Consider the following 72,089-nt stretch of genomic DNA (forward strand, 5'->3'; position numbering starts at 1 on the left):
GAGGAATCTGTGGATGAAGTGCTCTATAGGCAGATAGGAACAGCTTCACGCTCACAGGCCCTTGTTCTCATGGGGGACTTCAACCACCCTGACATCTGTTGGAGGGACGGTACGGCCCGGCACAAGCAATCCAGGAGGTTCCTTGATTGTGTGGAAGACAACTTCCTTCTGCAAGTAATAGAGGAGCCGACAAGGAGAAGTGCCATGCTTGACCTCGTGCTCACCAACAGGGAACGGCTGGTTGGAAATGTGACGCTCCAGGGCGGCCTTGGTTGCAGTGACCACGAGATGGTCGAATTCGAGATCCTCGGGACAGTGAGAAGAGCGTGCAGCAAGCTCACTGCCCTGGACTTCAAGAGAGCAGACTTTGGCCTCTTCAGGAGCCTGCTTAGTAAGGTTCCATGGGATACAGCCCTAGAGGGCAGGGGGGCCCAAGACTCTTGGTTGTTATTCAAGGATCACCTGCTCCAAGCTCAGGAGTGTTGTATCCCAACTAGAAGGAAGTGCAGCAGGAGGGCCAGGAGACCTCCTTGGATGGATAAGGAGCTGCTGAGGAAAATTCAAGAGAAAAAAGAGGCTTATAGAAGGTGGAAGCAGGGACAGGCGGCCTGGGAAGAATACAGGGATGTTGTTCGGGAAGCTAGGGACCAGGTGAGGAAGGCTAAGGCCCAGTTAGAACTGAACTTGGCTAGGGATGTTAAGGATAACAGGAAGGGATTCTATAGGTACGTAGCGAGTAAAAGACAGACTAGGGACAACGTAGGCCCCCTCCGGGAGATATCAGGAGAACTGGCTACCCTGGATTTGGAGAAGGCTGAGGTTCTTAATGACTTCTTTGCCTCGGTCTTCACTGGCAAAGTCTCTGATCGCACCACCCAAGTCTTGGAAGGCGAACGCAGGGACTGTGAGAATGAAGACCCTAGGCCCACTGTAGGAGAGGACCTGATTCGAGACCATCTTAAAAACCTAAACGTACACAAGTCCATGGGACCTGACGACATCCATCCGCAGGTCCTGAAGGAGCTGGCGAATGAAGTTGCTAAGCCACTGGCCATCATGTTTGAAAAATCATGGCAGTCAGGTGAAGTTCCTGACGACTGGAAGAAGGGAAATATAACCCCCATTTTCAAGAAGGGGAAAATGGATGACCCAGGGAATTACAGACCAGTGAGTCTCACCTCTGTGCCTGGCAAAATCTTGGAGCAGATTCTCCTGGAAGGCATGCTAAGGCACATGAAAAACAACAAGGTGCTTGATGACAGCCAGCATGGCTTCACGAAGGGGAAATCCTGCCTGACCAATTTGGTGACCTTCTATGATGGGGCTACAAAACTGATGGACAGGGGCAGAGCAGTTGACATCATCTACCTGGACTTGTGCAAAGTGTTCGACACTGTCCCACACGACATCCTTGTCTCTAAATTGGAGAGACATCAATTTGATGGGCGGACCACTCGGTGGATAAAGAACTGGCTGGATGGCCGCACGCAAAGAGTTGTGGTCAATGGCTCGATGTCCGGCTGGAGACCGGTAACGAGTGGTGTCCCTCAGGGATCGGTGTTGGGACCGGTCTTGTTCAACACCTTTGTCGGTGACATGGACAGTGAGATGGAGTGCGCCCTCAGCAAGTTTGCCGATGACAACAAGCTGTGTGGTTCGGTTGATACACCGGAGGGAAGGGATGCCATCCAGAGGGACCTTGACACGCTTGTGAGGTGGGCAGATGCCAACCTTATGAAGTTTAACCATGCCAAGTGCAAGGTCCTACACCTGGGTTGGAGCAATCCCAGGCACGGCTACAGGTTGGGCAGAGAAGAGATTCAGAGCAGCCCTGCAGAGAAGGACTTGGGGGTGTTGGTCGATGGAAAAATGAACATGAGCCGGCTTCAGTGTGCGCTCGCAGCCCAGAAAGCCAACAGTATCCTGGGCTGCTCCAAGAGGAGCGTGACCAGCAGGTCGAAGGAGGTGATCCTGCCCCTCTACTCTGTTCTCGTGAGACCTCACTTGGAGTATTGTGTGCAGTTCTGGTGTCCTCAACATAAAAAGGGCATGGAACTGTTGGAACAAGTCCAGAGGAGGGCCACGAGGATGATCAGGGGACTGGAGCACTTCCCGTATGAAGATAGGCTGAGAAAGTTGGGGCTTTTCAGCCTGGAGAAGAGAAGGCTGCGTGGAGACCTCATAGCAGCCTTCCAGTATCTGAAGGGGGCCTACAAGGATGCTGGGGAGGGACTATTCATCAGGGACTGTAGTGACAGGACAAGGGGTAACGGGTTCAAACTTAAACAGGGGAAGTTTAGATTGGATATGAGGAAGAAATTCTTTACTGAGAGGCTAGTGAGGCACTGGAATGGGTTGCCCAGGGAGGTTGTGAATGCTCCATCCTTGGCGGTGTTCAAGGCCAGGTTGGATGAGGCCTTGGGTGGCATGGTTTAGTGTGGGGTGTCCCTGCCCATGGCAGGGGGGTTGGAACTAGATGATCTTAAGGTCCTTTCCAACCCTAACTATTCTATGATTCTATGACATGGTTTAGTGTGAGGTGTCCCTGCCCACGGCAAGGGGGTTGGAACTAGATGATCTTAAGGTCCTTTTCAACCCTAACTATTCTATGATTCTATGGGAAACACTTCAGTTTCTCCCGTCATTTATCAGAGGCTTTACTGGTTTACCTTTCAAAATGACAAAGGCAGGCAGAGGATAAACCACCCAAAATCTGATTGCTTGGACATTTTTAAATACAGTACCTAAATACAACCTAATACAATGGATGTATGTTAGTTTTTGGAAGTTAAAACCCGCTACATTTAGACTCTGACTATTTGCAGTGTTTGGTACCTGCTAACAGGCCATTCAGTGGCAGACAAATACACCATTTCTCTCCAAAAACATAATGATGCATGAAATCCAGGGAGAAAACAGTGTGGTTTAAGGTCACTGATTTGACGCACGGCTATAAAACTGCTGGATAATGTAACTGTCTCCCATGCTTTAGGGACAAGAAAAAGTATCACTCTCTAATGTAAGACCAGGAAGGATACAAATAAGCTTGATTTTGGTAAAGGTTTCATGGGATAACTATCTCATTTCTAGAAGGACTTCCAGGAACCGTGGCATAGCTAGAGCTCATAGAAAAGTTTGATGTACAGTGAGTCACGGAGCAGAACGCTGGAGAACTGAAGAATACTGGTACGGAATTTTGTGCAGAAACCAACCCCTGTAACAGAAGAGGACTGAAAAAAATCTGAACTCAGATACATTTCTTTTTGGTTTACGTATACACCCAGCTGCACTGACCATTTCAACACCAAGACTCTGTCTTTGTCAAGAAGTTGTGCAACACACTTGGCAATCAAACAGAGACTCAGTTCCTGACATTCCTCATCACAAGCTTTTCAGGTGTCACTGTTCCGCAAGCGCAACTGAACAAGCGTGTAGAACTCAAGTGCTGGGCACAGCCACATAGCAAAGAAAGGTATTCTTACAAACTGAGGACTGTTATGATAGATGTGATTTGCCTTGGAAAACATCCTTTCAAATATAGTGTGTACCAGCTACCCACATAGTAGCAGAAACACTTTTATGACAGTAGAACCATGTCAACAGAGGAAACATTTTCCCTGAATAAAAATATCACAGGGAAATTTCGCCCTTTACAGACAGGATCATACGTGAGAACTTCTAGGATATAGATGGATATTAAAATCACTGCTTGCTAGTTGTGCTGGATAGGTTTTCCCAAAGTACAACTTAACTACAGTCCTTGTCAACAGCTAGTGGCAGCAATGCAACCAACACTCCCAGTAATGTATGCTGACCCATTCATTTCTTCTCCTGAGCTTTGGTGTTCAATGAAGACAGCCTTAGAGCTTAATCTCTGTGGCAGACAGCAGAAAGGAAATGCAGAATGACCACAAAGTAAGCCCTACTACTTAATAGGAAACTATCACACCAGGCTTCCTAGAGTGATGTTTGACCCTTTAAACCCACACTCACATTCCCACACAATGCCCATTCATGGGGACATATTCAGTATCTGCGCTGTTTGCTTCCTTGGACATAAAAGTGCATTGAGAAGAGGTAACGGATAACCAGACAAATCGCTGAGCATGCACCAATGTGAAAGCAGTAGTCTTCCCCATCAGATTTGCCAATTGTCAGATTACCAACCTTCATTTTCCATCAAACCAAGCAGGGAGAGGATGTTTTTCTTAGCAAAGCACAAATCCTACATTCCTTGGACACCCTGACCTGTTACCAGTGAGTAAGCACTAACTGGTCCTAGGTCTGCCCAAAGATTGGCTGCTGTCCATGAGACTAAAGAGAGGCTCAATGAGATTGCTTTTAGTAACAGCAAGAACTAATGTCCCTCCTTTGTGAATCAGCAATAAATTGAATACCCACTTTACAGATGGGTAAAGAAAACTCCCCATAATGTGCACTATCTGAGACATAAATGTTAGAGTAAAATGCTCTCTACTGGGGCTTTCTAATGAGATAGGAACCTGGCAGAGAGACAATGCACCAATGCCAAAGGACAGCAGACATTCATGTTCCTAAGCACGTTCTTTCTAGCCCCGAGGCAAAGAACACGGTATAGCAACAGGGTGATGCTACATCAGCTGTGAAGTTGCTCTAGCAAGGGAAGCAGATTTGAAGTAGCAGCCAAAATCCTGCTTACCACAAAAAGGTTAAAGATCTCACTGAGCAGATAGACAGAATGTTCCAGGCCATAAATTTATAAAGACTATCAAGAAATCAGCCTTGAAAGGGCAATAGATTCCCAAAGAGGCATCCCAAAGTGAGATGCCAATAAAGCAGATGATTGCCATTGGGACACAGTGAGAATCAAAGTGGTGGTGGTATTTTTATTTTTTTTCAGCCTGACAATTTCTATTATTTCTATGAGAATTTCTATAGTAATCTTCTCATAAAAAAGCAGCATGATCTGAATGTTATGCAATTGTTTCAGGTATACACATCTCAAAAAACTGAAGTATTACAATCAAGATGATTTATGCTGCAAAAATGCTCCAGGCAGTGGCTTTTCAGAGTGATTCTAAGAAGCCTATTAACTTCTCATTATTCTTTGTTAAACTTTTGCACTGCTGTGTTCATGTTTCTGTATATTGAATAAACTTGCACATTTCATATCATTAGGTTGCACATGATGCTATTTGCTTTTATTTTATTAAAGTAGCATCCCAGACTCTTTCCATTATACAATTGGCTGATAATTCTATTGATTAAAAGGCCATATTACCCTGTTCTATTGTTACACAAAGAACTGTGTGTCATGGTATGATCCTAGCTGGCAACTAAGCACCACACACACACAGCAACTCACTCCCTTGCAGCGTAATGGGAGGGAGGGCCAAAAGGGTAAAAGTGAGAAAGAGACTTATGGGGTGAGCTAAAACCAGTGTGGTATTAAAGAATTAAAAAAAAAAAAAAGAAAAGGAAAATAAGTCCCAAGAAGCAGCAGCAATACAAGTGAAAACAACTGCTCATCACCAGCCAACACCCAGCCATTGCCTGAGGGCCATGGCCCCAACCTCCTCATCCAGTTTTATTGATAAGAATGATGCCATATGGCCTGGGACATCCTTTGGGTCAGTTGGGGTCAGCTGTCCTGCCTGTGTCCCCTCCCAGCTCCGACATACTTGTCGGCGGGACAGCTTGAGAAGCAGAGAAGGCCTCAGCTATGTAAGCACTGCTCAACTTTAGCTAATCAGGGTGTTATCAATGCAATTTTCAGTAAAAATTCAAGACATCGCCCTTAACCAGCTACTGCAAAGAAATTAAACTAATCAGACTCATCAGATCACAGATGAAGTGCTTCTTTTGCAGCATAAATTTTTTATTTTTTTTTTCTTTTGCATAGGTTTTGGCTGCTACTTCAAATCTGCTTCCCTTGCTAGAGCAACTTCACAGCTGATGTAGCATCACCCTGTTGCTATACCGTGTTCTTTGCCTCGGGGCTAGAAAGAACGTGCTTAGGAACATGAATGTCTGCTGTCCTTTGGCATTGGTGCATTGTCTCTCTGCCAGGTTCCTATCTCATTAGAAAGCCCCAGTAGAGAGCATTTTACTCTAACATTTATGTCTCAGATAGTGCACATTATGGGGAGTTTTCTTTACCCATCTGTAAAGTGGGTATTCAATTTATTGCTGATTCACAAAGGAGGGACATTAGTTCTTGCTGTTACTAAAAGCAATCTCATTGAGCCTCTCTTTAGTCTCATGGACAGCAGCCAATCTTTGGGCAGACCTAGGACCAGTTAGTGCTTACTCACTGGTAACAGGTCAGGGTGTCCAAGGAATGTAGGATTTGTGCTTTGCTAAGAAAAACATCCTCTCCCTGCTTGGTTTGATGGAAAATGAAGGTTGGTAATCTGACAATTGGCAAATCTGATGGGGAAGACTACTGCTTTCACATTGGTGCATGCTCAGCGATTTGTCTGGTTATCCGTTACCTCTTCTCAATGCACTTTTATGTCCAAGGAAGCAAACAGCGCAGATACTGAATATGTCCCCATGAATGGGCATTGTGTGGGAATGTGAGTGTGGGTTTAAAGGGTCAAACATCACTCTAGGAAGCCTGGTGTGATAGTTTCCTATTAAGTAGTAGGGCTTACTTTGTGGTCATTCTGCATTTCCTTTCTGCTGTCTGCCACAGAGATTAAGCTCTAAGGCTGTCTTCATTGAACACCAAAGCTCAGGAGAAGAAATGAATGGGTCAGCATACATTACTGGGAGTGTTGGTTGCATTGCTGCCACTAGCTGTTGACAAGGACTGTAGTTAAGTTGTACTTTGGGAAAACCTATCCAGCACAACTAGCAAGCAGTGATTTTAATATCCATCTATATCCTAGAAGTTCTCACGTATGATCCTGTCTGTAAAGGGCGAAATTTCCCTGTGATATTTTTATTCAGGGAAAATGTTTCCTCTGTTGACATGGTTCTACTGTCATAAAAGTGTTTCTGCTACTATGTGGGTAGCTGGTACACACTATATTTGAAAGGATGTTTTCCAAGGCAAATCACATCTATCATAACAGTCCTCAGTTTGTAAGAATACCTTTCTTTGCTATGTGGCTGTGCCCAGCACTTGAGTTCTACACGCTTGTTCAGTTGCGCTTGCGGAACAGTGACACCTGAAAAGCTTGTGATGAGGAATGTCAGGAACTGAGTCTCTGTTTGATTGCCAAGTGTGTTGCACAACTTCTTGACAAAGACAGAGTCTTGGTGTTGAAATGGTCAGTGCAGCTGGGTGTATACGTAAACCAAAAAGAAATGTATCTGAGTTCAGATTTTTTTCAGTCCTCTTCTGTTACAGGGGTTGGTTTCTGCACAAAATTCCGTACCAGTATTCTTCAGTTCTCCAGCGTTCTGCTCCGTGACTCACTGTACATCAAACTTTTCTATGAGCTCTAGCTATGCCACGGTTCCTGGAAGTCCTTCTAGAAATGAGATAGTTATCCCATGAAACCTTTACCAAAATCAAGCTTATTTGTATCCTTCCTGGTCTTACATTAGAGAGTGATACTTTTTCTTGTCCCTAAAGCATGGGAGACAGTTACATTATCCAGCAGTTTTATAGCCGTGCGTCAAATCAGTGACCTTAAACCACACTGTTTTCTCCCTGGATTTCATGCATCATTATGTTTTTGGAGAGAAATGGTGTATTTGTCTGCCACTGAATGGCCTGTTAGCAGGTACCAAACACTGCAAATAGTCAGAGTCTAAATGTAGCGGGTTTTAACTTCCAAAAACTAACATACATCCATTGTATTAGGTTGTATTTAGGTACTGTATTTAAAAATGTCCAAGCAATCAGATTTTGGGTGGTTTATCCTCTGCCTGCCTTTGTCATTTTGAAAGGTAAACCAGTAAAGCCTCTGATAAATGACGGGAGAAACTGAAGTGTTTCCCATAGAATCATAGAATAGTTAGGGTTGAAAAGGACCTTAAGATCATCTAGTTCCAACCCCCTTGCCGTGGGCAGGGACACCTCACACTAAACCATGTCATAGAATCATAGAATAGTTAGGGTTGGAAAGGACCTTAAGATCATCTAGTTCCAACCCCCCTGCCATGGGCAGGGACACCCCACACTAAACCATGCCACCCAAGGCCTCATCCAACCTGGCCTTGAACACCGCCAAGGATGGAGCATTCACAACCTCCCTGGGCAACCCATTCCAGTGCCTCACTAGCCTCTCAGTAAAGAATTTCTTCCTCATATCCAATCTAAACTTCCCCTGTTTAAGTTTGAACCCGTTACCCCTTGTCCTGTCACTACAGTCCCTGATGAATAGTCCCTCCCCAGCATCCTTGTAGGCCCCCTTCAGATACTGGAAGGCTGCTATGAGGTCTCCACGCAGCCTTCTCTTCTCCAGGCTGAAAAGCCCCAACTTTCTCAGCCTATCTTCATACGGGAAGTGCTCCAGTCCCCTGATCATCCTCGTGGCCCTCCTCTGGACTTGTTCCAACAGTTCCATGCCCTTTTTATGTTGAGGACACCAGAACTGCACACAATACTCCAAGTGAGGTCTCACGAGAACAGAGTAGAGGGGCAGGATCACCTCCTTCGACCTGCTGGTCACGCTCCTCTTGGAGCAGCCCAGGATACTGTTGGCTTTCTGGGCTGCGAGCGCACACTGAAGCCGGCTCATGTTCATTTTTCCATCGACCAACACCCCCAAGTCCTTCTCTGCAGGGCTGCTCTGAATCTCTTCTCTGCCCAACCTGTAGCCGTGCCTGGGATTGCTCCAACCCAGGTGTAGGACCTTGCACTTGGCATGGTTAAACTTCATAAGGTTGGCATCTGCCCACCTCACAAGCGTGTCAAGGTCCCTCTGGATGGCATCCCTTCCCTCCGGTGTATCAACCGAACCACACAGCTTGTTGTCATCGGCAAACTTGCTGAGGGCGCACTCAATCCCACTGTCCATGTCACCGACAAAGGTGTTGAACAAGACCGGTCCCAACACCGATCCCTGAGGGACACCACTCGTTACCGGTCTCCAGCCGGACATCGAGCCATTGACCACAACTCTTTGCGTGCGGCCATCCAGCCAGTTCTTTATCCACCGAGTGGTCCGCCCATCAAATTGATGTCTCTCCAATTTAGAGACAAGGATGTCGTGTGGGACAGTGTCGAACACTTTGCACAAGTCCAGGTAGATGATGTCAACTGCTCTGCCCCTGTCCATCAGTTTTGTAGCCCCATCATAGAAGGTCACCAAATTGGTCAGGCAGGATTTCCCCTTCGTGAAGCCATGCTGGCTGTCATCAAGCACCTTGTTGTTTTTCATGTGCCTTAGCATGCCTTCCAGGAGAATCTGCTCCAAGATTTTGCCAGGCACAGAGGTGAGACTCACTGGTCTGTAATTCCCTGGGTCATCCATTTTCCCCTTCTTGAAAATGGGGGTTATATTTCCCTTCTTCCAGTCGTCAGGAACTTCACCTGACTGCCATGATTTTTCAAACATGATGGCCAGTGGCTTAGCAACTTCATTCGCCAGCTCCTTCAGGACCTGCGGATGGATGTCGTCAGGTCCCATGGACTTGTGTACGTTTAGGTTTTTAAGATGGTCTCGAATCAGGTCCTCTCCTACAGTGGGCCTAGGGTCTTCATTCTCACAGTCCCTGCGTTCGCCTTCCAAGACTTGGGTGGTGCGATCAGAGACTTTGCCAGTGAAGACCGAGGCAAAGAAGTCATTAAGAACCTCAGCCTTCTCCAAATCCAGGGTAGCCAGTTCTCCTGATATCTCCCGGAGGGGGCCTACGTTGTCCCTAGTCTGTCTTTTACTCGCTACGTACCTATAGAATCCCTTCCTGTTATCCTTAACATCCCTAGCCAAGTTCAGTTCTAACTGGGCCTTAGCCTTCCTCACCTGGTCCCTAGCTTCCCGAACAACATCCCTGTATTCTTCCCAGGCCGCCTGTCCCTGCTTCCACCTTCTATAAGCCTCTTTTTTCTCTTGAATTTTCCTCAGCAGCTCCTTATCCATCCAAGGAGGTCTCCTGGCCCTCCTGCTGCACTTCCTTCTAGTTGGGATACAACACTCCTGAGCTTGGAGCAGGTGATCCTTGAATAACAACCAAGAGTCTTGGGCCCCCCTGCCCTCTAGGGCTGTATCCCATGGAACCTTACTAAGCAGGCTCCTGAAGAGGCCAAAGTCTGCTCTCTTGAAGTCCAGGGCAGTGAGCTTGCTGCACGCTCTTCTCACTGTCCCGAGGATCTCGAATTCGACCATCTCGTGGTCACTGCAACCAAGGCCGCCCTGGAGCGTCACATTTCCAACCAGCCGTTCCCTGTTGGTGAGCACGAGGTCAAGCATGGCACTTCTCCTTGTCGGCTCCTCTATTACTTGCAGAAGGAAGTTGTCTTCCACACAATCAAGGAACCTCCTGGATTGCTTGTGCCGGGCCGTACCGTCCCTCCAACAGATGTCAGGGTGGTTGAAGTCCCCCATGAGAACAAGGGCCTGTGAGCGTGAAGCTGTTCCTATCTGCCTATAGAGCACTTCATCCACAGATTCCTCTTGATCAGGCGGCCTGTAACAGATCCCCACAGTAATGTCCCCCATCGCTGTTCTCCCTTTAATCTTGACCCACAAACTCTCTGTCGACTGCTCACCCGTCCCCAGACAGAGTTCCATACTCTCCAGCCTATCCCTAACATAAATAGCAACTCCCCCTCCCCGCCTGCCAGGCCTGTTCTTTCTGAAGAGCCTGTAACCTACCATTCCAACACTCCAGTCGTAGGAGCCATCCCACCATGTTTCTGTGATGCCTACTATATCATACTCCCATAGTCGTGCACACATCTCTAACTCCTCTTGTTTGTTCCTCATGCTACGGGCGTTTGTATAGAGGCATCTGAGCCGAGCTCCAAATGAAGCCGGCTCATTGGCTGGAGCGGCTGGAATATCTCTGCATCGCTCTGAGCATTTATTGTAGGTGCTGGCAACTGACTGGGTGTGTTGGGATGGAACGATGCCCCCCTCCCCCAACACATCTAGTTTAAAGAAACCTTGACCAGCCTGGCAAGCCTCCTACCAAAACCAATCTTCCTCTTCTTTGTCAGACCAGCTCCACCAGCCCCCAGTAGACCTGGCCTACTAACTTGGGTCCCATATTCAAAACACTCAAACCCCTGACTATGGCACCACCCTTTTAACCATTTATTAACTTGGCCAATCCTCCTAGCTTTTTTAAGGTCCCCCCCGTATCCTGGAGAACTGATGAAAAGACAATCTGAGCTCCAGAGCCCCTAACCACCTCTCCCAGGGCTCTGTAGTCCTTCTTTATGTTCTCCAGGCTACTTCTATCAACATCACTAGCACCCACATGGATCACCAGAAGTGGGTAATAGTCCGTGGGACTCACTAGAGCAGGCAGCCTCTCTGCAACATCCCTGATCTGTGCCCCTGCTAGGCAACACACCTCCCTTGAGACTGGATCAGGCCGACAGATGAGTGCCTCTGTCCCTTTCAGAGTAGAGTCCCCTACCACTATGACCCGTCTCTTTTTCCTGGCAGCACCAGTAGTGATCTTCTTTACTGGTGTACCAGCCGGTTGTTTCTGGTGCAAGTGCCCTTCCTTCTTAGCCCCCTGCAGGACAGCAAAGCAGTTCTGGGTGGGGACAACAGCTTTAGGAGGAAGCCCCTTGATTTTAATTGTCCTCTTCCTCTTTTTTTTTTGTTGTTTTTTTGTTATTACTATTTCCCAGCTTCCTGGGTTGACAGCCTCCTCCACTCCTCCATGAGCTTCAGGGGACGCTTGAGGCCCCTGGACAGTTTGGGCCTGGAGGAGGCAGTCCTGCTGCCTCTCAGCTTCCCTGGCATCTTGCAGCCTATTGACAGCATCCCGCAGCTCAGCCCCTGCTGCAGGGGGACCTCCACCAGGGAGCACCGAGTGCAGCCCTGCCCATTGGGCACCGTTCCCTCACCAGACCAGCGCAGGCACTCTCTACACTCCGAGCTCTGCGCTGCAGCCTCCCCTCTCATCGGCTCTGTCTGGGTGCCTACGCTGGCCACCGCCGGGGCAGCCGGAGCGGAGCTCCCAGAGCGGGCCCTGGTCATACGGCGAGTGCGAACCATCCCGCTCGCCTGCCCGCGCAAACTGCCTCGACCCGCCCTGTTCGCCGCGCTCCCTGGGCAGGTTTTTACCCAGTCAGGGCTGGTGCCGCTCCTCCTGGCTCCGCCCCCTGTGAGTCCCTGCTCGCGTCAGCTGAGCTGCCGGCTCCTGGGCAAGGCCTGCCGAGGACTTGAGGCTCCCTCGGTGGCTGTCGCCGCTCTGGGTAGAGGCTCCTGGACGCTGATCTCCTCTCCGGTGTTGAAGGCATTCTCTCTCAAGCTACTCACCTCCACAACTGACCCAAGCAATTGACCCAAGCAATTGACCTCAGCAATTGACCTCAGCAATGTCACCCAAGGCTCTGTCCAACCTGGCCTTGAACACCCCAGGGATGGAGCATTCACAGCTTCCTTGGGCAACCCGTTCCAGTGCCTCACCACCCTCACAGTAAAGAACTTCCTCCTTATATCCAATCTAAACTTCCCCTGTTTTAAGTTTTAACCCGTTGCCCCTTGTCCTATCACTACAGTCCCTAATGAAGAGTCCCTCCCCAGCATCCTTATAGGCCCCTTTCAGATGCTGGAAGGCTGCCATGAGGTCTCCATCCCCCCCCAAGAAACCACATTCAAACGTGTTCAAACAAAGACTTTGTTGATGTACTTTAAAGTCTCAAAGCCAAACCAATGCTATTATTTATTTGCTGGACTAAAGCAATTTATGAGTCAGTCAATCTACAGTCCATCAAGAGTGTAGCACAGTAGTTTCTAAGTTACAGCAACAATTTTCTTGATAGCTTTTATTGAACTCAAATATCATACTTAAAAGGGGACACCTCAGCTTCCTGAGGTAATGAATATGAGTTAATACCAGCATCTGTCTTGGCAAAAGAAAGCTATTACCAAACTCAAAAGGTGTAACTAATCTTAAGGGCAACCTAGAAGAAGTTGCTTCATGTCAGTGCCATTCCAACATGGTAGCAGGGGGAAGAGGAATGTCCTGGACTTGAGGGACTCAAAGTGAATCAAGGCGTGCCCGCAGAGTGCTGAGGGAAGGCTATTATGTGTGTGTATCTAAACCCTGATTGCTGGGATTAGCTGGACAGCTCATGCTGTCTCAGACGAGTGGCTTCTGAAATGAGGGACATGCAATGGAACCAGTTTTCTCTCTCAGGAAAAAAATCTTCTCATACATTCATGTTTTGTGCATTTATCAGATGTTTCTGAATGCAAGAGCTTTCTCTTACAGTAGCCACAAACTATTTGGAGTGGTGTAACGCAGTGAAGTACACAGAAGCATCTGCTTTGTTCTGTGCTTGTTCCCATGAGGTGACTTGTATCCCGTTGAGTGTCCTGTTCTTTTGGCGGCTCTTTGCTGAAGGAGGGGGAAGTGAATTTTGTGAAGTGAAATATGGTCACTGTGTACTGTGCTTGGATCAGGGCCGGTATTCTGGAGTTAGGTCAGACTCGTATGTAACAGTTTGTGTTCAGTGTGGGCTTGGGTCTTAGCACTGGTTTTTATTTTTTTTCTAGTAGTGCAAAGGGTCAGAAAATAATGGCAAGTATATAAAAAGAGTAGAAGAAAGATCGTGTGTTTGTGTGGAATCAATTATTTATGCCACCAAGTAGGATGTGTATTAATTATTTTTACTTGTCTTTACTCTCCAGATAACACCATGACTAGCAGAAAAAGGTATAGTCATTTGCATAGGAAAGCTGTACATCCTGTCCAATCCTTTTCAAGCTTTTTTCTCTCCAAGTGCCAAATGATGTCTGAACCACCTTTTTTTTAATCAGAAGCACAAGCAGCCTGATGCAGCCCTGTGGGAAAACTCTTTGAGCTTTGCAGATTGTTTCTCACTGAGAAGCTAAAGCAGATGCTGGAGCAGAAAGAATTTATGCCAGACCTTGGTAAGATGAACGTCAGGGGAAAAGGTAATGGCAGAAAACACAAAACGAGAGACTAGGCTGGACTGGGACAGGATAAATGGGGGAAAATGAGGACTGACTGAGAACAAGGTTGATATGAATTGAGAATGCAAGATAGTAAGACTCAAGGATTGGGGAAGAAAGGCTGGGAGGAGAAAGATGTCAACAGCAAAAAAAGGGGAAAAGGTAATGGAAGAGAACACAAAATGAGAGACGAGGCTGAATCAGAACAGAATAAATGGAGGAACATTGAGGACTGATTGAGATAAGTGACCCTAAAAGGATCTGTTTGACCTGGACTTGAAGGCAGTAGCCCTTAGTAGCAGTGAGAAGCCACTGTTGGCTGCAGTTTATGTAAAAGAGTAATTTCTCTGTGTGCTGCAATCTTTGATAGCAAGTGTATTTATTTACACTGAATTCTGGTTCTGAATGCCAAGCTTTTCCTTCTGCCCTCTCTTCCGGTCCTCAGAAATGTTCCATCAGTGTCTGGTGTTATTCTGTGGTCTCCCAGACAACATGCTTAGTCTTGGCTATGAGCTGACAAATCACCACCATTACCTCTTTGCTGTGCACATTTGGCAAATCTCTTCCCATTCAGTTCTTGTCAGTGATGCCATGACAAATGCCATGCAGTGTCTCATTGCAAAATGAAAGCATGAGCAGATACTTTTATGGTAGATTTCTGAATTGAATGCTTAAATCAGCAGGAGGTGATGCTAGATTTTAAACTGAGTATGTTTAAAATTTCAGAAACAGGATCTGCCTCATCAATTCTGACTATTGTTGAACTTTAGACACAAATTAGTTTGTACTACCACAGTCCTAATGAAATAAGTGTATTTCAGTGTTTTGTGTTAAAGAAAATCGGAAATCACAGAGTTGGATGGGAGCATAAAAAAGAAGGATCAGGTTAAAATTGTAATTTAGAAGTCTATTTCCACCATGAGTGTTGATGCTAGCCCTGAAGCCTGAGCTACAGTTCAGGTTTTGGATTGCTGGCTCTTTTCATTGATTCTTTACAATGTAAGTAAAACAAAACTTGGATTAAACCTAAAGAGACACTTATAGCTTTCCATGCTGTTGAACAGAAAAAAATTTCCAAGCTTTTTATGCATATATTGTCTTTAGTAGTTTGAGCATCTTGTGATCATAGATGTTCAATGTTCTTCTCAGTTTATGCATCAATGTTATTAGGGACTGGCTAAGCCACTTGCAGCCCACGGCGGAACTGCAGTGGTCAGATGCAATTTGAGATATTTTGCAAGCTTAGTCATTCTAGATTTGTAGCAACATAAATGATGCTGAATGGTGCTGAAATGCTGGAAAAGTGATGTGAATATGGCCATCAGAATTGAAGCTTGGTCCTCTGAAGGCAAGACCCACTGCCTGTGTCCAGCCTTTGTATCAAGTTTCATTTCATCGTTTCCTGTTGCAGTTGGAAAGAAAGATGTTGTGCACTTGGGTTTTCTTTGAAGAACAGCATGAGATAAGGGCCAGCCTGGAGTGAACAGCTGGGGCCGGTTGCTACCTTGCTCCTCTCAATGGCCTCGCACCATTCTACTCCCCTTACCGAGTAACCGTTGTCTTCCTGGTGCGAATACAGTGCTGCTGCATTTAGACTTTGTCCTTTCCACAGTTTTCTACTTCTTCCTGACCAACTGCCCCTTTACAATATCCTGCTCAGTTTTTTTTTCCATCAGCAAATACCTTCTGAACTGTGAGTTTATTTTGTACCTTGCAGCTGATGGAAATCCTCGGATCTCTTTATTAAGATTCCTTCGCCTCTGCTCAGTTCAGAGTCTTCAGAGCTATTGCTTTGTCACACTATTTTCTCCAATGGGCTTTTTTTTTTACATCAGTATTTTTCTGATACTCGTAGAAATCCTCTGTCTAAAAGATCAGCTACTCTGTTGACATCAGCATTTCAATTGCTACAATGGTAGCTGGATCGCGAAATGAGGATTTGCCCTCAGTGAAGTCCCTGGGATCTGCTCTGACCCCTGAGCAGTGTAAATACACTGGCAGGTGCTGCAGTTACACAGGTTTCCTTTTAAAGTTGTCTTGCTGATGATCGTGAAAGCATATCTGCTGCCCTGACAAGCATGAAAATAAGAGCATCCCCATTAGAGTAGCAGGTGGGAGGGCTGTTAATCAGCCGAGTGCCTTGTGAAGGGGAGAACTGAAAAGTCTTCCTCAGGTAAGGCTTGATCCAGAGCCCATTGAAGTCAGCAGGTGGCTTTGAATCAGATCCGGCCTGCAGTGTTTCAGATGAAACTAACAGTAAAGCAGAAGCTGCCATGGGTATTTGTTTTCACAGATTCTCCCATCGATTCATCTCTGCTACACTACGTTAGGGGGGTTTAGTGATTTTTTTTTCAGGGGGTGGGGGAGGCCAGGGGGAGGTAGATGTGAGACTGTCCTGGCACTGAGAGTTCAGTGCACGCTGTGCACTATCGAACAGGACAATGACTAAACAAGTGCCAGCTTTGATACAAATCTTTTTTTATCTGGAAGCAGTGCAGGCAGAATTGGAGACCTGGAATAGTTCTACCTGCCTAGATTATCGTGCTCAGCCTCTGAGCTGTTACAGTGCACAGGATCTTTCTCCTGCTGTAGAATTCTGTCTCAGCCTCTGCTGCATTCCTCAAGACTGTTTTTCTGCCAAGGCCTCTGAGAAGCTACTGTGTAATCTTGGCGTGCTGCTGGCTCATCTGCAACAGGCCCCTGAAATCTCACCGTGCTGTGGTTTACTGCAGAGTGAGTGTGCACCGTTTGCACCGGCAGTAATTGAAGAGGAATTCATTTGACGCTCAGGAGAACAGCAAATTACACTGCAGGCTTTTTCTGTAGCTAACTTGATACTTTCATTAACTGCACAGAGCAGGCGAGTCCCCGTTTATAGCACGGTGCTTTGCTGGTTTTTGCTACACTTGAATGTCCACCTTCAGCACTTGTCAGCCAGTCAGCTTGAGTGAAGGACATTGCCTCAGTGTTTGGTTTGAACTGAGTGAGCTTTAGTGCTCAGGATGGAGTTGAAGTGGTTCTGCAGTGACAGCCTATAGTAACCCACAAATTGCTCACATGCAGTTTGTTTCTACGTAAAATATCATCTATGAAGGGAGTGCTTGGTGTTTTCTACAAGAAAAAATGCAGCTTTTATCATTACGCATTTTCATTCCATTCACATGTTTTCTCGTGTCACTTTCAAGTGCAGAGATGTCAGTTTTCTGCATGCTGGCTATTTACAGATGATTTAGTGAGGACTAAATCCTCCCTGAACATAAGCAGTCAAGAGTACATGTTTGTCAGTGCTTCATATTCCTTCCTCGTATTCCTACTGCTCCAGGCCACTTCATTTTACTGGTGAAGTCTACCTACAAACCGGGGCACCTGGAGCATGTTCCCACCAAGCTGAGCAGCACCTTAGGATGCAAAGGACAGGGAATCTCTGAAGTTGTTTTCTGTCACAACAGCAGATGATTTATTCCTGAGTAAGGAATGAAGTGGCCTGGAGTGTCGGAATATGATGAAGGAATAAGAGGCACCGCAACACACACATTCACTCTCCACTGCTTATTTTCAGAGAGGATTCAGTTTCTTTTATCCAGCTTCTTTCAAGTATTAGCTGGCTGAAACACTGAGATGCAATAAGCAAGGTAGTGGTGATGTTAAAGTGGCAAAAGAAACCCACAGATCCCACCATCAAGCTTAAGAAATCTTGTCCCAGAGGTGGGCTCTTACTTTCTCACAAATTTGTCCAGGAAAAAAAAAAAAGATGAATTTAGTGATTTACCCATTTCTTCTGAGTGCTGGGTAACTCACTTGACACAATGGGTTCACCTGAGGATTGCAGAGAATACCATGGCCTATATCCGGGTCAGCTGCTCCACTGATCTGCAGCTATGCAATCATCAGATTTTGGATGCAAAATCTGCATGTGGTTCACTTGCCAGTTTCTTGTCAGTGGAATTGCTCTGCACTGGTGCAGAGTGCAGTGCCTGGGCATGCATGAAACATTGGTGATGTTTACGCATAAGCCTCGGGCACGCGGCGGTGTGTGCCTGTGCTGTTGCTGTCCATGTTCTGACAGATGAAGAAACAGAACAGTGCAGATAACACTTTGTGCACCCCCCAGCACCACAGGAAACCATTAATCCAGAGACCATTTGCTCTTCATTAAAGGAAGATTGCCTCTGGAATGGCACAGTCTCATTTCATCATTTCCTTTCCCAACTTGTTCCTGGCTTTCTAAATAGCTGCACAAAAAAATGATGACTTAAAAATCTAATTTTCTGTCTTCACTTTTCTAATCACTATCAAGGCTGTCTTCAAGTTTCAATTGCTCTATTTTCTATCTAAGCCTACACAATCCATTTCTATGGTAGTCTTCTGTTCATTTTCCCATTATTTCTTAGGTAAAACTTTCCAATTATTTTGTCTTTAGTTAAAAGACTTCACTGCTTCAAATTCACTCTTAGCTACTTAATTATTTTCTTTTCCAGTTCTTTGTCCTCTGTCATATATGGGACCAGTTTTTGCCATGTTACCAAAGCAATGTTACTCCAGTCCAGTTTTCTAATAGTGATAATGGTGTTTGACTTACATTTTTTTTCATTGTTTGTGGATTGTAATCTAATTTGTGAAATTCATTTGTATTTTAAATGTGATAAAGTGGAAATGTGGTGATCTTTTAAATGAGTGGAGGACAGGGATGCCACCCTGCTAACTTTGACCTCACTTTGCATGCTGACAGAGCTATGTATTGTAAAAAGAGCTTGATAGAAATGTCTGATTTTTATTGATAAATGTGCCTAATTAGCAGCATTTCTAAAGGCACTTGACACCACTGAATCAAAGAGCTGACCTTGATATCAGAATATTGTACTTCATTACAGTTTGAGGAATACTGAGAAACCCCTATTTTACCAGTGCTTATTTTTCATATTAGTTTGTAGTCCTTTATGTTTACAATGCAAAAGTTATTATTAGAAATATACCTTAACCAAAATAACACTTGGAGACACTTAAGTCTGGAGTTGAAAACAGTATTTGCATATAATAATTGTCTCACTGATTAATTAAACCCAAATTTAAGGCTTAATTTCCTTGAAATTTCAGGAATTCTTTTAACCTGGAGCCAAAGCTGTTGCTTTTCAGATTCCTCTTGCAGTTTTCCCTGTGAGGTGAGCGCTGCAGTGGGATGAACAATGCTAATTCATGTTCCTTGGCCTGTGTGATGCCTGGTAATCAAATTCTCATTCTTTCTGCAGGAGCCAGTTCTGGGAGGTATCAAGGGAGAGCAAAGCAGCATCTCTAGGGAAGGGAAAATGGGAGAGAACCAGCCTGTGTTTCCTGGAGTCCTGAAGCCTTCCCATGAGAGGCAGAGGCACCTCAGTTCTGGAGGATGTGGCTCCTTATGGATAGACACGACTCCCACTTGCCTGTACATAGACATGGGTTCTGAACTATCGGGGGCTAGAAGAGTTGGAAGTCCGTAAGAACTGAACATTTAAAACATTAGGGATTTTATGTAGAGATTCAGAGATTTCCTAAAAATGCTGCTAAAGCCTAATGCCAGGGCTGTGCATTTTTTCAAATAAATGATATTTGTTTTTTCAGCCTTTACAAGGATCTATCACCTCCACTCCAAATTCCAGACTATAAATACTATGCTAAGATAGCATGAAGGTGCTGAAGGTGACTGGCCTCTTTTCAGTTTGCTTGAGAGATCCTTTTTAGAACAGTGCTCAGAAGGGGCCTTATCCCAGCATGAAAGTTAAAACAAATTAAGGGAAAAGAACTGCATTTTGGCCCTTGTGACCCTGTAGTGCTGGCAAATGCCCACAGCAGAAGCGTGGCTTCAGCTTTCCTTCACGGCTCCAGCAGATCTGACAAGGCCTGTTTCTCTCTGTCAGAAACTTCATAGCCCGCTTTGAAAGTCCAAGAACTTTCTCTGCCACCACTAAAGCCACAAAGGGGCCTTTATTTCGAGTTGTGAGAGGTTTGGATATCTCCAGAAAACACAAATAGGTGTATGCTTCCATGGTGCATGCTGTCTGTGGCTTGTACCAGACGCACTGCTGCTATCCAGTATGTGTCTGGTTTCAGGTCATTAAAAAACATCAACCAATCTGTTAGATTCCAATGGGCTGTAAGTCAGAACACAGCCTTATCTGCCTTACACATTGCTGTTCCCTCTGCAGCAGCTCTCTGTGAGATGGTACATGCCAGCAGTCTGCCAAACTTCAGTGGTGGTAAACTTCATGAGTTCATCACATGACTCTTGTTTCAAGGACATAAGAGACAGGTTGGTTTTCTTTTCCCCTCTCCTTACCTTGCTCTTAGCCATTCTGTGCATCTTGCAGGGTCTTTTGTAGCTTAATAAAATAAATGCTTTGCTAGTGTGTTTCATGGTAACATACATGCACAGGTTTTGTGCTTCCTACAAGCCACTGCTGTTGATTTACATCAGGAAACAGCTTTGCTTCACAAATATGTAAGAGAAAGTCATTGCTCAACGTCACTGTCTCCTGAGTAGTCATATTAAGAATTGTCTAATAGTGAGCTGGAAAACAGGGAATTTGTTTTAAGTATTATTATCATTCTGATGCAAGTGGTTAATTGTGAGTTTTGATTACGTGTGGAAACTAGTGCTAGAGTCAGGCATTCTGGATGAATTGTGTTCAGTCACAACTGTGTGCCGTTTCAAATGTGAGAGGGATACAAACAGCAAAACAGCAGCTGTCTGCTCACGGCTGCAATCTGTCTCTGTATCCTCTGGTTCTTCATTCTCTCCAAAGGTGTTTATATAAACACATACATACCCCTATCATCTCAGTGCTCAGAGCTTTCTGAACACATTGAAGCTTTCCTTTCCTGCAGTCTCTCTGTTGCTGATTCCCTTCCTGAGATACTCCTCTCTTTTACTTCTCTCTTTTTCACTGCAAACTACTTTCCAGAAAGTTTAGCTCAGAATCTACCAAAGTTGCTCTCTTGTTATTTTAAATGGCCAGCAGGAGATAAATAGCTCATACTAAATTAATCTCTCACTGAGGAATTTGGAATAATTTAGGAAAGAGCTGAAGACTAAGTCATTCCTCATATTTGGGGTCATTTGCATTTGAATAATGCCAATTAAAAGTACCCTTAGAAATAGTTGAAATAGGCAGAACTTCTGAGGCTTGTGTTGCTTTCTAATTACAGCTCGCTCAGAACTCGGAGTCCCACAGCACCCAGCACTAACAGAAGTTAAAAATGGCATGCACCTCTGTGATGACTTTCATTGAGTATCTTTTCTGTCTTGGATTGAATTTCCAGCTGTTCCATACGTTTGAACAGATTCAAGCAATGCTGCACGAGACGCCCAAGAAAACGGCTGCCATGAAGAGAGATGATGGACTGGATGAAATCAGTCCTTTGGGGACCAAAGCTCTGCAAAAGCTTTACAGACTTTGTATGATGTGACAAGGTCATGCAGATGGAAGGTGCTTCCTAACAAGCCTCCTCTCCTCTCTGCTGATGTGAAGAAGGGATGATGCCTGTTCTCTATTTGTGACACTACCCTTGCATTAAACTGTGTTTTGTGTTCGGGGGAAGGAGAGGGGGAGGTTCATGGGGTCGCTCTTCTTTCTCCTCCTGTGCTCTCTAAAGGTCTTGCCTGAAAGCTGCACTCAGGGAGAAGTTAAAATCCAGATCATTGAGTGGTTTCATTCCAAGGCAATTCCTTTTGATTCGGAGAAAACTCCAGGAACAAACTTGCCAACAAAGTTTTCAAGTTGACAAGCAGGTATTCTTTATTGCAGCACCGGGAGACACGGGGGATAGCTCCTCCTAATGTGTATCCCCGTATTGCTACACAAGTCATCCTTATATCATCACCATCATCATGGCTTGACTTCGCAAACGAAGATTTGGGAAGGGCTTTACCCACGCTTACTACAAGCACGCTGATGACTAAAAAAGCCAATGTGGGATAGGCAAATCTGGTTGCAAAAAGCACAGTGAATCCTTATATAGTCACTGGGCATACATACACATTCATGAGGCTACACATGAATTACATCATTTGCCAGAAAGTTTCCCTGCATGCATACAAAAATGTGGTGGTGGTCTTTGAGAGTCGTTTACTTCTTCCAACAATCTTCATAACTTCTGGCAGTCTTTGAAGCACCAGCTTAATTAACATTACAGACAGAGCAATAATCCTGTCCTTCCTGGACATCTGCTAGTCCCAGATACTCCCCAGGAGATGTTTACACCAGCTTAATGGGTTCATTAACACCACAAACATAGCAATCATCCTGTCCTTCTACCTATCAGTTAGTTTAACTGCGCCCATCCTGGACATCTGCTAGTCCCAGGTCCTGTTTTTCTATTCTGTCTTTCTTACACTTTTTGTACTAAGATTGTAAGGACGTAAAACTATGTCAACTATCTTCAAGCATTTCGGTTATTTTCCATTACAAAGCCATCAAACTTAGAACTGACTACATTTTATGCTTTTGTGCCTCCTTGTCTCACTTTCCACTGACACTAGAGCTGGAGAGCAGCTGAGGTTCCACTTCAGCAGGAATTGACCTCAGGTCTCCCCAGGGGACACAGTGGGCATCTTGTTGACTTCAGATGATCACAGTGAGATGTGAAGATGTCAGGGGACCATAAGGCCTAATTCCTGAGCCCTGGGGGAGCCTCCCAGGTGTCATTTTGGGAATCAAAATGAAGTAAGTGGAGGCCCTGAACCACTTTTGGTGCCCAAGGGACCCTGTGGGCTCACTAAGACAGCTCAGGGGTCTTCTGAGCAGCAAGGAAAGGAAGGGCTGGCCCTGACCTGCCCTGTAGAGGAATTTAGTGTCTGCATGAGTGGAGAGGATCTCAAGAAGCAAGTCTAGAGAAAAAAAAAATCAAATAAACAGAGGGTGAGGGCTGGGCATGAGGTCAGCACTTTGAGCATGGGCACATCCTGGGCCCTCACTGAGCATATGGAATTACTGTGGGGACCTATGCCCCCAAAACAGCACATGTGCTTGAGGGCAACTTCACCCAAAACTGGCTGTAAAAGTTGACCTCTAGTAACCCCATATTCTAACGAGGATCTTAAGTAACCTCGAATGATAACTGGTGACCCCAGATGACCCCGGAGCTGAGATTTTGGGTCAATTTGATCTCTAGTAACCCCATGAACTCTGGGCTATTGAGGTCACCAATTAGCATTTGAGGTTACTAGAGGCCAATTTTACCCAAAATCTCAGCTCCAGGGGTTACGTGAGGTCACCAATTAGCACTTGGGGTTACTAGAGGTCAACTTTACCCCAAACATTGGCTCCTGGGTCATTTGGGGTCACCAATTAGCATTCGGGGTTATTGAGTTCAACTTTACACCCCACCCCCCCCCATTTTGCCTCAGTCTTATCCAAGTTCTCTACTAAACCTCATGGGTAACTTTGCTCCAGCGCCACCAGCCTGTGTTGGGGTCACCCATTCGACCTGGGCTCTACCTTCACATTGAGGCTGGTGGATCCTGCATGGATGCTCCGAAGTGACTACTTGGACCATCTCCTCTGTGTGTTGTCCCACCTCCGGCCCCTCCACACACTCCCTTTGTGCCTTGGTCATGGTTTGAGGCGTGCAAGGGGCAATGGGACTGCAGATGGGGTTAGATCTTGTGGCTGGGGTCACATCCTGCATTCTTTGCTTTTGCTTCCAGTTCCCATCCAGGATCTGCCTGGCTCTTTCAAATGCATAGACACTGGTGTTGTGGGGCAACCAGTGGCCTGGAGAGGTGCCCAAAAGGAGTTGACTTACCCTGATATGCGGATAGACTCCACAACTCGTTAAAGTTGTAAAGTAGGTATGCCTTTATTCAGCTGAGGCCCATGGGGAATGGCTCCTCCAAAAGCATGCGCAACCCAGTGTTGTTTTCCCTCTATATTTATTCTCTAAAGGTATACATATTAATCAGGTTACACAACACGCCTATACATATTAATGATCTATCTCCGCTTCCTATTATAATGAGGAAAAAAGTTCTTTGCGCTTGCACAGTGCCTCCTGGTGGTCGTGGGCGAGGGTCTCAAGATGAGTAAACGAGTCTTCCTCGGGTCTGAACTTTTCACCTTTAGTTGTCATGCATGCTCCCTAGTCCCTTGGTTTTGGTCCAAGCTCAGAGGCTGGTTTCAGCTGGCTTAGAGATCCAAGGAGCAGGAACCAAGTCACGGTTCCTTTCTTTTTATCAATAGCCTTGCATCCTTCCAACCTGCCTTGGCAAGCACCATAAATATTAAGCAGCCCCTAATAAATCATGGTAAGGCATGGTAGGCGTTAAGCAAGCAATGTACTCTAAGCATTACCCCCCTGTACAACCCCCCTGTACAATAGTCCATATCAATTCCCCCCTTTTCTATAAAATAAGTAAATTCTTTTACTTTTCAGGCAAGTTCTTCTTTTGACCAATTCTTGCGGAAGATATCTCTTAACGCATTGCCGTATGCATTTGATAGAGAGGTCAGAACTATTATACGTTGTAACATTCACCAGTTTCAAATAAACAGTCCTATAGATAATACAAAACTAATACCAACTAATATTAAAAGAACAACAGTGGGGTGACACACGTATTTAGGATATCAGTCGCAGTTGGTGAGATACAACTGGTGCTGAATGCGTAAAGTCACATCCAATAATCTTAACAAAATTACAAACACAAAAATTTGAATGGTTCTTAGCAGTTACAATTTCGTAGCCATTGTCTATTCTCACCTTGCAATAGTGCTTTGGTCACTTCTTGTGCCTTTGCACTCCTAGTTGAAAAGGCTTCTGGCCAACCTGAAAAGGTGTCTGTCAATACCAACAAATGTCTATACCACCCTTTTCTTGGCAGTTCCGTGAAATCGATCTGGCATTGTTGTCCTGGGCCATTACCCTTTCCAATTTGACCCATTTTGAGCTTAGGAGTATTTTTGGGATTTGTCTGAAGGCAGAGGCTACACTGGCGAGTTACCTGTTGCATAGTAGTATATGAATTTCTGGCTATAATCTTGCTTATTAAATATTTATGTCAGGTGTCTGCTCCCCAGTGTGTTTTTTGATGTTCATTCTTTATTAAGGATCATAACACTGATGAGGGAACAATTATTCTTCCTTGTGGTGTGCCAGCCCACCCTTCTTCATTGAATATCCCGCTTTGATCTGCAATCAGTTTTTGATTCTCCTTATTATAATTTGGCTTACCTTCTAGGGAAATCTTCCCATCAGGGACTAGTGCTCCTTCAGTTGGTACCTCACCTTTCGCCACTTCTTTTGCCTCTCTGTCCGCCAGCTTATTTCCCTCTTCCAATTCAGAGCTCACCTTCTGGTGTGCCTTGATGTGTATAATAGTTACCTTTTCAGGTAGTTGGACCGCTTCCAACCATCTTAATACTTCTTGTGCATGTTTACTGGTTTTCCCTTGTGAATTTAACAGTCCTCTCTCTTTCCAAATAGCGTCATGTGCATGCACGACTCTGAACGCGTATTTTGAGTCTGTGTAGATGTTTATGGTCTTTCCTTTTGCCAATTCCAGAGCTCTGGTCAGAGCAATCCAGATTCTATTACCTCTCTGCAGGTAGTAACTGCATATCCAGCATGTCACTTTCCACTGACAACATACCTGCTCCCGTCAGTAAAGCAGGTTTCTGTGCTGTCCAAAGGAGTATTCTTCAAATCTGGACAGCTAGAATATGTGGCTTCAACGGTTTCCAGGCAGTCATGATTTACAGATTCTCTTTCATTTCATCCAAGCCACACAAGCTTCTTCTGTCCAGGTGGCAATTAGGACGTAATCCACATACTGCAGTAGTCTTCCTTCCTCCGGTGGAGCTTCCCAAGACTCTATGTCTTTGGCAAGTTGTTCTCTGAACAGGGTGAGAGGCAACACTGTCCATGTGAACTGGGTTTTGTGCCCATTCTTGGGGTTTTCCCATTCAAATGCAAAAATTTTCTGGCTGGCTTAATGGAGAGGGAGGCAAAAGCAGGCATCCTTAAGATCTAAAACTGTAAACCAAGTTAGTTCTGGAGTTAAGCAAGTTAGTAAGGTGTATGGATTTGCTACCACAGGGTAAAGATTCTCAGTGATCTTGTTAACATCTCTCAAGTCCTGTACCACCCGATACGATCCATCAGGTTTACGGATCGGTAAGATAGGGGTATTAAAATCAGATTGGCACTCCTTTAGTAATCCTAACTGTAAGAAGTTTTCGATTATTGAACGGATTCCTTCCCTATCTTCCTTTTTCAAAGGGTATTGTTTGACCCTAACTGGTTGTTTTCCCTCCTTGAGCTTAATCTGTATCGGGGGTGCATCCTTGGCCCTCCCAGGTACGTATGTAGCCCATGCTCCCGGGAATACCTGGTCCAATACATCTTCCCTGACTTTTTCCTCTGTTTCATGTGTGATCAGCTCTAAGCTTAACATGGCTATGTATTGTTGGTCATTTACTTTTCAAGGTGATCTCGCCTTCTTTGAAAGTAATAGTGGCCCCTAATTGTTCCAATAAATCTCTTCCCAGACAGCCTTTGGGGAATCGGGCATATATAAAAATTTATGAATGCCCCATTGCTTTCCCAATTGATATTTCAATGGTTTACAAAAGTATGCCTTTTCACTTTGGCCAGTCGCCCCTCTTACAATAATGTATTCTCCCCCCGCAGGTATCAATGCCTTATTTAAAACCAAATACATCGCCCCAGTATCTATTAAATATTCTACTTATGGTATTTCCTTCTGGTCCCACTGCTTCCCGAAGGGGTGCCTGCAAAACTTGTTTATGTCATGTTCGGGAAGAAATTGGGCTTTCTGGGGGAGTTTCCCTTTGATATCTTCTGCAAATTCTAACCCACCGATCTGCCTTTGCTTCCCAGCAAGTTTTTGGGATTTTGTGACTATTTCCACAAACCAAGCTGTATATTTTGGGCCCCAAATGATATCCCTCAGGGTGAGTGTGGTGAATTCTCCTGTATCTCCAAATACACCCAAAACAATATCTCCAAATCCACTGCTCTCACGAATGACTATAAAAATAAAACTCACACAGTGGACACTGCCACATTATCCATGTAAAATGCTACTTATAATACACAGTAATATTCCCACAGGGTACACATGGGATCCCTCTCGGGTATTTAAGGGTCTGCTCTGCGTGTTGCACCAAAAATTCAAGATCTACTACCTGTCATAAAGCTAACCACTGTGGGAGGGGTAATTGTACCCTTCCCCAATTCTTAAGATGTCTAATGATTACAGATAGGGTTTGCAAGACAAGAAACAAGCCCTCTTCTTCCCTTGAATCAGTGGGTACTTTTTCACAATATTATTCACTGAGGGAAGGGTAATTTTCCTCTCTCCCAGCTTTTAGTTATAACATATACGATGCAGACAGGACAGACAACATAAACACTTCGTCCGTTTCTGGCCGTTCCCCTCACAGAGAATACGGAACCGCGGATCGGGACTCCGCACTCGCTTCATAGCTATGCCACGTCTCAGTCACACAAACTGCTTACATTCAGGATCCCACACATTCATACTGGGTTTCGCTTACCACCAAATGGATTCTTGCACCCTTCAACGAAACCTGGAGCTTGATTGATGTTTGCCCGCTCTATCGGCGGGCTCTCTTAGCCCACGAGCTGTTAGGATTCATCCAATACAGATTGCCGCTCTATCAGCAGATGAACCCCTGGGTTCACCCGATCCACTCCCAGGATTGCTAGCGGCCGCTCTATCGGTCGGTGAATCCCTTCCTGCTTGCAAGCCCTACCTACCAGGGGAACTACGCTGTGCACCAGACGTCTCTGCGTGCCTTACCAGCAGCCCTGGGTCAAGCGTACGACTTATAGACCCTCAAGATTATCAACAAATTTTAAGCATACCGTTTTCCCGCTGCCGGCACAGGTTGTTGTCTGTCCCCGCAGTAAGCGGACGAGGAGCGGAGTTCCTCCAGACAAGTGGCCTGGGGCACCTAGGGTGTCTGCCTCTCCGCCGATCCTGCAGCCGAACAGACGTCTCCTGCCTGGCTCGCCAAATTGATACGCGGATAGACTCCACAACTCGTTAAAGTTGTAAAGTAGGTATGCCTTTATTCAGCTGAGGCCCATGGGGAATGGCTCCTCCAAAAGCATGCGCAACCCAGTGTTGTTTTCCCTCTATATTTATTCTCTAAAGGTATACATATTAATCAGGTTACACAACACGCCTATACATATTAATGATCTATCTCCGCTTCCTATTATAATGAGGAAAAAAGTTCTTTGCGCTTGCACAGTGCCTCCTGGTGGTCGTGGGCGAGGGTCTCAAGATCAGTAAATGAGTCTTCCTCGGGTCTGAACTTTTCACCTTTAGTTGTCATGCATGCTCCCTAATCCCTTGGTTTCGGTCCAAGCTCAGAGGCTGGTTTCAGCTGGCTTAGAGATCCAAGGAGCAGGAACCAAGTCACGGTTCCTTTCCTTTTATCAATAGCCTTGCATCCTTCCAACCTGCCTTGGTAAGCACCATAAATCTTAAGCAGCCCCTAATAAATCATGGTAAGGCATGGTAGGCGTTAAGCAAGCAATGTACTCTAAGCATTACCCCCCTGTACAATAGTCCATATCAACCCAAAACAAGAGACTAAAGAAGTTTAAGAAACTGGTATCACTGGCAAAAGGACAGTGAAGACTGCTGCTGCAGTGAGCTTTCTCCTCACACATCCATCTCATCTGCAGGAACACAAGGTGCAAACCCTGGATTCATTTATAAAACAAGAGTCTCTGCTGAGCACTACACACAGATGTAAAGCAGACTCAATGCTGGGGACAGGGTAAAAACACATGATTATAAAGTCACAAAAATTCTTTTATTTCATTGTTATTTATGTCAACAATCACAGGCATGTTCACTCTTGCCCCAGCTGCTTCCATCCATGATTTGTATTAGGCCTTCCCTTCGTCCAATGCTGTTTTAACACTCCATATGTATCTCCAACTGTTTTGTGAGGTGAAAGCAAATGCCTGGCATTTTCTTTAAATACTGAGAATGAGGGCAGGAAAAGCAGATAGGAATTAGCACTAATGACCTTATGAAGGATGATTTTCCCCAAACATGTAACTACTGAACCAACTAGCTGTTTAACCAACTAGCGCTTTCTAGACTTTGTGGTCTGCTGTGCATATAAGAACACAAATACTCATGCAGGCGTCATAGATGTTTTTATTCTAAACAGGGGAAATCATGGTAGGCATTTGCAGTCTGTGTAATACTTCACAGACAGGTCCTGAAAAAAGTCAATTTAAAATGCACTTTCAACAGTGTAGGAATCTACACAAAGCCAACAGAACATCAGGAATGTTACAGACTATGGATAATTCCTCTAGACTACAACACTCCCCATATGCCACCAAGTTGTGTTGAAGTGGCAGCTGCTGTCACAGCTAACAGACACACACTGCGGTGCCAGATCTTCTCTGTAGCACAGAATCCAAACCACATTTTCACCCATAGAAAGAAAATCAAACCCTGCTGTGCCAAGATCTCCTTATCTTCAGCTGGATTCAGCAGGTAGTCTGGAGGTGACTCCACTGTGGTGAAGCTGTGTGGCAGTGCCAAGATGCAGAACAAGCAGAAGTCCTCTCCTACTGCCTCAAGGCAGTGATGGCTGCAGCACTGAGGATGAAGGACTGTCTGGAAGGATGAAATCATTCCATCAGTTCAGAAACATTTTTTTTCAGGAGCCTAAAACTCAGAAGCTGGGGAGCAAAAATACTTTATTTGCCTTAAATCAACCCAAACATGCTGAGCCTGGCTTGGGGTGTTAAAGCAATGAGTAAGTTGTCAATACTGAGTCAGCTCAGTGCTGCAACACAGACGCCAGGTCTGATTCTTCCCACTTCTGTTAGCCACAGCATGTTCATTAGTGAAGTAATGCAGTGATTTACATCACATTTCAAAACACAGTTATCCCAGCACCTCTGGTCATAGCAGTCAGATTGCTACCACAGAAGTCAGAGAAACTCCCTAAGACTCAATTTGGAGTTTTAGAAATCAGGCATTTTTTACTGCAGCACCGGGCACACACGTGAATAGCTATGCAAAGGCGAGCGCACCCGTTACTTGCCTACAGCAGCTGTCTATTTGGCATACTCATGCATATTCACAGTTTTCCAGGAAGTAATTATAATATTTGCATCCTAATTCAGCATGCACTTTCTTGCTGAGTGGGGGTCTCTAGTGGTCTTCGATAGTCTTTCTCACTGTGTTCACTGAATGACCTCAGTGCTTCAGCATGCTTGAAACGTCCTAGTGCTGAGTTAGCAGTTAGTATGTCCTTGTTTCTGTTCTGGTCCAGTCCCACCCCATGCTGGGCACCACTCTGCTATCTTGAAGGCTAGCATCCTTGGTCTTATTTACTGTCTCCTTAGTTGTTATCATTCCCCTGATGTTCCTTCCCCCATCAGTCAAACATTCCTTTCTCTCTACATGTTAGTAAGTTAGAACAGTTTGGTCTATTCTACTATGATAAAGGCACACCCGCTATTGTTAGTTTAAAATTTAAGCCTCTAAAATCAGTGTGTACACAGATTCAGTGGGTCTGGGTTTGAGATCTGCTGGCATCCACGATCACTGATAGAATTTGACTACTTAGATGATGATATTCTACTTGTCCCCACCATCCCCTTAGATGAAACCTTCGTGCACAAAGGCAAAGCCTGACACCCCAACTAGAATGCAACAAATAACTCCTACCTGCTGCTTGCCCCCTATTTCACTCATAGCTTCCTCCTTCCTGTACTATTCTCTCTCTGCAATTCCAGCTCCTCCACCTCCCATTCTAGGCTGGTGCATGTCCTGTGGTGGGACCAGGACTATGCACTGAGCCTGCACTGGAGCACACCACCTCTGCAACCTCCTAAGACATGAAGAAAACAGCCCCCCAAAGGAGGGAGCCATCCCCTGGTGCTGGCCTAATGAAGGGCTGGTATCATCGAAATGCTTAAATTAAAGCAGGAAAGGTGCAACCATGTGCCTAAGGGAACAGAGCTGCTTTAGAGAAGTAGAGTAAGGGAGGAGATGAGTAGGTGAGACAGGCTTTCACTACCAGGCATGACTTCACCTACAGGCCTTCCCCTTGCCTCCCAGCAATGACACTGCCTTTCTTTCACAGCAGTTCATGTACTTCAAAGGGCCAGCAGCATAAAAGGAATCTAAAAATAGGTTAAAGCCTGAAACCAAAGAGCAGCTGTTTCATTAGCAACAAGAGAAGCAGAAGGAGAAAGAACTTAGGACAGAGCTTTCCAAATGTGCCAGATTACTTGTATTTTTTGTATTTTATGTATTTTATGCTATCTTACAGATATTATTCTAGTCTCTGGACACATTTCAGATGTGCAGTAACTGATGTAGCTGGGACCTGCCATGTGTGTGCTCTTCTCTCCTTATGCTGAGGAAGATCACTGGGAATCAGCCTCCTGGCTCACATTATCAGACATCCTACTGGGCCACCTTGCACTGGAACAGGTGGCTTGCAGAAGCTCAAGTGATGGCAGGAGGTCACTGTGGTGATGCGTCCCCTCAGACTCTCCTGGACCCATCTGCTTCCCAAAGAATTCCTGTTAGCCTTTGCATAAATGCATGGAGTTGGATGGCTGGGCACTCCTTGACCATTGATTCCAATCCCTCAACGAAGGAAAGAAGGACCATGTAGGTAACAGAATACCTGGATACTCCCTTAGCATATCAGGAGCTCTTTTGAAATGGTAAATCATTCCTGACAAATACCAGATACCAGGATGAAAATTTACACTGACTCCAGCCAATCAGTTTACCACCCTATGAACAGTGATCCCAACAGAGAGCCCATTTGAGCTCTCCTGGACCACAGCTGGCTGCGATCCAGCTGTCTCCCTCTGACTGGGACCCTGTCAGAACCCGTAAACCCTCAAGGTTTATGAAATAGAGGGATTATCTGCCTGGGCTGTTACTGTTGCTCATTGGTACTCAACCCTTCGCCCCTTAAGGAGTGCTGAGAAAGCTGACATGAGTCTATTACAGTGATACTGCTTTTCACTGCACCTGAGGGAAATTTGTAACATACATATGTATATACATCTGTATCTCATCCATATATCTCCATCTTAGTGTGTTGTGTTACTTTAGACACTTAACCGTAAGAACACGTATATTAGCTTCAATAATCAAGTGTTTAATCAATAATCAAGTACTTTAATGGACTTATAATAATTGGCATAATTGGGAAGCTTTAAAAATAAAACAAAAAACAACTAATAGTGGCCAGAGGCCATAAAAAGAATAGGAAAGGAAAAGGAATTATTTCTAAATGTTAGGCTCCTGTGTAGAAGGTGCTTATCAGCACAGGGCAGATGACAGCAAAAAGACACAGGACCTAACTGAAGGAACTGAAAAAAGAAAGAAAATAGAATATGGACTCCAGTCAGTATAAACACACTCAGTTTTGCAACATCAGCTTCTTCTTAGTCCAGTCTGCATAAACTAGTTATATCACTCTGATCCAAGCACAGTACACAGTGACCGTATTACACTTCACAAAATTTGCTTCCCCCTCCTTTAGCAAAGAGCCACCAAAAGAATGGGACACTCTGTACAGAGTACAAGTTACCTCATGAGAACAAGCACAGAACAAAGCAGATGCTTCTGTGTACTTCACTGCGTTACACCACTCCAAACAGTTTGTGGCTACTATAAGAGAAAGTGCTCCTCTTCAGACATCTGATAAATACACAAAACATGAATATATGAGAAGATTTTCTCCTGAGACCTGGGTAACTATAGACCGGTCAGCCTCACCTCCATCCCTGGGAAAGTGATGGAACACCTTATCCTTGATGCCATCTTAAGGCATGTCAAGGATAAGAGGGTTATGAGGGGCAGTCAACATGGCTTTACCAAGGGGAAGTATATCATAGCCTTTTATGAGGAAATAACATGGTGGATGGATGATGGCAGAGCGGTGGATGTGGTCTACCTTGACTTCAGCAAAGCATTTGACACAGTCTCCCACAACATCCTCATAGCTAAATTGAGGAAGTGTGGCCTGGATGATCAGGTAGTGAGATGGACTGCAAACTGGCTGAAGGACAGAAGCCAGAGAGTTGTAGCCTATGGGGCGGAGTCTAGTTGGAGGCCTGTATCTAGTGGAGTGCCTCAAGGGTCAGTACTGGGGCCAGTATTATTTAATATATTCATCAACGATTTAGATGAGGGAATTGAGTGTACTGTCAGCAAGTTTGCTGATGACACTAAGCTGGGAGGAGTGGCTGACACGCCAGAAGGCTGTGCTGCCATCCAGCGGGACCTGGACAGGCTGGAGAGTTGGGCAGGGAGTAACTTCTTGATGAAATATAACAAGGGAAAGTGTAGAGTCCTGCATCTGGGCAGGAACAACCCCAGGTTCCAGTATAGGTTGGGGAACGACCTGTTAGAGAGCAGTGTAGGGGAGAGGGACCTGGGGGTCCTAGTGGACAGCAGGATGACCATGAGCCAACACTGTGCCCTTGTGGCCAAGAAGGCCAATGGCATCCTGGGGTGTATTAGAAGGGGGGTGGTCAGTAGGTCGAGAGAGGTCCTCCTTCCCCTCTACTCTGCCCTGGTGAGACCCCATCTGGAATGTTGTGTCCAGTTCTGGGCCCCTCAGTTCAAGAAGGACAGGGACCTGCTGGAGAGAGTCCAGCGCAGGGCAACTAAGATGATTAAGGGAGTGGAGCATCTCCCTTATGAGGAAAGGCTGAGGGAGCTGGGTCTCTATAGTTTGGAGAAGAGGAGACTGAGGGGTGACCTTATTAGTGTATATAAATATATGAAGGGGGAGTGTCATGAGGATGGAGCCAGGCTCTTCTCAGTGGCAAACAATGATAGGACAAGGGGTAATGGGTACAAACTGGAACACAAGAGGTTCCACTTAAACTTGAGAAGAAACTTCTTCTCAGTGAGGGTGACAGAACACTGGAACAGGCTGCCCAGGGAGGTTGTGGAGTCTCCTTCTCTGGAGACATTCAAAACCCACCTGGACACATTCCTGTGTAACCTTATCTAGGTGTTCCTGCTCCGGCAGGGGGATTGGACTAGATGATCTTTTGAGGTCCCTTCCAATCTCTAACATACTGTGATACTGTGATACTGTGAGACAGAAAAGTGGTTCCACTCCATGTCCCTCATTTCAGAAGCCACTTGTCTGAGACAGCATGAGCTTGTGCACGAGAGACTTTCAAGCCTCTCTACATTTTGAGAAGATTCAGATTAAACCCAGATTAAAAACATCTCTCCAGTCAGATCAATACATAACAATATTGCAACAATTCCAGCAGAGAATCGTCAAGAAACCCTGAAATACAAGCAAAACAAAACACCCTTTTTTGGGGAGAAATTTCCTCAGCTGAACTATGTCACGCATAACCCATTTGCTGATCCATTCTCTGGACAGGTTCTGAATAGCCATTTGCTTGCAACAACAGAAAAACAACCAACCTATTGAGTTTGCCCTTGTTTATATACGCAGCAATTGACACCCAGAAGTTGCAGCCCCTGGCTGCCAAAATTCAATCTGCACTTGCACATGTAACATAACATTTTCAATAGGACACTCCTAGGAAAAGCTAAGGACTTTTGGCTGAAGGACTTTTCCAAGGACTTCCTAACATTTCAAAATCCACAGAAAGCATGCAAACGCATGTTTAGCATTTGGAGCAAGAGGCATAGAGGCTGCCATTCATTACAGTACAGCACCGTCAAGTGGCTGTACAAACACAATATGCATAAGTTGTAAATGAAAGGAAAAAAAAGCAGAATAAATCCCCATAAACACAGAGATTATAGAAAAGAAAAGGAAATTGCACAAAATACACTCCATTAGAGTAAGGAAATATCCCGGTGGGAGGAGCTCCCCTACCGATCACGTACCTACTACGTCGCTCCCCCGTGACTTCCGCGTGACCGCCCCGCAGTGACTAGCACTCGTCTTTCCCGTCTTCTCGGGGGTGGTGCTCGACTTCTCCGCTCCGGGAACGCGGGTGCCGGCGTCCGGCCCGCGACCAGGTACCGGGGCAGAGGGAGGGGCGAGCCGGGGCCACGGGCCGTGCCGGGGGAGGGCGGGGTCCAGCTGCGGCGAGGTACCGGGCCAGGCCCTGCGAAGCGGCTGGGCCGCGGCTGCCCGCAGGCTGCAGAGAGCGCTTCAGCGGCGCCCGGGTCCTCTCGTCCCGGCCAGGGGCGGTCACCGCTCGGAGGAGCAGCTGCCGTACCGTGCTTAAGCGTGGGACCTCGTTGGCAGGGAAATAACGAGGGGAGAGAATATAAAACTAAAAGGGGAAAGGAAAAAAAAAAACAGTAAACGCAAGTGATGCACAGTGCAATTGTTCACCACCTGCCGATTGATACGCAACCCGACCCGAGCAGCTATTTGGGCCTTCCGGGTAACTCCCCCCCAGTTTCTATACTGGGCATGATGTGCTGTGGTATGGAATACCCTTTTGGCTAGTTTGGGTCAGGTGTCCTGTCTGCTTCGTTCCAGCTTGTTGTGCCCCTCCTCACTGGCAGAGCATGAGAGACTGAAAAGTCTTTGATCAGGGTGTTTGTCCTGGCTTCAGCGGTAGCAGTCATTTTTCTCCTTAGTAGCTGAGGATTTCATGATATTTCCCTTATCATTATTATTATTGGTGGTAGCAGTAGTGGGTTTTTTTATACCTTACTTACTGGACTGCTCTTATCTCAACCCATGGAAGCTACATTCTTTCGATTCTTCTCCCCATCCCTCTGGGAGCGAGGGGGAAGAAGAAACGGGGGAGTGAGTGTGCGGCTGCATGGTTCCGAGTTACTAGCTTAAACTACGGCAGTGTTACTGATCAACAGCTAAAAACCATCAGTGTTATCATCATTGTTCTCAGACTGAAGCCAAAACACAGCACTGCATCAGCTACTAAGAAGAAAATTAACTCTATGCCAGCTGCTACCAGGCAATCTGAAGCTTTTTCCAAGAACACTTACAAAACAAGTGAATAGGATAACCTCTGTTACCGGTACACTGTCATTTGGACAAACTGTGGTGATAGACTTGATGTGCTTTGCCTGTGTTTCCCATAGTGGTATTTCACATAGGGTAGTCAACTGCCAAAACAGGGGCATGCCGAGGATAGAACTGTAGTGATTATTTTTTGTTTTACAGAAGACAAATTGTTGGTGACTTTTTGTTGGTTTGTTTTTAAATAGAGCATCTCCCAAGAGTTCTGCCTTCTAATACGCATGCAAATTCTGAAAATTCACGTTGTCACTTTCATACTGACCTAGCGTGATTCCTCATCCGCACACACAAGCCCTACCTTTCACAGTGGGAATTTGCCAAAAGCATCAAGCTTGGTGCATAGCCTTTAACAGATGATTTTGAATAATTTGGTGTTAGCTAAATTGCTGATCAAATGTTAACTCTGCTGCAGTGAGCTTTGATCATACACAGTTCCAGTTACTAGGTTGGAAAGACAAAATTTATGAGCCTGAGGAAAAAAAAAAAAAGATTACTTCTGAGTATAGCTGCTTCATTACCATGGTAAGGTTGGACGCATGGTCTTTTAAAAGAGATTAAAAAAGAAAGTATTATTCCAAGTCAGTACTGCAGTAAAAGTACACACATAGGCAAAAAAAAAAGAAGGAAAATAAACTCCAAGAAGCAGCAGCAATACAAGTGAAAACAATTGCTCATCATCAACCAACCCCCAGCCATTCCCTGAGGACCATGCTCCCAACATCCTCCCCCAGTTTTATTGATGAGCATGATGCCATATAGCCTGGGACATCCTTTGGGTCAGTTGGGGTCAGCTGTCCTGCCCGTGTCCCCTCCCAGCTCCTTGTACGGGGGGGGGCGGGGGGGAGGCGGGGCGTGAGGAGCAGAGGAGGCTTTAACACTGTAGAAGCACTGCTCAAGATTGGCTAAATCATGAGGGTGTTATCAACACCATTTTCAGTGCAAATACAGGACATAGCCTTGTACCAGCTGCTGTGAAGAAATTTAACTCTCATCTCAGCCAAAACAGTACACAGCTTTTTGTCTGAATTCTGGTTTTGCGTAATGCGTAGGTGAACATTAACATTCCAATTAGGCTGTATTCATTGTAGTTAAGATTCTCAAATATTTTGAAAGCAGATGAGTTCCTTTCTTTTGTTAGAAATTTGTCCTTTATGTTGCAGTAGAAAATGAGGCAAGATGACCTCAGGCTCTGATGTGTCAGGCCAGCACTGGATTTGCAGCAAACTTTAGCATGGTGTGAGACCACTCTGCAGTAGCTAGCTTTGTATTTGGTAATGGAATTAGTGTTTAAATAACTGCCCAATATTTACATCAAACAGCATGCCACTCATTTGGAGGGCACTGCAAAGCCACATGACCATAACAGCTGAAGACATCTAAAACCACCAGCTTCTGTGTATACCCTAGGCTGCTTATTGAAAAGGCTCAGGTTGGTTCTGCACGTGTTGACTTGCCCCTGGTCTACGTGGGAAGAATACCTGGGGAAGCACTGTTGGATGTGAATTACTAACTGACATAAGGCAGCCTGTGCAGCCTACCTTCAGCACTTTTTTTTCCTAGAAACTACTTGGAAACAGGGTGGGTGAATTGTTTAGCCATCATCAGTCTCTTCCTGTGGACCACCTTTGCAACTGGTCTTTATGAGCAAGGATTGTGCTGAGAGAGGGGGCCCCCAGGAAACTAATGACCAGAGCAGGCTGGTGTCTGAAGAGTTCATCCACCTCATATCTGGCTCCCAAATTGCTTTTGAGAAAGTAATGCTACTAAACATTTTGAATCGATGCTTATAGTAGTGGGAAAAAAAAAACCCAAAAGCTTCCGAAAGGAATAAGATGCTTGGTTTAATTCCAGAATTAAAGTTAGTGTATTTTTAGTCTTCTCTATAGTAGAAGGCTATAAGTTCTTTACATGTCTTTTAAATTACTTAGGCCTAGTCGAGCTTGCAGGTAAATGTTTGCAGCACAAATCTCACTGATTTTTAATGCTTTTTTTCAGGGTGATCTTCATAGAAAATACCAAAGACTTCAAAGGATTCACTTTAGGCAAAATAAGCAAATTAAGTTGTTCTGAAAAAGTAAAATGGATGCTTGTTCAGTCGGAGTTCAGCTTCAAACTATCAATGAATGCCATAAGACCTATTACACCCGTCACACTGGTTTCAAATCTAAGCAAGATCTGTCTTCATCTGATCTACTGTTACTTCAGCTTAGGACTGGAATAACCCTTTCAGAGAACAATACAATCTGCCTCCACCATGCAAAAATTTACATTGAAAGATTTGAAGACTTGCAGAAGTCATGTTGCGATCCCTTCAATATACACAGAAAACTATCAAAGAAAAACTTGCGAGCAATTGACTTGGATGATGCAACTTTTCTAAGCGCCAAGTTTGGAAGGCAGTTTGTACCTGGTTGGAAGCTTTGTCCCAAATGCATGCAGATAATAAATGGAAGCGTGGATGTTGAATCTGAAGATCGCCAAAGACGAAAACTTGATTCAGACGTACGTATATGCATCAGTTTTCCCAGTCCCTCTTAAGTTCTGCAAGCTGTTGGAACTTTGCTTCATACAAGCCCTCGCTAAAGAAATAAAAGTTTTCTAATAGAAATTTGAAAAGGTTAGTCTGCTAGTTGTGTGGGAGTTCACTATACTCCAACCTTTACTTGGAGTACCTTAAAAATTCCACTTCCCTAATTAACTACCATGGTCTTTTAGATGTGAATGATTGTGTCTACTGCAGTGGCTTACAACTCATAAGTTTGTGTAAGTACCAGACTGCTGCTGGTATTTCAAGCTGTTACTTAACTCAAGCCTTGCAAATAACAAGCTCATGTGCTGAAAACTGAACGCTGCAAAGGTTTCTTCTGAAGGATTTGAGATAAACTTTGGGTTTAGTAACTTCAGTTTGAAAGTAAAAATATCCACTGTCTCAGGCAGTTCATTACCAAGTGGCCCTGCATTGAGGCAAATTAAGTGTACTAGTTGTGGTGTCTGAGCTGCGAAGGCTATGGCGTTTGTTCAGGAGCAGTAATGGACTGTGGGCAGTGGGAGGATAATGCTTTAAGTGCCAAGTTTGGAATACAGCTTGTACATTGTTGAATGCAGTGTTCCAGCTGTATGCAGGCAATAAGTAGAAGGGTGGACAACCAAATTGGTAAGAGCTCATCCATATATGCCCTGCAGCAAAGCAGAATTGCATTCTAGGAGCTGTTGTCCCTTTGAGCCCAGGGGCTGTTGCCCAGCTGTACTTTTCAGTTGCTTGTCGGTGTGACACTGATGGAGTGAAATTTGAAAGCATTGATTAAAACTGCTACTGTAAAGCTTTTATTGTTGTGTTTTGAGACTGGAAGAATTTTAAGACTGAAGTTGTTTCTCCGGGGAAATCCAGTGCTTAGAGTTGAGGTCAACATTTTACTCAAATTATTACAATATCCTGGCTTGAATGAACATTTTCTTACAAATTCAGGTTTGTATTTGTAAATAAATGAAATTTTCTGTCTTTGCTCAGGGGCGTACAGCTAAGGCTTTGAAGTCTCTACAGTTTGCTAATCCAGGCCGACAGACTGAATTCACTCCGGAGACCAGCAAGAGGGAAAAAAGAAGGCTGCAAACAAAAAATGCGGCATTTAATTCAGACAGGTGAGCTGTTTCCTGTACTTAACACTGTCTTTAACTTTCACTTCAAAATAAAATAGCCTTGATGATTAGTGTTCCTATAACACTGTGACATCTCTATGTAGATGTTTGCACCTTTACAGATAGCTTTTTTGTTTTTGAGGATGTTAAAGCTCACTCTTATTACTGAGGTAAACAAAATGGAAGATCAGGTATTACATACAGTCCATATTTCAGGCAATTAGAATATAAACAATTATTTAGTAAGGTGTGACAATACTACACAGATCATGGATGAAGTGATTAATTTATACATAAGCCAAATTTCTAATAATAGGCTGAATTTGAATACAGTAAGATCAAGTAGACTACATGTAAAATATTGGAGTTGTCATCTTCCAATAAAACCAGTAGTTACACTTCGGAAACAAAAAGGTGCAAGGTAGGACCATACCTTCCCCTCCACAAAAAAAAAGTGTCCAAATTGGACAACACGAGGTAATAAATAGCAGCCTTTTAATGTGATTGATTATCACGCTTTCTGCAAGGGAAAGGTATATGCAACTGAATTTTGTCTGGCATTTTCCACTAGAAAGTTTGAACCAGTTCAGTCTTGTCCTCATAGAGAGTGATGAAAATCCCAGTTTAACTAGTCATACAGTGTTTGTTAAAACATGCAGGAAAGATCTCATTCATGCTTTTCCCCTGCTCTCCATCCAGGTTTAACCTTACAAGACAAAAGCAGGCGTTAGATGTGCTACTTACAGACTACACATCCTTCCCCCCTCCATTTGCTTCCTCTACTCAGTTTGGACAGAAGTTGCAACCAGGGAAATTTTGTTGAGATGTGTCGTGGTTTAAGCCCAGGCCGTAAATCAGAACCACGAAGTCCACTTCCCCCCCCCACCTTTCTTCCCCCCACTCCTGGAGGGACGGGAAGGAGAATCAAAAGAATGCAACTCCCACGGGTTGAGATAAGAACAGTTTAATAACTAAGGTATAACACAAATCACTACTGCTACCACTAATAGTAATAATGATAAAGGAAATAACAAGCAAGAGAATACAACCGCTCACCAACTGGTACCTCGCCCCCGCCCCGCAGTGATCTAGCCCTTCCGGGAACTCTCAGTTCTACATCCTGGACATGACGTGCTGTGGTATGGAATACCTCTTTGGCTAGTTTGGGTCAGGTGTCCTGTCCCTGCTTCCTCCTGGCTTCTCCTCCTCCCTGGCAGAGCATGAGACTCACAAAGTCCTTGGTCAGGGTAAACATTCTGACCAGCAACTGAAAACATTGGCTTTATCGGTATTATTCCCAGGCCAAAAGTCAAAACACAGCACTGCACCAGTAGAAAAAATGACTGCTACTGCTAAACCAGGACAAGATGTTATGAAAACTTTTTCTATGTATGGGGTAAAATGCTGGATCACAAGTATTGTGGCATGTCTGACATAAGAGCTGTTCAGAGCTCAACTAGATGTAGCCCCAAGTAGCTTAATTTGAGTTGACCTGGCTTTGAAAAGAGGGTCAGATAGGGTGACTTTCAGAGGTCTCTTCTGAACAGAGTTGTTCTGAGATTCTGGAGTTTAACAGAACTGTTAGAGAGATGGGTAATGATAAAATATGAAAATACTTTTAAATTAGGATATGTGCATCCTAAATGATTCTACTTGATCTCCTTTGAATTGCAGCTACACATTATAAAAGAAAAGTAAATTAAGGGAGCATTTCACAACATGGAGGATAATCTGAAGTTTACATCATATAAATAAGAATGTTCATAAGTGCCTGAACAAGTGTGCTGTTGAAGAAATAAAGCCTTCTCACTTGAAATTATTTCCAAAGCACTATAGTGGAGATACAATAAGGACTGAGAAATGTTGTCAAATACAGTAACATACATCTTTTAAATTAACAGTGTTCAAATGAACACCTGAAGAAAACAAACTTCTGTCCACAACTGCTAGCAGCTTGGCATCTAAATAGGTGGAAATAACCATTGTTTTTCATTATACAGGCAAGTTTTACCAGCCAAGAGTAAAGTCTATGACAGCCAGGGACTACTGCTTTACAGTGGGATGGACCTCTGTGATTGCCTGGATGAAGACTGCCTTGGATGTTTCTATGCTTGCCCCAAGTGTGGCTCCAACAAGTGTGGAGCTGAATGTCGCTGTGACCGCAAGTGGCTGTATGAGCAAATCGAGATAGAAGGAGGAGAAATAATTAAAAATAAGCATGCTGGTTAGAGTACATGCACATTAATTATCCTGAGTATATATTCCATGCTTTGATTAAACACAGCACATTTGTCAGTGGTTTAGTGAAAGCCATTGGAATTTATCACAATCCACGTGATTAATATGCTCACTTCCACTTTTTTTTTCAGTATGATTATGGAGATAATTGTACTACTGTCTTTTTACACTTCATTCTACCTTGTACTCAGTCTTGTTAGTCATCCAAGTAATCTCTCATCAGTCTTTCACTATATGTAGGTATAAGGGCTAAATTTTCATGTGATATATCCTGAGCCACTTACTTGTCTCATACACTTTTGTAGAATGCACCATCTCTCACATACCACTCATTTTTCATTCTCTATTTCAGGATCTCATGGTCTCAAACCTATTCTGTGTGAAGCACTAAAATTTTCAATCAGTTTACATGCGGTATTATTAAAAGTCTCTCCAGTATTAATAGTGAATGCTTCTATAGAATATCTATGATTCTCTCCCAGCTATAGCTGATAAATTCAATCCCGTTCACTTAAATGGACTCAAAGGCATTTAGGCATGCAGATCCCATCCAAATTACAGGGATTTGAGATAAAGTTATCCCTATAATTCAAGCCTCATTGTTGAAGTGTTTAACATATTTTTAATGCCTTGACAGTTTGAAGTATTTAACTATGGTACTTATTTGTTGGTTTCTAACACAATTGAAATAATTTTTCTGTATTTGTTAGTCCAGTCTGAATACTGGACTAACTGGTACTTCAGCAGCCCTCTCCCCTCTTTCACTTTGTACTTGTTTTTAAGGTAAAGGTTTACATGCAGCTGAAATGCATTCAAGTGTCTGTTCCCAAACTAAGAATACCCAAACTGCTACAAAAACCACCCAAACATTTGAATTTAAATTTTGTTTGGTTGATGGATTATCTATCTGCAGAAAATGAAAATTTTACATTATAACATGTTTTATGTAGAACACTTTCTAATTGAAATCTGAGAAAATATTCTCCAGTATTTTTGTGGTGTTTTGGATAAATTCTGTATTTTTGTGATAGACTTGGAAGATACGCATGTTTATTAGGTCACATTTATTCAAAAATATTGTTAACTATTGATTTCTGAGGACTTAGTAAGTCTTAGTAGGTACTCCAGTGGGTAAAGCTGTATAATCTTGCTGTTTGTTTAGGGTGGATTTTTTTCATGAAGCTTATAGCACTAAAATCTGAAGTAATGCTTTGAGTTACACTGACATCTGCTGGTCCTAGTGCTGTATAAGCATCTGTTTATACTACATTTTCATTAAATCTGCTGCAAAAATGAACAGGCTTGGTTTTTTTTTGTGGGGGGGAGGGAGGGGCAGAACATTGGGTGTTCTTTCTGTGATTGTCTGTCTCATTGGCCTTAGATTCCTGCCACATTCATCACAAGAACCATCTTGAGTTTATTCAGGGAGAGCAGCAGACTTTTCCAGATAGCAACCCCACAACTGAGTAATAGTCACAGCTTCCCTTAGATGCAAATGGCATTTCATACATTTTAATTTAGTAACTACAGAGTGTGCTTATCCTGACGCAGCAATTAATCTTGTGTGCTTGATACATGTTTGGAGCTGTTTTACCTCTGAAGCAACCTTTAGAATTAAACCAAAACATAAATGGATACCTCCATGAAAGTGATAGGAAAAGGTGGTCCAGTCTTGTAATTCCTATGTATTTATGTTTTAAATTAGACCAGCCAGCAGTACCTATGGTTAATCAATTTAACAGGCTTCCAACTGTTTGTTGAATATAATTTACTTAAGCCCACAGACTTTGTATTCTTACCTGTTAAAGCATTTCTTTGACGTGAAATGCAGGTCTGCCAGTAGCTTAAACTGCCTCAAGCATACCATTATTAGAACTGTATTTATCCATCTCCATTAAGTCTCTAAAAAGTTAGTATATTCAATCCCTCATTTTACAGATTCACTAGCAATGAGTACTTTCCCAAATAACTCACTCATTGTTTCCTAACTAAATGTATAGGATTGCTGTTTGACTGAAAACCTGGCTAAGCACTGGATACTGGTGATCACTATAGAAGCTGGTGGAGACTTAGGGTTTCCTGCAGTGAAACAGGACTTTTTGGTGTTAGTTGTTCACTTGTCCTACTTATATATTTAGGGCATTTACATTTACCAGGTCTCCTTACCGTGCCTAGGTTGTAGTGGGTTAAGTCCAATAGCATTTTTATATACTTCCGTGTCCCTCTCATCTGTTTTTCTGTTCAAAGACATTGCTGCAACAACTTTACCATCTTACTAGATCTAAAATGCTTACAACTATGACTCATTTTTTTCCCCATATGTTTTTATAAACACCACGAGCTTATCCCATCAGCATTTAACAACAAGCTATTTCATCATCGTCTCAAAGTGATTGCAAACTGTTCCAAATAGCACATGTAGTTCCCCATCTTTCAGAATTGCTCTACAACTAAGCCTGTTAAACAGTATGTTCTTCTAATATAGCCAAAGGAAACAACTACTTCCCAGAAAAGCCGAAGTGCATAAACCCTGTGTAATAACCACTTCAAAATCTGCATGCATTAAAGAGAAAAAACCAACAGTTACCATGTTAAAACTTGCCCTTTGATATTAAGTGCAAAAATTAATGCCTAGACAAAATTATATATTCAAAATACAGAAATCAATGACGATAAAAGGAACTGGTTTATGAATAATACATACCCCATGGATCAATTTGAGCTTATTGAACAGAAGCTCGTGATTTTTTAACTCTTAAGTACTATGTTAAGTACTGTTTTGATTTCTTTCTCATACAGAGAAAAATTCGTACCAAGCTTAGAATGTGGTCAAATTTAACATCTAAACTGAGTTGTTCTGTGGCCCTTGTGAGAGACCGCACACCACCGTGTGGTAATGTCTGAGACAGAATGGGCCCTTCACCACCCCCAATAAGTGGAGCTGAAAGTTTCAAACTGATGACACATGCCCTGTTAAGTAACTAGTGTGCATACTCAAATAATATAGTACAGTCAGGTAGTTAAGTCAGAAAAGGTGTTACATTAGCATTTTCAGCATCTATGCTGCTAAAAGGCATTTGGAAGATACATTATAACTTTAGGCACAGCATGAATTTGGGTTTGTTTTTTTCGGTGAAGTTCATAACACTTAGAAATTACCATAAGGAGATGCTAACTTTTGAATCTCTTGGCTGACAATTCAAGAGATCAGCAGGAAGTGGGCAGACCTACACAAAAAGCATGACTTTATATTCTAGAAGTCAGAATTAAAGCCTATAAGGTGCCTTTTTTCTTTCCTATTTTAGACCCATTTTTATGTTCTTTTTAGCCTCTTTGTATAGGTGTTGAGCATAGTAACCAGAATGGACGAAAAGACATCTGCACAGGAGCTCACACTGAAATCCCATAGTGACATAGCTACACAGAGGATAAGTGTTCAGGTGGACATTCTTGTTCTGTGATAAAGAGCTACAGCTTGCTGGAATCAGCATTAGAGCCTTCAAGTTCTAGTCTGATGAAAAAGCATAAATACACCATTTCCAGTTTCAGTTTGTTTTCCCCTAAAATGAGAGTCACATTTTTGGGTCATATTTGTGTCTCAGTGGAAAATGGGATGTACAGATATGCTGTAGCTTGTCCCTCGTGATCCAGATAATTTTCCCCACTAATTCTTTAACAAACATTCTTACCAAGTTTTATTCACCTTTATACTGACTTTGAAGCAGTCAATATCATACTAGTGACAACTTTAAATAAAAAGTCTAAACAGTTCTAAGTTAAACATACTTTCAAAAGCTACTAATAGTAGAGGGCCAGCTTATTGAAAGGATTATGTTTGTATTTAAAGTTACAACTAATATTTACCAATGAGAAAGCCTTAGTCAGAACTATTATATTCATTCACGGCAATTAGATTGCAAATTAACAGCTCTCCTCTAAGCACATATTAAAAAATACCGTAGTGAGGTGTGAGTGGTTGCAATTAAACTGCCCGGGCACTCGACAACCTCCTCTGAAGTAGGGGTTTTACATATTAATACCCAGCAGAGGGCATCAGCTTACTGCAAACCCGACCATGAACTTCTGGTGCCCCTCTCAATTGCTGCATCCCCACCGTCTGGGCGGAAGGGAATTCATTATTAGGCAGGTTCAGGACAAGAGAGACATTACCCACATATGTGAGGCTGAAATACAGCAGGCTCAGGTACAAGATTAGCACTTAAAATGAGAGAAATGGGTTTGTTCTTCACCCAGCCCCTCAAAAACCTTGCTGTTAGTTCTTTAATTAGAGATCAACACTATTTTTATAGATACATTTACAATTTACAGTGTTGACCATGAAACCCTGGTTTAGAGCTTCTGCCTGCATGCTCCCTTAGAAACTCAGTATTCGGTAGCCAAGAAACCCCCTCTCAGCAGGGTCCTGCACTCATTAGCAGAACAGGAAGCTTTCTGACATCCACAGTGGTGCTACAGCTAAGTAACCATGTGTCCTGTTTCTCAGACAATCAAGTGAAATACTTCGATATTATTTTACCAGACTATCAACAATAGTAACTAGAAGAAGCCTAGCAAAAGCTGTGGTAGGCCATGGTAGTGGTGGGGAATGACAAGAGGGGCAGCCAGGGATGGGAAAAAGTTCCCTGGATCTCCTACTATTATATTACTAAGCCGTGAAAAAGCTGCCTTAATTCTCTCCTTTTCCCCCCACCTTCCTTTGGCATATGTACTCATCAGCAAATTACATCTCTAGAGCATACTAAATGACTTGCTCTTCTAGGCTCTAGTTAGGGCAGTATTATCAGCTTTAGTGCAATAAACTCAGCTCTCCATCTTGCCCACAGGTGACAGCACTGTCTACTATAACTCCTGACAGTAAATAGTCATTTAGTGTCCACACAGAGCCTCAGACTGCAACTAGAAGTAAAAGCAATTCTTTTCTTGTTATTCTTGCCTTTGTTCTTGCATTTTCACTGGTAACTCTACATACTTCAAAGCATTCATTCTGCCTGCTGAATTAATACCATGAAGCATTAATCTTCATACTAAAAAAAGGAAAAAAGTGCCAGCAATAACCCATCCCAGGTTCGCTGCCTGCTAGAACCATCAGCACTCAAGATCTTCTCAGAGACAAATCACTGGGAATTCAAAGATCCTACTCCATTCAAAGGCCTACTCTTAAGGCCTCATAAGTAATTTAAGAAACTGGAACTAAGGATTCCATTCACACAATTACTTTGCTTAAAGGTAGAAAATCAGATTTTACAGACTTTCAGTAGCATAGTATCTCCTAAATTTCTTGTTCTAGCTCATCCATCCTAAGAGTACCAGATAATCCAGATGTATTGAAGAGAACAAGGTTTTGCCTCTCTTTACCTATTTTCTATTCCAAGTTTGATGCACAAAAAGCCACTGACCAGCCAAAGATAAAGGCCCACCAACAAAACCCCCAGCTGCTCCTTTCCTCCTGTTTTATAACCTGGTAGTACTCTCACAGGGTGGCTCCACTGGCAGTCTCCAATCAGATGGGCAGGATCCTGCCAGCTGACTTCAGTGTTCCTGACACCTTTCTCCTGACACCCAGCTCTCCTTCATAATCAGAGTGTTTATATTTCAGCTTAGTTTTCAGTTACTATTTTAGTGCTGCTTCCTGGCAGTTTCAGCTCAATCTCTAAGAAAAGAATAAGATCAGTTATTACTGTGTTAAATGCATTTGTGTAATATGCCTAAAGCCTCAGCGAGACTCCCCAAACTGTACAGGCTCCTCCTCTCATCACTGAGGGAACCCCAGACATTGGGATCCCAAAATGCGATATTTGGGAAAACTTTACAGGATTCCCAAATTATTATTATTATAAATTATTATTATTAATCTTTTTCCTACCTTATTGGTTCCCCAAAGACAAGATCCTGAGAAGCCTAAAGTTCCTAAGAAATGTCAAGTGCCAAATGCCTGGACCTGAACTTAGATATTTAGGCTTCCTGTTAGAGTTCAGAGTCAGGCTTGGAAATAGGGACAAGGCAAGTGAACATGCAGAGGATTTTCACATGCTTTCTGTTTGATGTGTTCGTAATAACCTAGCAGGGTAGAAAACACAGGGTAATTAATTTACAGTAATGAGAGTGGGTTATACCTCTAGGCAAACCAGAGGTTTATTTTTCTCAAGAAGAGGTATTCTTCCTGTTGTGTTGTGGGTTTGGTTTTGCTTCTAGCAAAAAAACCCCAAACCAGAAAGTCACAATTTATTCAGGCTTGTCTGTGCCAACCACCTCCGCTTATGACTCCCCTGTGTTGATTTCTTGCCTGTGAACTGCTGAGTCTTTGAAGTAAAACACTGGGCTAGATCAGGTTTGGAGCAAATGAGAACGCAAGGCCACTGACAAAGGACATCCTAGAATCACTGCAAAAGATGCCTGCAGTTTCTCCTCATCCAGTGTGAGGGAACTGCAGCACCCAGCTCTAGATGCACAGCACCCCCACTGTGTACTCCCATTCCAAACTGGGGTAACAAGCTGAACCATGGTTTCTCTCATGTGATGCGTTAGCACATACTGATTCCTCAGGTTTAGGTGATATTTTTCCTCCAGGATGGCAGAACCTAACCCAGTAACTTTGTACCTGTAACTTGTTTAGCTTTAGTCTACACAGTGCTCCAAATGGTCTAAGTCTGGTTCAGATCCTGAACCATGTCAAGTAGTTTTTACTTCTTACAAACCTCAGTAAATCTCCATGTGTGTGTAAGTGCTTGTAGCACTGTACAAGCAGTTAAGCCAAGCAAATGAGTAGGAGTTGACCTCTCAGAAATAAAAGTGCAAACAGCATGGCGTAAGTCGCCACTGATCAGAGTGGATTTGATTGAATCTGCCTGAGAAGGAAGATGTAGAACCACTTTTCTGCTCACATGCATGTTCCGTCCTGGAGGGTATGGTGAGTAAAGGGGACCTACCTTTCGTTGACTTTTATTGGTCTTAACTATTAACTACTTACTCAGTAGTTAACTGGAAGGTTGGAAATTATCCTTATGCATCTTCTGCTTTGATGTAATCTGAAATCACTCAGTTACAGCTGGTAGCTGTATTTTGGTACTACCACATGCAATGGAGATAGCTCCTGTAGCTGTTTCTCCCTTCACACCTCTCCCTTCTTCTGGCTCTGCCAGTTTCACAGTTTTCTTCTTTTTAAATGAGTTGAAACCCGTTGCCTACTGCCCAGCAGTAGCTGATGATGCGTCTCAGGAATGTCAGAAATTGCTACTGACATTTTAATTTTGCTTTTGTTTTCGCCTTTCTTAGATAGTATTCTAGAGAAGATTTGTATTTGAATAAAAAGCAAACAACACGTCAGAATATGCATCAGGGAACATCAAAATGTTGGGTTTTTTCCAATTACAACTTTATTTCAAATAGGGTAATGCAGTTAAAGGATAATTACTAGAAGTGCAAAGCCGAGGTTATGATCAGAAATGGTTACCTTTTCACTTCCATGTCCTGTCTTACTAAATGAAATATTCCTGTGGGACAAGTTACTCTGCATATCTGAAGGTATCCAGAAGCAACTGAATGTCTGGCACTACAATTGGCTTTTTGTGTATAAACCACCACATTAGGAAAGGAGACAAATATAGGTGGCTTTATCACTGATTAATGATGATATAAACTCACTTCAGAATGGGATATTAATGAACAATATAGTAGTAGTGTTTTACAAGCAGTATCATAAAATGCTTTTACATAGAAGTCATGGGGATTTTCCCTCCACAGTTCTGCTCTATCATACAAGGAGTGTTGTGGTGAGCCACAAGCTGTTAAAAGCTTAGGATTCCTTTTTCAGAGCTGCTTTTGCCTCTATGGGTAGAAATTCAGCGTTGCTGTTCTCTGGCTCATCACAGAGTCCATTCGGCGGACAGAAGAAGTCAAGCTGTGAGAACTACAGGGAGGCAAAAATGATTTTCTTATGACACGAGCATACACCACGAACTAGCATGAAGCATTAATTAGCACTGCCCTTTGTCACTGCTGGTGCCACAGCTTTTTTATTCTAGTTGGGCTCAGAGGATGCTAAAGGGGGGACCTAAAAGCCGCTGATAACTGTGGGAGGGTTAGTTATAAAGGTGAGGGTGCTTCAGACTTTATTCAAATAGTCATGGGCTTCCACCCTCTAAAAGTCTGAATCTGGTGGAAAATCCTGCCTTGTTGCAGGAGCCGGCTGGTATAAGGCTCGAGTGTCACAAACCATTAGTGAGGTTTTGCCAATCTGTTTTATCTAAGTGCATGAAATAAAAGAGCAATCCTTTATTATTAGCTGCTTTATTTGACTGGTAATAGTGCCTAAAAGGGGCCGGGACTCCAATTTGCTCCACTTGGAACTGCTATTTGCTGTGAGAGCGTATATTCCCGTTTTCCCCACTAGTCCCAGTGGCACAGTGACTGAGTCATGATGGGAGCAAGACTTATTTTAGTAAATGTCCAAAATCAGTGACACCACTTGGGTGAAAAATGCCAGGTTTGTAACTGAGCATGTCAGCTTTCCACTGCTGGACCCTGCAACTCAGGGCTTTTCAGCAGCTTGCTGCTGAGCCCTGGCCAGCCGCGCTCCTGAGGTAACCCTGCAGGGTTTTGACCACCGCCAACCCGCTGTCACAGAGGATTAAATCAGTGGCTGGACATCAGTTCTCTGGACAAAAAGAGAAACCCAGTAAGATGGTCCGGCAGGGACTGCTCTTGTGGAAGCTGGAGCTGGCCAAGTGAAGGAGCAGTTCAAGAGGGGGCTGCCTGGAGGAGGAAGATGGTGCTCGGCAGGGCATAGCTCTGAATCCCCTTGTGCTCTTCTAATGAGAAACCAGGAGGTGAAGCTGAACACACACAGAATTTGCTTCACAACATTAATATTTAAAACAAGCCTATAAGCATAAATAAAAATAATATCTATAAATATTTGTTAATATTTATTAAATAATAAATCAGCTTACTTCTAATGTCAGCCTTGCTTTCAGGATGTTTATTGTGCCTGCATCCTGCTGTACCTGAGGAAGACAAAGATGCTCCTCTGTGTACAAACCAGGTGAATGGGGCAGAATAGCAGACTGGGAAATAATGATCCCTATGGAACAAACAGCATAAGAGCAGCTGAGTTGTTAAAGCGTTGCCCTTGTTCCCTCGAGATATGTCCTTATCTCAATAATTGGAGAAATAGTAAATAAATAAATAAAATGTCTTATTTAGCTGTGGCGGTGGTGGAGTCCTTTGTCTGTAGCACAGCCAGGAAAAAGTTTTGGATTGATCCAGAGTGCACAGGCCTATTTTCTATTAAAGTATATTAATGCCAGATTCTGTGCAATTAGTGAAAAGTCAATTCCCATTACTAGTTAACACTATTGAGTATCTGCTTTCTTTAATAAAAAGCTATGTCCAGCATAAAGACTATGAATCGATAAGCAGCCACTTTCTAAATCCATTCTGTCTCCTCCGAAAATGCAGGAAGAGTACAGCCTTTTGGAAGGGAGAATGGGTTTAGATGAAGAGATCTCTGCCCTCCGAGAGCTGACTTGCTTGCTGCCACCCCTGCCTTTGAACAGCCCTCCCAACAGCAGCATGGCTTCTGCTGCCACTCACCTTCTCTTTGGAAAAGCCTTTGCTGATTTCTAACTGTTGTTGGAAAACAGTTTCTGGGTTGGCAGAAATCCCCTATGGAAAGAAGTAGTCTTGCATGTCTGACTCACATATATGTGTGCTGATCCAGCAGCTGCTCTAAGTGCCCAGCCAAACTTGGGACAGACCTTGGAGGTATCTAACAGCCAAATCTGGTAGCTGGTGTCTGTTCTGGACAAGCCCTTTTGAACACTGACAGGAATGGGGCAGCCCCAGCTTCTCTGAGTAACCAGTTCCAGAGCCTCACCACCCTCCACAGGGAACAGCTTCTTCCTGATGTCTCATCTCAGTCTCCTCTCTGTCAGGTTAAAGCCATTCCCCCTTGTCCTGTCCCTTGTAAACATCCCTCTCCAGGTTTCTTGTAGCCCCTTTAGTCACTGGAAGGTGCTCTAAGGTCTATCCAGAGCCTTCTCTTCTCCAGGCTGAACAAGTCCAGCTCTCTCAGCCTGGCTCCAGAGCAGAGCTGCTCCAGTCCTTGCAGCATCTTCGCGGCCTCCTCTGGACTTGCTCCAAGAGCTTTGCATCCCTCTTGTATTGTTGCCCCAGAGCTGGATGCAGGACTACAAGGGGGGTTCTCACCAGGGCACAGTAGAACTCTCATAATGAAGAGCAACCATTTATGCTCTAGCAGTGGAAGATCTGCAGTTCCTGTACAGCTGTCACCTGGTATTGCACAGTCACTGTGTTAAGTCCATAAATAATAATCACTTTTTGGTAGAACTTCATCTCCCATCGTAGGCTGTGCAGTGCTGGTGCTGGAAATGCTGCCCATGTGGCATTGCATGTTTAATCCTCATGCTGTCTAGCAGAGCAGTCTGCAGGTTTCACACACAATTTGATCATGTTCAGTAGTTGCTTGGCAGACAGCTGAAAGTTATCATGTCATTATAGAGGAGCAGCAGAGAGAAACCTCTCCTAAGTGTGCTTTAGTAGCGCTGTCTCCTAGCACAGATTTTTGCCATCTTTGTGTATATATATCTGTTCTCATTTGAAGGTACGTATACTTAGTCCAGTAACAAAAAACCACCTGGGCAGCTCACCTCACAGAAACCACACAGCTTGACGAAATAATCCACTGTTCACACAAGTGGATTATGTCTGATCAAATTTGGTCTTGGACTTGGGGCTGGTGGGCCACTGTCTTTCCAGGGGTAACAGGAAGAAATTGTGTCCTAATGCCATGGCTCAGCTGAAAATCAGGAGAGAAGTGGCAAAGGTTTTGTTTGGTGCCTTGTAAGCTTCTATGTGCAGGTTTCGTGTCTTGTTATCTCACATCCCCTCTCCCCCCCCCCATAAATGAGGAATATGATTAGAAATTAACAATTAATATAACTAAAAGGTGATGGAAAAAATGCCCTGGGTAAGAAACAAAACAAGAATTGGAGAAAGAGTGAAAGAAGATTTATTGTTCTGCTCCCAATACCTGAGGCTTGATTTAGAATTGGTTTTCACTTGTGGCTCATGGATCTGCAGAAACCCAAAGGCTGTTTCTAAGAAGTGAATAAAAGCTGGCAAAAAGACTTCTGCTCTCAGTGAACTTTTATTTGTTAATGGCACCTGCAGAACAAGGGAAAAGGAGAAGAACTGGATAGCAGAAGAAGTTACAGACTGCTAAAGGAACGAAAATGCACTTTCTTTACAGAGCAGCAAGGAAATAAAGCTTCTTTGCCACTTTTAATGATCACTTGCTAAACATCTGAGCTGTTGAATTGTTAGTCAGAATGCATGTAGATGGAATTCAGACATAGCTGAGGCTATTTGCAGAAATCTGATTTTTATAGACACATCGACAGTACTTTTCCCCAGAAGTAGTACATTTTGATTTAGCTGAGGAAAAGAAATTATATGATGTGATTTAATTACACGTTTGTGACTAGCACTTTGTTACAAACACTGAGTAGTGGAAATGAAAGCAAAATGCAAGCTATTCAGTAGGTAAACATTTTCTTTTAAACTGTTGACTGAATTTGAATCATGAATAAATTGGAGGAAATTGCAATCTGCTTGTGGAAGTTCTAGAAAAAGGAGCTAAGCTCATAAGGTAAATTATTAATGTTGGTATATTCGCTTTGCTCCAGTTATTTGTAACGAAGGAAATGTGATTTTCATGTGTATGGCATTTTAACATTAACTCGGTTGCCTGATCCAAAATAATGAGACAGATCAGAGTCTTTCATTGCCAGAGAAGAATTTTTTTATGCAAGTGAAATCAAAATGGCAAAAGATTCTGCCCAAAAAAAGGCTAAAAGCTGAGTTTAGCTGGACTGACTGAGAACAAGAGGTTTTTAGACCCCCCGTTTTCTTCACCCGTGGTTGACAGACACATGCACACATGGAAGTTGATCAGCAAGAGGATAAAGATGCATGCTTTCACCTTGGAGTCTGACTGCATGCTGATATCTTATCTGTAGCAAGTTTCATTAGAAGCAACTACAACAGCATAAACAAGAGTAATAAAATAAATCATATACTTAGACACAGCTGAGCCAGAGTCAACGGCAGGTAGGAGTTAATATCCACGATGGAACATTGCTGGGAAGCCTGTGTTTCAGCAGGGATGTTGCACAACCTCTCTTCTTTCCATTTACAGCTCCTTCTTGTTATTCATATATACAAATTTCCAGTCCCCTTTTTTACACTATCTATAAATAACTTCAATTACAAGTGCAGGAATAAAATCCTATGAAAGGGAATTGTAAATTACAACTGCAGTTTTAGACTTGGGCTTTTTGTGAATTTGGATTCAGTGTTTCCCCGAAACACTGTGATTTTAGTATTTGCAGCTGGTAATAGTGGCTTTGCTCTGAGCCCTGAAGCCTCAGATTTATATCCCAGCATACACACAGACCCACTATTGCTTTTCAGGCTTGCTTCGCTCATGTGTCTCAGTCTGAGAAGGACCATCTTGGTATAAGAAAGTTGTCTGGAGCTTCACAGACCCATCCAAATCCAGGCAAAGGAAAAACTGCTTTGTGTGTTGTTGAAGAATCGTTGGCATCCTGTTGGTTGTTCCATGTAATCACTGAAATCATCTTGGGGAGCAAATGGAAATGGCAGACTGGCTCATATAGCTCTGAAGCTGCGTAAAACAAGGAGAGAACACCCTCATTGTAAACCATGCACCCTGCTGTAGCTGATTGGTTTTTATTTTGAACTGGTGGCATTCTGGCTAGTCTCCTTCTGGCATTGTTTAAACATTAATCGCCATGTGGTCTCTTTCTAACAAAATCTGAACATTCACATTGGACAAGTCTACTGCTTCTAACACGGATGGCAGAAAACAGTAGGGTCTGCAGGCTTGAGGTACCCGAGGTCATTTTTCCAAGTGCAAAGCTTACTGTGTTAAGCATTTCCATCAGCTGCAATGCATTTGCTCCTCAGCATAAGCACCACGCCTGATGGTGGTGAGAATGTGCAGGGCTAAGCCACACTGGTACAGTCTCATGATGACTAATAGTGGCATGAGAATGAACTAATACTTGTCTAGTCCAAAATATGGTCTCCCTGGGACATGTACGCCAGAAACAGCAGGAGTTGGTTCTTTTTTTGGTGACTTATTCAAAGCTTATGCCCAGTCCCCTGGAAGAATCATCCCCATGCTTAAAAGTGCGAAAATAACAGCCCTGTCAGGCAAAATCCAGGTCTAATTTTCATACCACAGAAAGAGAGCAACTCTTGTGGGGTTATATCCAGATAAAAATGCCTCTTTATTGAATTCAAAGGGTTCTGGACCTGAGGTGAAATCACCATGGAGTCTGGTCCAGCATCTTTCTCTTTTACAAGCCTGGCAGGCATGTACAGCTCGTCTTGTGTTGGGGTGGATCCAGCTTTCAAACCAAGCTGATGTTGCTGAGTTGCCTTTCACGGAGGCCAGGAGCATGCTGGTTTCTTAAAGGCTCAGAAGTTTCCCCTCTCCTTATTTTCCACTGACTGGCTCTGTATTCCCCAGAGGCTCCTTTTTAACAGCACAGACCATTGTCAAAAATTAAAAATAGGAAAGGACTGGAGGGAGGAGAGGAGGGAAGGGAATAACAACACGTACCTGCAGCAGCCTTTGCAGTATATTCCCTCTGTGTCCCACCGACAGCGTCACGTGGAAGGGAAATTGTTCTATCAGTGACTATGTTAGATTCATGACCCCGCCACAACCTTGAATTGGCCTTTAGTTGTCGCTGATGGGAACTGAAGAACAGCTCCTGTCGACATGATTGCTGCTCTCCAATGAATCAGAACACGCAGGGCACAGAGCAGCACATTAAACTAGCAACAGAAATATATCACTGTACTTTTATATAGATGTATTGCTTTTGCCCAGGCATATAAATGATTGGGCTATCCACTTATTTTTTTTTCCAAGGACTATAAATTAAAAATAAGCTAAGGGTTTGGAAATTATGTTCCCTCTCTTCCTCCCTCTCTTCTGTCCCCTTTTCTTTTAAAGCTGGGTAGCTATTTTAGATCTACAGTAAAACATTTCAAAGGTAATCTTACTGCCTATGCCTACTTGACCATCCTTTTTCTAAAAGAAATCTACCACTGCAGTTCTGTCTCACGTAATTTAACTCTTCAGTGCGATCACAGTAACCATATGCATCCCTGTGCTTCTTTTGCTGCTAATGAACATTTACAAGGCTGTATCTTTTAATCTAGTAAGACAAGTATTTGAAATGGCCAAATCTATGCATGTCATGTGTTGTTCTTTTTCCCCTAAAAAGCATTTAATAAGATTATTTCAATTACCCTAACCAAAGGTCACTTTGATTTGAAAGTTAGATGTACAGCTGCATGATTTAGCATAGTGCCTCAAAAAGGAAAATGTTATCATGAAACTACATTTAATTTTTGCAACTTTGCTCACTGACTGAATCATCTTTAAAAATTGAATTTTAATTTTATTTCAGATTTAATTCAGAGATGGCATCACCACACTTGCAGAGATTGCAACACGTTTTGGCCATTGCACATTTCCAGCCCTCTGTAAACAATTTATCACTTACCAGCTTTGCAGCCAGATGTATAAGGAATAAGCAAGCTGCCTCCTTTACATTCTTCCCCCATCTCAAGTTTTTCTGGGACGAAATGCAAGACAAAAGCCTGGGAGTCCATTTGTTATGGCATGAGGCCGAGGCAGGCAGGTACCGCAGTGCTTATTGTAGTGCAAAGCAACCAGCCCCACAGCTGATCTTTGGAAACCCTTGCACAGGCAAGTGGAACAACTGACCTTCATGAGGCAAGCTTTTCCTACTCGAATCTGCAGGACCGAGCCTGCCAGATCACCTTCTGCTGAGTTTCCAAATGAGTTACAATGAGACCTAAGACTTCTAAACTTGACTTTTCTTGGACCAGCTCCTGAAGAAGTTTGGTGTTAACCACGTGTCTGTGCATAGGGTGGAATGAATTTGCCATCCACCAACATGTGACCTGGTCAAGGAAAATAAATGAGCTGGTTACAGCTATTTCCCCTCAACAGAGTCATAAACACCACAACAACAATTCCTATGCATCTTTTCACCAAGTTTTGGATTATCGAATCTTACTGTATACCACTTACTATCAAAACTAGTAAGGTATAAATAAAAACCTGGCTGCATTATCATCTTTTTAAAAGACCGGTAATTTCCAGATCTGATGATAAAACGGTCACTCAACATTTTGAAGCTTTCAGCCAAACACTATCCAGGATAGGAGCGCTTCACTACACAACAGTGTTGACAATATTTAAAAATCACATCCTTTCTGGTCCTCTGAGCAGCAAGTGCCGTATCAAGAAACAGAGATTAAAGGCCTGTTAGTGTGGGCAGGGTGGTAAAATGTAACAAACCCCTAACCATTTAACTGCTTAGCAAGGAACGAGACCTCCATCCTCCTGCTCTACTGCCACCCAGCCACTGTGCTTTAGGTCCTTAGGTGTTTAAGTGCCTCTTATAAATATGCTCTTGGCATAACCAGAGGTTGCTGACGTCTTCCAAGTGCTGTGCTCTTCCATACCTAGTAGCTCGTGTTGAAACCCTACCAAGGCCCACAGTTAACTCGGGGATTACTGGGTAATGGGGGGATGGGAGCAGCTCCTCTTCACTGTGTTTTCTCAAGGAAGGGAGCCACAGTTGTAGGAGGAAAGATTTAGAGGGATCATTCATGGAGACAAACACCTGGCTTGCTTTGGAAGAAAGCATGGAGGTGGGGCCTCAGCCATCCTTTGCTGGGCAGTTCAGGCAGCTCCAAGCAGCTCTCCACTGAGTTTGCCGTCTTCCAAAACATGGGATCAGTAAAGTCCGGAGAGGCCAACTCTCAGGCTTGGACTCTGCTCTCAAGGTACTACCAACTAGACAGACCAGTCTCCCCATAGATTTAGTCCCTTTCAAAGCCCATTGGTGGGGTGTGGAGGGGTCAAAGCCAAGACCTGGCTTTTTGCTTTGGCTTTTCCCTCTGGAGGAAGGAGCACTAAGACCAAGACTAAGGCTGTGAGGCCAGTGAGCCTTTGCCAGCTCCAGGGGAAAACATGCCCCCACATTGTTTTCTTTGTTAAAATACTAGGAAATTCTCCAATCTGTTCTTAAACAGCTCTCATGAGCAGCCACAGAAAAGAAAGAAAATTAGAAACTATCAGAAACTGCCTCAAAGTGAGGGAGCAGTAGCCAGTGAGCAGCAGGGCTCTCCAGCAAGGTGCTCTGTGCCCAGAACCATTTACATCAGCTTTAACTCAAACCTTGCCCCCATCTTAAGCGAGTTGAAGTTATCATTTACTGTCTTGTAACCACCAGTCCCCAAACTCAGATAAACCTCAAATACTTCCACCTGGTAAGTACAACTGGCACTTGAAGGACACACAGAAAGTCATCACTGAAAGGTGCTAACTTTTCTGAGAATGTATTAGTTTTCTGACTCTTTGACCACTTTGTCAGCCCAGACAGAAGATTGTTTTATAGAGCAGGTCTGGCATGCTCTTTGCTTATTGATGTTATGAATGTCCGTGATTTTATTTAGAGTTTAGATAGGTTAACACCAGATGTTGAGATTATACAGGGGAAAAAAACCCTTGCCAATACCCTCACTTAATCTACTGAACTGTTCCTCCAGCAGCCCACATGAAGGGGAAGGTTGACAAATCTCTGATATCAAACCCAGCTGTCAGAACAACATGGGGTAATGGCTGTCCTTGTCAACCACGCCAATTAATTCACCAGCTTGTCAATGTAGGTGTAATTGATAGACTCCATAATCTGGCTGAGTAATGGAAGTCGAAAGCATTACTAAGACCATTTCACCTCCTCAGAGATCCCGTAATCTAACCTGAGCAATCAGCACTGTGATGAGGGGTGCAGAAAAAAACCCAAAAAATCAGTTTTGTGCCATAGTAAGTAGAGGTCTCATACATTATAAGGGTAGAAAAGGATGTGAAAAGAACATGAAACAATGGCATATCGTGGAGTGACAGTGTTACCCAAATACTCTTTTAAGTTAAATAGAAAACATAATTAGAGAATTGTTTCTCTGTGAGAACCGGTGTGTTCTGGAAGCCTTTATTTTAATGAAGGAGCTGTTTTTACAAGAAAATGTGGCCACTGTCACCAAAGCTGCTGCTGTGGGAAAGCAGTGACAACTCAGCAGGGTCATTAGCATAATCCTTCATCTGATTCAGAAATGTTTGTTAAGAACTTCAAAAGCAACAACCAAAAAATTGCTATTGGAGTTCCCTGGCTGCTGTGCTAACTTACCCACTGCCAGTATAGATTTTGGTTTAGTAAATTATTTGAGGTCTTCTGGCCTTAGAGGGTGGGTGTTATATTAGTTACTCATTTTATTAAAAACACCCAAAAAAAAAAAAAAAAACCAAAAAAACCAAAAAGGCTTTCTTCATTATCACCATAGCACAGGGATAAGGTCTTTGTACCTACAACCAGACTTACTTTGGTGGCGTGTTCAAGCCAGAACAGCTCTGTTAAGTCAGCTCTGCCAGCACTGCCAGCAGACGAGTATTCCTAGCTGTGGACTCAACAACAATGTAATAAAATAGGTGATAAAATCTCCAGAGATAAATCCAAAAGCCATACACAGCAGGCACATTCCTGTACTGACCAATGAAATTTGTTTCACCCTCTTTCAGCAGACTGCATTGGCTCAGCTGAGCTACCATGACGGGCGATACTGCAAACCTCTCTAGACTCATTGCTATCATTTAAACATGCTTGAGAAACACCTGCTTGCTGCAAAGAGCAGGGGGCAAAGTCAAGGCTGCTCCTCTGGGTTCAGGAATGGCACAAACCACGCCTGAGAGCCCTGGAAAGGGAACTAAGCCATCTAGGATTTTAATGCATACTCTGAGAGCCTGAAATAAGAAAACACAGCTTCTAACGGAGTTTAGGACAGCATTTTATGGGGAGGGACTGCAGGATTGGTTCTTTATGCCGTTCAGGAGATGATTCAAAGACATTACACCAACTGGCAGTGATGAGAAAAGCAATTGAAAAAGGAGCAGCAGTGCTGGGTAGCTCTAGCTTCCTGCTTCCTAGGATTTATGTACCTAAGGATGAATTGAATACTTGGTGATCAAAAGAGTGCAAATAGCAGTTGTATTAATGATTTCAACATACCCTCTAAATCCCAGGGTGGCAGTAGAAATCTTCGGCTTGGTCTTAATCTTCTGACACTTTTTATTAAGCACCAAAGTTAGGGCTGCTGCCCTATGACACAGCAGCTTACAGGAGTGTGAACTGTGGCATCATCACTTCAGTGTATGTACACTCTGAGCTCACATCCTAGTCAGACCGGCCACAGCTTTCCCAAAAATGAATTGCTGGAGGGACAATCTCCTGTCCGATATTCTTCCGGCTTTTTTGTTGATACTTGTCTCATACTTGCACCAGTCTTTTTGTCTCTGGCTCTGAGCTGCTGAGTGATGCATATCATTGCCCACATTCATTAGGGTGATCACTGTTGCAGATATCCCCCAGCAGGAGAAGAGCCCAAGTCCTCCTGTCCACTCAGAATGTTTCAGTCCACAGTTGCCACTCTTTTTCCAATAAATGTTTGGTATCTGTTAAAGACACTTGCAGGGCTCCCAGCTCATACAAGTATTACGCATCCTGCAGCAAAGAATATTCTGGACATTAGCACACCTGTGATCTATGTTTTGTGGCCAAGGAAAAATTAATACACCTCAAATAAATATGAGAATCGTCTCACCATTACTCTTCCTCTCTTTCTCCCACCTATTCCCTAAAGCATATTGATCTTTGATGTGCTTGTTTTCTTGAGGCAATATGAAGACAGTATGTCTGAATCAGAGATGCAAGTAAGCGATATTTGAAGCTGTTTTCAAACCTAAAGACAGTTTATTCTAGCTTTGCCATGTCAGTTCCAAAGACAACTCAGCTTCTAAGTTAGCAGTACTCCTTGCTACTAAAAGATAATGCCATCCCCAGAGACCAAAACCTAGCCCTTGTCTTCATTTTGGAGCTGTAAGACATCATAAGACCTGATACCGAGTGTCCTCAATCAAGGACAGGGACTTGGGAGTGTGCATTATTTTGCACTCTGCCCATTGTGTTCTCCTATTGCAGAATGAGATGGTCACACAGAAGCAGTTCATAGTTTGTTAGTCTTCCTTATCTTGGGGTCCTAGAACTGGACACAATATTACAGATGTGGTCTAACAACTGCCAAGGACAGGGGTCTAATCATTTCACCTACTGTGCTCTAACACAGGCCCCATGCTTTGGCCACCTTAGCTGCCATGGCACACTGCTAGCTCATGTTCAGCTCATTGCCTCCAATGACCCACCACTTTTTTCAGCATGGCTGCTCCCCAGTGCTGTACAATGGGGCTAGTCTCTCCAAATTGCAGAACTTTGCGTTTGTCCTTGCTGAATTTCACCAGGCTCCTGTTGGCCCGGTCCTTCAGCCTGCTTCTGTCCTCCTGAAGCACTCCATGATCTTTGGACTGAAACCGAAATGCTAATGTTGTTCTAATGTTCCCACATACGCTGTGAGGAAGGCAGGATGTCATACTGGCAGATCCTACTTCATAAATTGCATCTACGATATATCTAGAGACGAAAAAGCAAGGGGTGCATGTGTGTGTGTGACAATGACACAGACTCTCTCTCCATCTTCTCCTACCCGCCCTGACCTGAGGTTAGTTCAGTCCCTGTTTGGTACAAGATATGTGGCAATAACATCTCAATGTTGTGGCCTTCAGTAAATGTAAGGTTTAAGACTTGAGGAAAAGATACCCATAAATTCTCCAAGTGATGAATGGTTGGCAGGTTCACTTCAGTACTTTCTGCTACAGAAGTTTAACATTTTTTTCCAAGGTGTCATGGTTTAACCCCAGCCAGCAACTAAGCCCCACAGTGCCCCACACTTGCTGCATCCTGGTGGGATGGGGGAGAGAATCGGAAGGGTAAAAGTGAGAAAACTCCTGGGCTGAGATAAAGGCAGTTCAATAGGTAAAGCTAAAGTTGCGCACACAAGCAAAGCAATATAAGGAATTCATTCCCCACTTCCCATGGACAGGCACCTGTTCAGCCGTCTTCAGGAAAGCAGGGCTCCCATCACCCATAACAGTTACTTAGGAAGACAAACACCATCACTCCCAGCATCCCCCCTCTCTTCCACCTTTCCCCAGCTGTTGAGCATGTGACCGTACAGTCTGGGACATCCGTTGGGTCAGCTGTCCTGCCTGTGTCCCCTTCCCAGCACCTTGTGCACCCCCAGCCTGCTCGCTGGTGGGGTGGGTGAGAGGCAGAAAAGGCCTTGGCTCTGTGTAAGCACTGCTCAGCAGGAACTGAAACATCCTTCTATGATCAACACTGTTCCCAGCACAAATCCAAAACACAGCCCTGCACCAGCTACTATGACAGAAATTAACTCCATCCCAGCCAAAACCAGCATATGTATAAACACCCCCTCCCTAAATGAGCCCCTTTTCCTACTGTATATACCTTGCACTGTGAGCTGCTGCTCTGCTACCTGTTGCAGCTATTGTTAGAGGGCACTAAAAAGTTGAAATAATTGGTACAATTTTTTTGTTAGAGCTACTTTTATCTCTCATGATACAAAAATTACCCTCTGTCACTTTGTAGTTATTCTTTTAACTAAAGCTCATATTGAAATGTTCCTAAACAAGAGAACAGCTTGTGGTAAGCAATTTTTTTTTTCCCCCACTCACATTTTGATCATTGATTTTTTGATTTGTGGAAAAAAAAATAGCTTAAAAAAACCCCAGAAAAATTAATAAAGCCAAGGCCATTTATAAAGTAAAATACCTTTTCATTAGAAAGCTCCATGTACCTACCCACTTTCAGGAGTGGGTATCGTGTGTGGATTGGGGTTTAGGGAGCTGAGTTTTCATTTTAACAGAATGAGTTATGCTTGTTCTGAATTGTGCCTCAGATAACTAAATTAACTGCGTGTCAGATACTGCAAATGACACAGGTAAGGATTTTGCAAACAGAATTCATTATATTTCCTCTTTGTCGATACTGGTTAAATACTAGGAAACTTGACCTAATTCAGTGCAGCCGTAACAGCCACTACTCTTTCAAGTGGGCTTCAGTGAACAAAAGGTGCCCTGCTCCTACTACTGAGAGGTAAAGCAAGCAAGCAGACTTTCATATCGCTTTAGCCTTTCGCCTGCAGCAGGTTCAGAGTGCGCACTTAAATCTGCAAAGGAGGGATGCCTGCTTTCCCCTCCCTGCCTTTTCAGAGTAAATGAAGGAAACCTTTAGCTCACTCATACCAAGCAGCCACTCTCCTGTGCAGCAGAAGATGGCTCCTGACTGACTGACACAGCAGGTGCTGCAGAAGCCAAGACAATTTTGCATTTCAAGTGATTGTTGTCACTACCAAAGTCTATTATCTGGGGTAATAAAGTTTAAGATTAAGGGGATTCTGCATGTTTGTGCTATTCTCCACAAAGATTATCTTCTAATAGACCAGCTGCTTTATTACACTTTGCCTACCCCTTCTCATTGTATAGAGAAGCCACACATACGAATGGGAATGCACTGAGGCAGGCCTTGTCTTCCAGCTGAGAATATCATATTGCCCTCAGTCACCGGCTGGGAGTATTAAGTTACCAGCAGCGGCCAGCTGGGAACATCACATCTTCCACCTTGCCCAGCAAAGCACATCCTGCTATTGCCAGGCTTCTGCCAAGGCCATAACCTGGTTGTGGGGGCTCCAAATGCAACTGCTGTGGCTCTGGCACAGCTTTAGCTTTAGCTATTAAACTGCCTTTATCTCAACCCTTGAGGTTTCTCACTTTTACCCTTTTGATTCTCTCCCCATCTCCCCAGGATGCAGCAAGTGGGTTGCTCTGTGGGGCTTAGTTGCTGGCTGGGGTTAAACCACAAGAACACAGGTCTGGGCAGTATAGTTAAAGTCTAATGTCATGAATGTTAAAGCTCCGTTTAGTGGTCTAGATTTTGATTCTTTGTTTTGCCTAGAAACCCAGGATCTTTCCCTTGTCGCGTCCAGTATATCACTACCTTCTCTGAAGAAGTGATGAGTCAAAATGATTAAAAACATAAATTGAAACCAGCAGTGTGTTTTGACTTCAGAACTATAAACAGAGGGAACAGAAAGCGCACTGAAGCCTGCATCACTCTCTGCCTGTCTTTGAAGACACAAGAAGTTAAACTGAGGCAAGGCAGTAGCACTGCCTCAGCAGCCTGGCAGCTGCACACAGCGAGCATTGGAGAAGCATCCTCACAGCAAACCATGAAAACTGGCTGGATAAGAACTGGGAAAGAAGGAAACCTAAAAGAGGAACTTAGTACCACCACAGCGGAGCTCTAGAAGAAATGCTGCTTAGAGTCAGATTTAACTCAGCTGAGTTGTCTTCAGAACTCATCATCTGGTCCAAGCAATTCAAGAGCTCCTGACCGGTTCACACGCTTTATGGCCCTTGTGTCTCAGCAGGACTGAGACAAGCTCGTCTCCTTCAGGCTGTTCCACTTCCTCTGGCAGACACAACCAAGATTCCTCAGCTTCCTTTGTGATGCTGTATTGATTTTTTGCAGTCTCTCTTTCCCTAAGGAATTGACTGCACTAGATCAAATTAATAACAACCTAAGCATTTAATGGGGCTCCTTCAATATGATGAAGTTTGATTGCTTGAAGTTGAAGTTCATGATAATTATTTATGCTGACAGTACCCTCGCAGGCAATAAAGACTGACCCTTTCCTGAAGGCCTCAGTCTCTCCATCAGGGAACCGTTTCGATCCTGCTCTCCTTTCTTAGTACACATGCTTCTTGTTACTAAATATGAGAATGATGATCAGAGAGCAAAGTGTATTATATTTCCACCACAAGCTGGTATCAAAACTCTGATTTTGTTTCTGTTCTCTGTTACCAAACAAGTCCTGTGCCTGACTAGTGTTTAGCAGTACCAGAGCTCTCCTCCAGTTTTTGAGATTAGCATCAAACCCTTTGACTCTACTGGGTACAGGATCAGGCTTCTACCTGCTCTTCTGCAGTTCTCCAGCACCCCATAAAATCAAATCCTGACAAAAACTGCGTAATTTCAGTATTTTCTAAGAGGTCTGTCCTGAGGATTGCCTATAATCATGTATCTTTGAGTTAATGAACAGGTTTACCTGCAAGTAGGTATTTTTCACGAACAACAAGTTGAAAGTAAATCCCTCTTACAACTTCTTCGGTCCTGTTATTAAAAACCCTCCTGGTTGGGTGTAATTAAAATAGTCCTCAAAATCTGTGTGTATGCATAGTATCTCATAAAAGTATCTGCCTTTACCTGTGGATGCTTGTCAATGCACAAAGCATCAACAGACTTCCATTTTTGGTGTGTATACACACACATGCACATACAAAAGTGAAAGCATGGTGATGTTGTATGTATATACACATATAACAATACACACACGTAAAGCAGCCCTCCACCTGCAGCTACTATAAATGAAGCAGTTTAGCTCCTCAGCCCTCATCAAAGTGTGCAAATTCACAGCAGCTGATGGTCTACTTCAACAAATGAATAAAGAAGGCAGTTTTCTGACTTGTTTTAAATCTTTCCTCCCTCTCCCAAACCAACATCTACATCCATCCTGCTTTTCTCTGGAGCATAACTGTCAAAATACAGTGTGTTTTGGGACAGCTCTGGCCCAACATGCATTCTCCTTTTTTTATAGCAGGGAGAAAACCAATGCATACAGCTTTCACACAAGGAATATAGTGCTTACCTGGGGTGCTGAGTCTTCTTCCTGTGGTGAAAAGGATGGTTACAGTGCTTTGATGCAGCTTCATAAAATCCTCATCTTTCCTCTGAGCAGCCAGCCCAGGACCCCTGCTGTTTCTGTCACACTCCTCCACCCTAATGCAGGCTTCTTTCTATGGGCAAGTTCTTAGTATAAGAGCTTTCAAATGCAGGAACAGCTGCCTTGCGTTACTTGGTAATTCCCCAGCCAATGGACTGAGTGGAAAAATCAATCTATTATCTCGTCTAAAATGTAAAAAAGATGTTACTTAAGAAAGGAGTTTGTGTAACAGTTGGAAAATGTGAAAATTAAAATGAAGCTGCATGGAGGCAGCAGACCTTCACTGGGACAGCAGTAACACATGAGATGGAGCAGCACAACTCCATACCCACCTCTTTGACAGGACAGAAAAGGAGCTGATCAAGGGGGAGAAAGCACTTTTGAGGGGTTCCCTTAGATGGCTATGCTTGTTCCGGCTTGCATTTGCTGTAACTTTGTCTATGTCTTGGTTCATCCGTTTTAGATCGTATGTCAAAAGAGGTCTTGTCTCAGCAGGTTGCTCTGAAACCTAATGATGGCTTGTTCAGTCCCCATGAGGGGCCTGGCAAAAGGAAAATGGAGCCACCCCCCTAGTTCGGACTGGGGTTTGCATGTGGGGAGGGAGTTGGCTGCTGGGAGCAGGAGGGGTTTGTCAGCAGCAGGGCTTGATGCGATTAAGGAAAGGGGTTCAAACCTGCTTCTCATTTAAAAAACTAACAAAAAGAAGACACGAGGGAGGCAGAAGGAAGCTGCTGTTCCTTTAAGTGCCGGAGCCTGTGCAGGCTGCTCTGTGGGGCCATTCAGGCCATTCATAGCCAGCCCCGATCTTAAGTTTTTCAGTGATACTGAACTCCGGGTGACCCTCACAGACAATGCCTGCTTTTGCATAGGTTTGACAACAGCAAGAAATTCTCTAAAAATAAGCACAAGCTTAAAATACATTTCAACCCCGGAGACCCGCTCCCATAAGGAATCCAGTGCATGTCCCGTGTTTGCCTTGATTAGCATCACACTTCTTGGCAGTTTGAAAAACGACAGTTTTCAAGGGATTTCCAATGCCTCCCGCTCCAGTTTCTACCCTGGCAGGGAGCCAGGCAGGAAATACAGCAGGTGGCCTTTAAAGAGAGCAGCATCCCTGCTCATTTACCCCAAAACCGAGCTTATTTAAACGTGGGCTATGGAGTAATCCTAATTTAATTGCAGTGCTTGGGACAAATGTCTTTCCTCGCCTTGTAGCTATAACATATTTCATTTAAAATGGGTACAGCACACCTTGCAATGTGGAGTACCCAAAAGCCGCCCATCAAAAACTTATTGAGTCGTTCTTGTGTTAGAAAAATGAAACAACTTTCTGATCATCACCAGGAAAAGGGGAAATTTCAGCTGCAAGTGCTGAAGGAGTTATTTGTTCTTGAAGAGGTACCCACAGGACATATGCAGAGAAGAGGCATTTCCACAATTCCAGAGCACTATTAAAGGATTTCACATTATAACAAACCACCTGGAAATTAGCCCTTATCCTGCCAAGGTTTTAAGACAGCCCATATATTTTACTGCTACACTGAATCTGGGGTCCAGAAATCCCAAATGCTCACTGAATTTGATGGAAAGTAGGTCTTCTTTCAGCAGGGAAGAAGAAAGTGTTTTACTTAGAGAGGATCAAGTTTGCTTTTTCTGGCCCATTCAGTGGTGGCATACAATGGAGTGAATGGAGGGTGAAGACCTGGAGGGGGTGAAGGCAAAAGCTGTCAGCCATGCTGTATGGACCACAGGATGAATACTGGTTTGATGGGTAATGGAGAAGAGACCCAAATTATTATTCTCTGTCTTTTTTTAAGGACATTTTTCTCAGTTTGCCAGGCTGCCTTCTTGTAGGCAGCTGTCTCACAGCATGAACTGTTAAGGTTCTAATGAACATGTCCAACTTGAATACCCTCCTCCTGTAAATGTTTTAGAAGATGGTATGTTAAGAAAAGGCTGTTAGGACATTGGAGAAAAACAACAGACACATGAATGGAATTGCATATGGCAGTCAGTGTGCAATCCAGGCTTCTCTGGAAGCTTCAAGTATATTCAAGTAAAGGATTTGTATGAAGTTTCAATCCTCTATAGAAAATTTATAGAAAATTAAATGTTTCAAGCTTTAAATACCAGGGGGTTCCAGGATATGGTGTGTGAAGCAGGACAAGACACACTTTCTCTGCATGCTTTTGTCTGCAAACTGGGCTCTTCTTTTCCCTCCCCCTCTTGGATAAAAGCTATCTTTAGATGCCAATTGTAAATGGATATATTCACCTGACAGCAGGTATTCAGATATTTCAGGCAATCCTAATGCAGCGCTTTCCTGTGACAAACCAGAGATCTGAATTCTAAGAAACATAAATATGAAGAAGTCTATATCCTTCTCTTGTTTTCTGATTAAATACACTTCTGCCCTATCATCACTGATGGGGTTAGTTAGGTCCAATGACTTTCGATGAGACAAAGTGGTGGACTTGCCATTGTCAATTTTTTAAGTGCCTACATCTTAAGGGAAAAAAAAAGGCTGTATCAGCTCTTTAAGTAAGAAAACTTGTGAAATTGCTTATTTTAGCCATCATTTGAACGAGTAGTAATGATGCCTTTAATAGTAAAATGAGTTTTTAATGCTGATTAATGAAACTGCTAAACTCTCAAGACTGCTAGTTACACTTATCGGTCTCTGGAGATGATCCCCTAAAATAGTTGCCATTGTATGTGTAATATGGCTTTTTTTTGTAGGACCAGATGTGAAGCATATGGTGACCTATTACAGTAGGGATGAGCTGTAAGTCCTAGCTGAATTATATTGCACAAACTACCCAAATGGAAAGATAACATCCAGTGATTATTATAGGATCACAACAGCTTTCTAGAGTGTAGGGGACAATAATGGTCTTGGGAAATTGCCTAGCTCAGTTAATCATTCCTGCTTGATAGTGTGATACCGATACTCGTTTACACCTATTGGTATCCTAGAGGAGTACGATGCTGCTGTGTGTGCAAACATACTGTAAAACACACTGCTGCTGCCTTCTACTTGTTCTCTCTCCTGCCCATGTCAGTGCTGGAGGGAAGTCCGTGGGACAGTGGGTTCCAGTGAGGGGAACCCGTGGTATTCCCCAGCACTCAGCCCAATGGCCAACCAGAGCAAGCCTCAGAGCTACTGCAGCAGGAGGAACTGTGTTCTAAGACTGAATGGACACTGTACCATCCAGACCACACAGAGGGAGGCAGGAAAATAAGGATTATGTAATGACACTCACTGCTCTTTTATGCAGACACACAAATGTAGTGTTATTTGGCACATTTTATTTCCTTATGGCCATTTAGTCATTGGTGCAGTGTCCTTGTTTGCAGGAGACCGGTGAATGGCTACACTGAGCTCTGGAGGGCCAACACAAGAGTGCTTGTGTCCCCTGACAGGAGGAATGAGGGCAAGACTCTCTCCTGAATAACCGTATTTCCCCATACCCATTAACTTGATCGTTATCCAATACTATACTCACTCTTCAGTATGTTGGCAGATACTATCCCAAGCAAAATATAATGGAATGCTTTTCAGTTTTGCTACTGCCACTCTGTATTACTCTTTGGTATGATTCTGTCATTTTATGAACAGTTTAACCTATTTACTCATGTGTAAATGGACAATGCTTGAAGATTGGAGAGGCTTCATTTGCTATGAAGAGCTACTATCTTGTCTCAAAGGAAAAAGAACCAGTTGACCTAGATGGCAGGTCATCTACAAATGATACTCTACTACTAATGTGCCAAATTATGATCACAGTGTCAGCTTATCTGTGTATTAACAAATAGGAAATAGCATGGCTACACACCAATTTTAGAGGCTAGAAAAGTATAGACAGTTATTTCAGTATCTAGATATACAAATTAATGAGCAGGATGATTCAGATGGTTCAGAGGCATATGCACTGTGTTTCATATAAATTTCTAAAATCAGTGCTATAATTGCTGCTGGTTAAACTTACTTCAGAGAAGATGTTCTTCTCTGAATGTATATTTGAAAGAGGGAGTAAATTTAGCATTATCTCCTTCTATACACATTTCCAGTAGCATTTCTTCCATTGCCATATTCTTGGGCTTTAAGATTGTTCCATCAGACAGAAGTGCTCTTATAGCCCGTCAGGTCTTGTCATTTCTTCACTGATTTCATAGCACCCAGTCCTGCATCCCTAACCCACACGAGCAGTACCACCAACTTCCTAAAATCAGATCCACAGAAATGCTGAAACTACTTCCTGCAATTCTGTAATCATGTAAGGCTGATTCACTGCAGTAAAAGTCCTCTTCAAATTGTCCTGAAACAGAAACTGATGTATGGCCAACCTTTCTGTGACACACAATGCTCCTACAGCTTAACTGGCATTGATACAAATAATCAGGCCTGTAAATGATCCTAGTGAAAGCCACAGCTCCAGCTACTACGCTCCAGATAGATAATTCTTTCCTTGGAAAAGTCTGTTTTCATAGTAGTATAGTTACAAAGCAGCCTCTGAAGTGCCACAGTGTCGGGAAAGCACATCACACACAGAAGGTAATGACTACTGACACCACACCAGCTTTCCTCTTGTTCCATATAAAAGCCAGCAAACTCTAAAATCATCAGTGCAACCATGCTGCTTACCTGCCCCCATTGTTCAAGCATGTCTTTACAGCAGGAAGTTAAATCTAGCAAATCACAGTTTAAGAAATAAATCCACTGCACGGCGTACAGCAGTCTGACTGGCTGCTCTGAAAATAACTGGACTGGGCTTAAGATTTCAACAAAGAGCATCTCCTACCCAAGGAACAGTGACTTGTGAACTACTTCACAACCAACACCCTCTGCCCCCAACCCTAACGAAAAACCAGTCTGAGATGGAATGGTCTTAAAATTGTTCCTGTCCTGGGCACTCTGGCACACACCCTTATAAGCTTTACCAGAAGAAGGAAGATGTCAGCAAACAAGTCACCAAATACGTCTTATGTCCATCATTTGCAGCAGTTACAGCCCATGTACTTAAGTGTGAAAATCCAGTATGTCTTTAGAATGCCCTTTCTGTCTATTGGTTATCATTAGTTTAAATCACAGCTTTAATGTGAAATGCTTTGTGGGGTTTTAAATTATTTTGTTTCCACAAATTAGGATTACAAAGATGGTGCATTCTTATTGAAAAGTCTTGCCAAATAAAAAGCTGTGGGGAATCAAACAGCAGCAAGCTGTGAGATAAGGAAATAAGGATGCAGTTCTTATTTTGGCCACAGGTCACTGTTGTGACTGTAGCCATTAGCTTAAATTTTGTCTCATGGCTGCTCCAACAGTAAAACCAGCATAAGCTGCTCTCCCTGATCCTTGCTTGACTTGGGCTTCACAGTAAAGAGACTCTCTTCCCATGCTGGATGTTAACACCAAGTCAAGAAGGTCTTATCCTTGCCCCAGGTGCCACTGTCATGCAAGTGAGAGCAGCAGCTTTTCTCAGTAGGTATTTGCATAGCTGATTGTTTATTCTACCTGCAACTATCCACTGTTCTTAAGCCTAAGTGGTTACGCCTTACTCTACTAAGTAGTTCCAAAGCAATCCTGGAGTAACAGGTAAGATTTTTTGCACAGGACATGTCAAAAAAATGGATTTGTTTCTTTTCACATACCTCTAGGTACCATAAGGTGATGGATTTTGATGCCACCAAAGCGACGTGGTGTCCAATAGCATTTTTCAAATGCCCCTGCCAACATAAAGGTATCTGAAAATCTGGTCTCAGTTTGATAACAGAAACTCAAATAAAAGATAAAAATAAACCACTTGAGTTGCATTTTAAGCTGGTACAGCTACTGAATTTCAAAGTTTTATATCTAATATAACTGATTATGAATAACAAGCCTATGTTTTGTAGTTTCAAGTCTACAGTAAATTCAATAGCACTTTGTACAAGAACTTGTTCTGTTGATTAGGAGACCTCAGTCAATACAATTTAGCTCCTCTTAGGAACTGCCACTCTCACATTGAGTTGGGCTTGAGCCAGATGCCTTGTAGTGTCAATACAACGCTTATATACATTGCCTCCAGAACTCTCTAGATACCTCGTAACACAAAACCAATCACAATGTGGTGTTACTCACAGAGCTGTAGTCTGTATCTTACAGTGATGTAAAGATTTTGTACCCGTTTCAGACCTATTAAAGAATCTATGATAGTGATCATCTTCAGAGACCTAATTCATCACT

General features: G+C 43.5%; 1 protein-coding gene across 1 annotated transcript; it reads left to right on the forward strand.

Annotated features, from left to right (window-relative positions):
* Positions 1–34,984: 34,984 nt before the first annotated feature.
* Positions 34,985–43,232, forward strand: ARL14EP (ARF like GTPase 14 effector protein). Its single transcript, XM_080618763.1, has 4 exons — positions 34,985–35,088; positions 38,063–38,569; positions 39,576–39,706; positions 41,704–43,232. Exons 2-4 carry the CDS (start codon positions 38,147–38,149, stop codon positions 41,930–41,932), a joined length of 783 nt encoding a protein of 260 aa, XP_080474889.1. The 5' UTR covers positions 34,985–35,088; positions 38,063–38,146; the 3' UTR covers positions 41,933–43,232.
* The last annotated feature ends 28,857 nt before the right edge of the window (positions 43,233–72,089 follow it).

This window comes from Psittacula echo, assembly GCF_963264785.1.
Source record: "Psittacula echo genome assembly, chromosome: 5".
In the NCBI taxonomy this organism is placed as follows: domain Eukaryota; kingdom Metazoa; phylum Chordata; class Aves; order Psittaciformes; family Psittacidae; genus Psittacula; species Psittacula echo.

Bases quoted from the DNA above. Each gene is read 5' to 3' on its own strand.
- ARL14EP (XM_080618763.1), top strand. From the start codon at position 38,147: ATGGATGCTTGTTCAGTCGGAGTTCAGCTTCAAACTATCAATGAATGC. The intron at 38,570-39,575 runs GTACGTATATGC...GTCTTTGCTCAG, and splicing joins GACGAAAACTTGATTCAGAC to GGGCGTACAGCTAAGGCTTT. The intron at 39,707-41,703 runs GTGAGCTGTTTC...TTCATTATACAG, and splicing joins GCGGCATTTAATTCAGACAG to GCAAGTTTTACCAGCCAAGA.